The sequence below is a fragment of the Drosophila miranda genome, chromosome XR (assembly GCF_003369915.1).
Source record: "Drosophila miranda strain MSH22 chromosome XR, D.miranda_PacBio2.1, whole genome shotgun sequence".
Taxonomy (NCBI): domain Eukaryota; kingdom Metazoa; phylum Arthropoda; class Insecta; order Diptera; family Drosophilidae; genus Drosophila; species Drosophila miranda.
In genome coordinates this window covers 34,838,505-34,910,593 of record NC_046674.1, presented here as the reverse complement: position 1 = coordinate 34,910,593, position 72,089 = coordinate 34,838,505, and the positions used below count along the sequence as shown (strand labels likewise).

At 38.8% G+C, this 72,089-nt stretch overlaps 1 protein-coding gene across 3 annotated transcripts; it reads right to left on the bottom strand.

The window, feature by feature from the left end:
* Positions 1-14,611: 14,611 nt before the first annotated feature.
* On the bottom strand, positions 14,612-66,741 carry LOC117186646 (membrane-associated progesterone receptor component 1). Of its 3 annotated transcripts, none has more exons than XM_033387683.1 (4): positions 66,568-66,741; positions 57,960-58,337; positions 15,285-15,437; positions 14,612-15,229 (listed from the first exon to the last, which is right to left on the bottom strand). In XM_033387683.1, the coding sequence occupies exons 2-4, from the start codon at positions 58,306-58,308 to the stop codon at positions 14,907-14,909; spliced, it is 825 nt and encodes a 274-aa protein (XP_033243574.1). In that variant the 5' UTR covers positions 58,309-58,337; positions 66,568-66,741; the 3' UTR covers positions 14,612-14,906. The 3 variants fall into 3 exon arrangements, with proteins under 3 accessions (XP_033243574.1, XP_033243573.1, XP_033243575.1); XM_033387682.1 differs by lacking the exon at positions 66,568-66,741 and adding an exon at positions 66,251-66,296; XM_033387684.1 differs by lacking the exons at positions 57,960-58,337; positions 66,568-66,741 and adding an exon at positions 19,452-19,599.
* Between the last annotated feature and the right edge of the window lie 5,348 nt (positions 66,742-72,089).

The window sequence follows — 72,089 nt, the reverse complement described above, 5'->3', positions numbered from 1 at the left end:
CGCATATTAGCGACCGGGCACCCCCCCGGCCATGCATCCCTCGGCATATAACAGTGTCACCTTGGATTGGGGTAATTTCACTGAGAGTTTTCTTCTCTCCGCCCGACTACCATTCGCCAGCATCCTAGCAGAGACATGACCGTGCTAGGACCTGTTTCCAGCCGCCCTCACGGGGAGAGTATAGTCGCACTTCCACCGGTGTGCACAGTTACGGCGGGTGACGGTTCGCTCGCAACCCTCTGTGTCCTAGGGGGGGGTGTGAGACGCAGACCGCACCGGGTATTACTAACCGGAGCGGCTGCGCCTGCGCCGAGTTCACAGTTGTGCGAGCCGACCCGTCATCCGTTTGTCCCCCTGTAGCACCCAATGGCTGACGGCTGATCTCACATATCTAATGTATGAAATATATGGATCTCAAAAGGCTGCCAACATGTTGTTTTGCTTAATTCGTGGTGTGTTGCACGTATTCATATTACTGTATTTTTTGTAAACTTTGTTTCTCGGGCTTGTTCAGACATCTCTCCAAATGGTAGGCTCTGATGTTCAATTTAAATTTGACAATGTGTGAGAATTTTATGAAGCGTGGGAGTTAGCTTTTTTCAGGATATTTTTCCAGTTACAGCTCTGCAGTCTTCGAGGCATATTCACCAAACTTGCGGGTATTTATTTTTTCTTTGCTGCGTAAATGACACCCAAAATGACACCCAATCTTTTGATAATATCAATATCCACCCCAGTTATTTCTGCAGTAATTTCGTTTTTCTCAAAGCATATCCGAGATGAGTTGCCATCGTTTGTGTTTCCAAATCCGTGTTAAGGGCAGTCCACCCTTAGTAATAGTTTGTCTACGAATTTTTCTTGAATAATTTTGTTCCTAGTCTTTTGTCATTCCTTGGCTGGCGTGCTGTTGTCAAAAGATATGAAAGTTTTAAAATGAACTACATACATCTAATTCTTGCATGCAAAACCTGGTCAAAAAGACAGGTAAAGGTAGAAATACTAGCCTGCATATTCATTCATAGCCAACAACATAATAGAGGTAGCGCGAAATGGAAAGTTATTCTAATATTGCAAATTATTCTAATCCGAGATTTTTTTATATATGTTCCTTGAACTATTTATTACCTAAGTCTAAAAGCCCTTTCTGCGCTTTGGACACGGAAACCTTCACAACCTCGCACGGAAAATGGTCAAAATAAGATTTTGTATGGGATTTAAGAGCTGTGATAGCCGTTTTTACGAATTTTTTGAAAGTTTGATTTTTAAAAGCTCTGGAAAATTCTCTATTATATGCGTGTATTTATTGTATCTAAAGCGCTAAAAAAAATAAAAAAATCTCTCACTGAGAAGAATACTTTTTGTCTCTTCGCTTGTGTTGTGTTTCTGGTTTTCGGTTGAACCGACACACGATCGTGTCTCACAATAACAACTTAGAGAGACACTTTTGATCAAGCTCACAGAAGTGTCTTTAGATGAACAGAACCAAAAAAGTGTCTGAGTAAAGTATTTTTAGTTTTTTTTCATGTTTATATTTATTTATTCATGTTTACCGCATCTTTTGGGCTACTCTATTGTAATCTGTTTATTTATTTGCAAAATTTGCAAACGAACTTTTTTGTTTTGCTTTTCACGATTAATTTTAAGCTCATATAGTCAAAGCGCATACAACTCACAACGGCAATTGATAACATCTCAACTTTTTTCTGTCGAAGCTCATAACAATATTGAAATTATAGTGGTCAAACTACGACTCTCTATATGCTTCACGCAGCCCATTTTCAAACTGTTTCGTCCCAACTTAACGAGTCCGATTGTCTTATCGTCCTTTCGTATTGACATTCAGTTTCTTTTGTTTTGTTAAAGCTTTGCGCTTGCTTGCCCTACTAGGCTTGCTCTCGAAACTCGCTTTTCATTATCTCCGCTTTGTGTCTGCCCTCCGACGTCTGCCGAGCGAAGCTGCGATTGCAAGCGGGATTTAAATGAAATATCCTCATACTGGAAACAGAGCTTAACATTATCCGCATACATAAGTACACGAGAGTATGTTAAAACCGAAAGGGACTAGATGGCTGCCCTGTGGTATTCCAAATGTAACCTTGAGCGGTGAAGTGGCGGAGTTTTTTAAGAGGACTCTTTGAGATCTGGAACACAGGTAGTTAGAATTGGGCGGGAGCCATAAAAGGTCAAGTTTTAGTGCTAGGAGGGAGTGTTTAAAGAGTCTGTAGATTACCTTGAAAGCCTTTAATAATAAAGGTGCCCAGAAATATTCTAGTGACCTAGCAAGTTCAGGATAGATCTTTCGATCACATTTCAATATCAATAACGAAATAACGAGGAGGCCTAACCTGGTGCCCTTGCGGTTTCAGTATTTTCCTAATACTCATTTTTTGTATTACCTAGACAATTTTTTGAAACGCCTCGTCGTATCTGAGACTTCTATATTTTAATTTCTCGAAACTTCTCGAATCTATGTTTGCTGAGTTATGTTTTGTTGGCACATACCGACATGTAGCGTCACTTGACCACTCTTGAACCTCCGCTACTCGGTTCGCAACGAATGTTGATACCGACGAAACGTAAGATCGGATCCAATGAAGGGTAATTTCCAAATCTGACCAGTATACCATTTTTTCGATTGGTGACAGAGATCGGTGGCCTGAGATCAGTATACTCAAATCGAGGTATGGAAATCTTCTCCAACTGACCCAAGGCTTCTTTTAGCAAGTTCCATGCTGTTTCCAAGTTCATTGGAATTGACTCATCCCAATCTAGCTTATTAAGATAAAAAGCTTCTGTAGTAGGAACTTTGTGAATTCAGGTGAGTTCGAGAACCACATAGTCAACTCAAACCCAGCGCTTTTAAGAACCTGACAAACATCAGACTTAATTGTCTTTAGCTCCTCTACGCCAGCATATGTTACGGTGTTGAGCTGGTATACTCTCAAGGATTCAGAAGAGTCTCTTCTCCACACTATGAGCTGAAATTGTCTATCCGCATCATCTACCAAGACTTCGCGATAAATCTTCTTAACATCGGCTGTCAAGGCGTACCTGTGTACGACGTGCTTTAGGGCCTCAACACACACTGATGTGGAATACAAAAATGTGGAGCTTTTGGAATTATGTTGTTTGTGGGAGAGACAAAAAGAGACTCTTCAATGAATTCCAATTACATTTTCTGCAATTCAGCATCACGGGACAATCTTTTTTCAAGCGAAAGCATTTGAAAGAAAAATCTTTCAAAATTTAATCTGCTTAAGTAAATTATGCTACAGTTTCTAAACGCTTCACAATAATGGGTTAAAGTTGAACTTTGTTGCCGGTGCATATTTTCCTATGTAAAATGCACTATTTTTTTTTATTATTCGATAAAGTACTTTTAATGCTTGTTTTTACAATAAAATATTATTTTGTATTTAATTTTGAACTTAACCTAATTTAAAACAAGAATACTATTTTTTTTACTTGTTAGAGTTTACCTCTTTCATTATTAATAGCTTTCAAGGTAACTTACAGACGGATGTTAGTTACACCGTCTTTAGTAAAGCATTCCCTTTTAGCGCATAAACTTGACCTTTTAGGGTTTCCGCCCAACCTCCTGAGATGGATTTCTAGCTATCTTTGTTCTAGGTCTCAAAGAGTCCTCTTCAAAAACTCCCTTTCTTTACCAGTAAAGGTTTCTTCGGGCGTACCACAGGGCAGCCATCTAGGCCCCTTACTATTCACACTCTTTATTAATGACTTGCCTTCAGTATTAACACACTCTCGAGTACTTATGTATGCGGATGATGTTAAACTCTGTGTCCAGTACAAGGACATTTCGTTTCATTCTCGCTTGCAATCCGATCTCAATAGCTTTCAGTCATGGTGTTGTGCAAACTTGTTACACCTTAATGCCTCGAAATGCAAAGTTATGACATTTCATCGTTCTAGCCCCTTGTTGGCTGCCTATACCCTATTTAATGGTTCTCTTGAGAGAATTACCCTGGTGGGTGATCTGGGTGTTATGTTAGACCCCAAGTTAAAGTTTTCCGAACACATTTCTACCATGGTAAATAAGGGCATGGGCGTGTTTGGGTTTATAAAGAGGTGGTCAAAGGAATTTGACGACCCCTATATAACAAAGACTCTCTATACCTCGCTTGTTCGTCCGATCTTAGAATACGGCTCCTGTGTATGGTGCCCTCAGTACAAAGTACACCAGGACCGTATAGAATCAGTACAGAAAAACTTTTTACTCTTTGCTCTGCGGGGCCTTAACTGGGATGCGGGTGTAAGACTCCCATCTTACTCTAGTAGACTACTATTAGTAAACCTCCCATCCTTAGTTAACCGTAGAAAAATGCTTGGTGTGATATTTATGCACAAATTGATCAGGGGTGACATAAACAGCCCTGATCTGTTGAGCCGCATAAACTTCACGATTCCTATTAGACTGAAAATTTGATACCGTTGTTCCTTCCACTTTGTAGATCGAATTATTCCTAGCATGAACCGTTTAGGGTCTTATGCTCGGATTATAATTCCCTCTACCATATTATATCCACCACTAATTCTCTTCCTCTTATTAAATTACTAATCCTTACACACCTTTCTAGTAATTAGTAATTGTAGTGGTATTTGTATTTTGATTGCATGCTTAGTTTCTTAGTAAGTTTAGTGCTAATTTTCCTCGAATGTTAGTCTAATAGCTATCTTTCTTGCATGTTCGCGTTCGGTTCGGCTACGCACCGTGCGCCATGCGGCAGCGCCCCTTGGTCGGTTGGGCAAGAGGAGGGCTGCGTTTTGCCTGGGATCCGCGCGTAACAGCCTTCTTCTCCCAAACTCTCTTGGGTCAGATTGACTTGGCCGTTCCATCTATCCATCTAGGCCTATCCGTCTACCCATTTGTAGGTCTAATTATGCTGATCATGAACTTTTTAGGGTTTTATGCCATAATTATAACTCCCTCTGTCAAACCCTATCCCCTGAACTATCTCTTAAACTAATTGCATGCAATATTTATAATCATTTAAATTTAGCTAACTTTTAACTTATCTTTTTCCGCCTTTAGTAACTAAGTACCATTATTAACAGATAATTTGTTAATTAAATAAATAAATAAATACATAAGTACACGAGAGTATGTTAAAACCGAAAGGGACTAGATGGCTGCCCTGTGGTATTCCAAATGTAACCTTGAGTGGTGAAGTGGCGGAGTTTTTTAAGAGGACTCTTTGAGATCTGGAACACAGGTAGTTAAAATTGGGCGGGAGCCATAAAAGGTCAAGTTTTAGTGCTAGGAGGGAGTGTTTAAAGAGTCTGTAGATTACCTTGAAAGCCTTTAATAATAAAGGTGCCCAGAAATATTCTAGTGACCTAGCAAGTTCAGGATAGATCTTTCGATCACATTTCAATATCAATAACGAAATAACGAGGAGGCCTAACCTGGTGCCCTTGCGGTTTCAGTATTTTCCTAATACTCATTTTTTGTATTACCTAGACAATTTTTTGAAACGCCTCGTCGTATCTGAGACTTCTATATTTTAATTTCTCGAAACTTCTCGAATCTATGTTTGCTGAGTTATGTTTTGTTGGCACATACCGACATGTAGCGTCACTTGACCACTCTTGAACCTCCGCTACTCGGTTCGCAACGAATGTTGATACCGACGAAACGTAAGATCGGATCCAATGAAGGGTAATTTCCAAATCTGACCAGTATACCATTTTTTCGATTGGTGACAGAGATCGGTGGCCTGAGATCAGTATACTCAAATCGAGGTATGGTAATCTTCTCCAACTGACCCAAGGCTTCTTTTAGCAAGTTCCATGCTGTTTCCAAGTTCATTGGAATTGACTCATCCCAATCTAGCTTATTAAGATAAAAAGCTTCTGTAGTAGGAACTTTGTGAATTCAGATGAGTTCGAGAACCACATAGTCAACTCAAACCCAGCGCTTTTAAGAACCTGACAAACATCAGACTTAATTGTCTTTAGCTCCTCTACGCCAGCATATGTTACGATGTTGAGCTGGTATACTCTCAAGGATTCAGAAGCGTCTCTTCTCCACACTATGAGCTGAAATTGTCTATCCGCATCATCTACCAAGACTTCGCGATAAATCTTCTTAACATCGGCTGTCAAGGCGTACCTGTGTACGACGTGCTTTAGGGCCTCAACACACACTGATGTGGAATACAAAAATGTGGAGCTTTTGGAATTATGTTGTTTGTGGGAGAGACAAAAAGAGACTCTTCAATGAATTCCAATTACATTTTCTGCAATTCAGCATCACGGGACAATCTTTTTTCAAGCGAAACCGCCGCACAGTGTGGAATTCCGCCGTTTCAGCTTGCTAAATTAATAGCTTCTGAACAAATAAAAATATCTTCATGAAACAGACTGCATTTGAAAGAAAAATCTTTCAAAATTTAATCTGCTTAAGTAAATTATGCTACAGGTTCTAAAAGTTTCACAATAATGGGTTAAAGTTTAACTTTGTTACCGGTGCATATTTTCCTATGTAAAATGCTCTATTTTTTTTTTATCGATAAAGTACTTTTAATGTTTTTTTTTACTATAAAATATTATTTTGTATTTAATTTTGAACTTAACCTAATTTAAAACAAGAATACTATTTTTTTTACTTTGAAAAATGGTTGGTTTTTTTTATTTCTGTAAAATAATACTCTACTTCCTGTTTAGTGGGAGGAATATCTAATAAACTTATAATTTGTGAAGAATAACTGCATGCCGATTTAATTTGTGATCTCACATATCTAATGTATGAAATATATGGATCTCAAAAGGCTGCCAACATGTTGTTTTGCTTAATTCGTGGTGTGTTGCACGTATTCATATTACTGTATTTTTTGTAAACTTTGTTTCTCGGGCTTGTTCAGACATCTCTCCAAATGGTAGGCTCTGATGTTCAATTTAAATTTGACAATGTGTGAGAATTTTATGAAGCGTGGGAGTTAGCTTTTTTCAGGATATTTTTCCAGTTACAGCTCTGCAGTCTTCGAGGCATATTCACCAAACTTGCGGGTATTTATTTTTTCTTTGCTGCGTAAATGACACCCAAAATGACACCCAATCTTTTGATAATATCAATATCCACCCCAGTTATTTCTGCAGTAATTTCGTTTTTCTCAAAGCATATCCAAGATGAGTTGCCATCGTTTGTGTTTCCAAATCCGTGTTAAGGGCAGTCCACCCTTAGTAATAGTTTGTCTACGAATTTTTCTTGAATAATTTTGTTCCTAGTCTTTTGTCATTCCTTGGCTGGCGTGCTGTTGTCAAAAGATATGAAAGTTTTAAAATGAACTACATACATCTAATTCTTGCATGCAAAACCTGGTCAAAAAGACAGGTAAAGGTAGAAATACTAGCCTGCATATTCATTCATAACCAACAACATAATAGAGGTAGCGCGAAATGGAAAGTTATTCTAATATTGCAAATTATTCTAATCCGAGATTTTTTTTATATATGTTCTTTGAACTATTTATTAGTTAAGTCTAAAAGCCCTTTCTGCGCTTTGGAGCCTTTTGGCTTCTATACCGATTTACCTGTCACAACCTCGCACGGAAAATGGTCAAAATAAGATTTTGTATGGGATTTAAGAGCTGTGATAGCCGTTTTTACGAATTTTTTGAAAGTTTGATTTTTAAAAGCTCTGGAAAATTCTCTATTATATGCGTGTATTTATTGTATCTAAAGCGCTAAAAAAAATAAAAAAATCTCTCACTGAGCAGAATACTTTTTGTCTCTTCGCTTGTGTTGTGTTTCTGGTTTTCGCTTGAACCGACACACGATTGTGTCTCACAATAACAACTTAGAGAGACACTTTTGATCAAGCTCACAGAAGTGTCTTTAGATGAACAGAACCAAAAAAGTGTCTGAGTAAAGTATTTTTAGTTTTTTTTCATGTTTATATTTATTTATTCATGTTTACCGCATCTTTTGGGCTACTCTATTGTAATCTGTTTATTTATTTGCAAAATTTGCAAACGAACTTTTTTGTTTTGCTTTTCACGATTAATTTTAAGCTCATATAGTCAAAGCGCATACAACTCACAACGGCAATTGATAACATCCCAACTTTTTTCTGTCGAAGCTCATAACAATATTGAAATTATAGTGGTTAAACTACGACTCTCTATATGCTTCACGCAGCCCATTTTCAAACTGTTTCGTCCCAACTTAACGAGTCCGATTGTCTTATCGTCCTTTCGTATTGACATTCAGTTTCTTTTGTTTTGTTAAAGCTTTGCGCTTGCTTGCCCTACTAGGCTTGCTCTCGAAACTCGCTTTTCATTATCTCCGCTTTGTGTCTGCCCTCCGACGTCTGCCGAGCGAAGCTGCGATTGCAAGCGGGATTAAAATGAAATATCCTCATACTGGAAACAGAGCTTAACATTATCCGCATACATAAGTACACGAGAGTATGTTAAAACCGAAAGGGACTAGATGGCTGCCCTGTGGTATTCCAAATGTAACCTTGAGTGGTGAAGTGGCGGAGTTTTTTAAGAGGACTCTTTGAGATCTGGAACACAGGTAGTTAGAATTGGGCGGGAGCCATAAAAGGTCAAGTTTTAGTGCTAGGAGGGAGTGTTTAAAGAGTCTGTAGATTACCTTGAAAGCCTTTAATAATAAAGGTGCCCAGAAATATTCTAGTGACCTAGCAAGTTCAGGATAGATCTTTCGATCACATTTCAATATCAATAACGAAATAACGAGGAGGCCTAACCTGGTGCCCTTGCGGTTTCAGTATTTTCCTAATACTCATTTTTTGTATTACCTAGACAATTTTTTGAAACGCCTCGTCGTATCTGAGACTTCTATATTTTAATTTCTTGAAACTTCTCGAATCTATGTTTGCTGAGTTATGTTTTGTTGGCACATACCGACATGTAGCGTCACTTGACCACTCTTGAACCTCCGCTACTCGGTTCGCAACGAATGTTGATACCGACGAAACGTAAGATCGGATCCAATGAAGGGTAATTTCCAAATCTGACCAGTATACCATTTTTTCGATTGGTGACAGAGATCGGTGGCCTGAGATCAGTATACTCAAATCGAGGTATGGAAATCTTCTCCAACTGACCCAAGGCTTCTTTTAGCAAGTTCCATGCTGTTTCCAAGTTCATTGGAATTGACTCATCCCAATCTAGCTTATTAAGATAAAAAGCTTCTGTAGTAGGAACTTTGTGAATTCAGGTGAGTTCGAGAACCACATAGTCAACTCAAACCCAGCGCTTTTAAGAACCTGACAAACATCAGACTTAATTGTCTTTAGCTCCTCTACGCCAGCATATGTTACGGTGTTGAGCTGGTATACTCTCAAGGATTCAGAAGAGTCTCTTCTCCACACTATGAGCTGAAATTGTGTATCCGCATCATCTACCAAGACTTCGCGATAAATCTTCTTAACATCGGCTGTCAAGGCGTACCTGTGTACGACGTGCTTTAGGGCCTCAACACACACTGATGTGGAATACAAAAATGTGGAGCTTTTGGAATTATGTTGTTTGTGGGAGAGACAAAAAGAGACTCTTCAATGAATTCCAATTACATTTTCTGCAATTCAGCATCACGGGACAATCTTTTTTCAAGCGAAAGCATTTGAAAGAAAAATCTTTCAAAATTTAATCTGCTTAAGTAAATTATGCTACAGTTTCTAAACGCTTCACAATAATGGGTTAAAGTTGAACTTTGTTGCCGGTGCATATTTTCCTATGTAAAATGAACTATTTTTTATTTTTTTCGATAAAGTACTTTTAATGCTTGTTTTTACAATAAAATATTATTTTGTATTTAATTTTGAACTTAACCTAATTTAAAACAAGAATACTATTTTTTTTACTTTGAAAAATGGTTGGTTTTTTTTATTTCTGTAAAATAATACTCTACTTCCTGTTTAGTGGGAGGAATATCTAATAAACTTATAATTTCTGAAGAATAACTGCTTGCCGATTTAATTTGTGATCTCACATATCTAATGGATGAAATATATGGATCTGAAAAGGCTGCCAACATGTTGTTTTGCTTAATTCGTGGTGTGTTGCACGTATTCATATTACTGTATTTTTTGTAAACTTTGTTTCTCGGGCTTGTTCAGACATCACTCCAAATGGTAGGCTCTGATGTTCAATTTAAATTTGACAATGTGTGAGAATTTTATGAAGCGTGGGAGTTAGCTTTTTTTCAGGATATTTATCCAGTTACAGCTCTGCAGTCTTCGAGGCATATTCACCAAACTTGCGGGTATTTATTTTTTCTTTGCTGCGTAAATGACACCCAAAATGACACCCAATCTTTTGATAATATCAATATCTATCCCAGTTATTTCTGCAGTAATTTTGTTTTTCTCAAAGAATGTCCGAGATGAGTTGCCATCGTTTGTGTTTCCAAATCCGTGTTTAGGGCAGTCCACCCTTAGTAATAGTTTGTCTACGAATTTTTCTTGAATAATTTTGTTCCTAGTCTTTTGTCTTTCCTTGGCTGGCGTGCTGTTGACAAAAGATTCTCCCCCTCGCGGAATGGTATATGAAAGTTTCTAGCTTTGGAGCCGTTTGGCTTCTATACCGATTTACCTGTCACAGCCTCGCACGAAAAATGGTCAAAATAAGATTTTGTATGGGATTTAAGAGCTGCGATAGCCGTTTTTTACGAATTTTTTGAAAGTTTGATTTTTAAAAGCTCTGGAAAATTCTCTATTAGATGCGTGTATTTATTGTATCTAAAGCTAAAAAAATCTGCGACTTTTGCCACCTCTTTTCGTCGAAACCGCAACTGTGCGCCGTTTGAAAACCTCAAAGTAGCTGCCCGAAATAATGTGATCTAATTTGAACGGCAGTCTTACTTCAAACCAAAAAATCCAACGCTGAGTCAGCAGTAGACAACGGGTCTGATGTGCATACAAATGTAAATAATTCCTCTATTTTTTTGTTCTTTGGACGTTGACATGCAATGACTCAATCTTTCAAGAGGCGATGCAGTTACTGCACCGTCAAGTGGCCCGTGTGAAACCAGCAGAAGGCTGTTACGCGCGGATCCCAGGCAAAACGCAGCCCTCCTCTTGCCCAACCGACCAAGGGGCGCTGCCGCATGGCGCACGGTGCGTAGCCGAACCGAACGCGAACATGCAAGAAAGATAGCTATTAGACTAACATTCGAGGAAAATTAGCACTAAACTTACTAAGAAACTAAGCATGCAATCAAAATACAAATACCACTACAATTACTAATTACTAGAAAGGTGTGTAAGGATTAGTAATTTAATAAGAGGAAGAGAATTAGTGGTGGATATAATATGGTAGAGGGAATTATAATCCGAGCATAAGACCCTAAACGGTTCATGCTAGGAATAATTCGATCTACAAAGTGGAAGGAACAACGGTATAAAATTTCTAGTCAGTCTAATAGGAATCGTGAAGTTTATGCGGCTCAACAGATCAGGGCTGTTTATGTCACCCCTGATCAATTTGTGCATAAATATCACACCAAGCATTTTTCTACGGTTAACTAAGGATGGGAGGTTTACTAATAGTAGTCTACTAGAGTAAGATGGGAGTCTTACACCCGCATCCCAGTTAAGGCCCCGCAGAGCAAAGAGTAAAAAGTTTTTCTGTACTGATTCTATACGGTCCTGGTGTACTTTGTACTGAGGGCACCATACACAGGAGCCGTATTCTAAGATCGGACGAACAAGCGAGGTATAGAGAGTCTTTGTTATATAGGGGTCGTCAAATTCCTTTGACCACCTCTTTATAAACCCAAACACGCCCATGCCCTTATTTACCATGGTAGAAATGTGTTCGGAAAACTTTAACTTGGGGTCTAACATAACACCCAGATCACCCACCAGGGTAATTCTCTCAAGAGAACCATTAAATAGGGTATAGGCAGCCAACAAGGGGCTAGAACGATGAAATGTCATAACTTTGCATTTCGAGGCATTAAGGTGTAACAAGTTTGCACAACACCATGACTGAAAGCTATTGAGATCGGATTGCAAGCGAGAATGAAACGAAATGTCCTTGTACTGGACACAGAGTTTAACATCATCCGCATACATAAGTACTCGAGAGTGTGTTAATACTGAAGGCAAGTCATTAATAAAGAGTGTGAATAGTAAGGGGCCTAGATGGCTGCCCTGTGGTACGCCCGAAGAAACCTTTACTGGTAAAGAAAGGGAGTTTTTGAAGAGGACTCTTTGAGACCTAGAACAAAGATAGCTAGAAATCCATCTCAGGAGGTTGGGCGGAAACCCTAAAAGGTCAAGTTTATGCGCTAAAAGGGAATGCTTTACTAAAGTCGGTGTAACTAACATCCGTCTGTAAGTTACCTTGAAAGCTATTAATAATGAAAGAGGTAAACTCTAACAAGTTCGTGGTGGTTGATCGCCGCCTTATAAATCCATGCTGAGTTGGAGATATAAGTGACTTGCAGAGATGCTGCATGTGCGGAGTTAAAACCTTCTCAAACATTTTAGGAATAGCGGATAACTTTGCTATACCTCTATAATTTTTTGCATCAGACTTGCTACCTTTTTTATGGAGAGGAATTATAAACGATTCCTTCCAGATCGGGGGGAAGCAAGAAGAATCAATGGATAGGGTGAATAGTTTAAGCAAAGGTCCACACAGAGCCTCGGCGCAGTACCTGAGTACACAACCTGGAACCCCGTCTGGACCCGGTGAAAACACCGGCTTAACTAGTCGAAGATCATGAAGTAGGGAACATTCATTTAACAAGGGACTGAAAATGCCGTTCGACCTCGGTAAACCGTATGGGTACGGATGACCAGAGTAGCTTTCCTCAGAATAGGTGGTTTGGAAAAATTGGGCAAAAAGATCGGCAATTGCCTGATCATTATTTGCCGACGTATTACAAAATGATAGCGAGGATGGGTGTGCGGACGTTCTACGCTTACTGTTTACTGTTTATTTCTTTACACATTTGCATTTTTCTTAGAATATATTCTCAATTTAAAATATAAGCAATTGTAAGCAATCCAGTTACAAAAAATCGCAACAAAAAAAATATGTTTACCAGTTTGTCATTCAAGCGCTTTAATTGGTCAAATTTTGTTGATTACAAGTTTTTTACATCTTAGAAACGTTGAGTGCCAAAATATAATAATTTTTGTGTGACCCCTTAAAAAGCAATCCTTCTTATGAAAGAAATTGATAGCGAAAAACGAGCGGGAACGTTGTGAGTCGCAGCTAAGGCCGCAAGTCTACACATATACACGATACCTTAGCTCGCAAACAACGGTCAACACTTTTTCCCTTTGCTGTCTCGTCACTGACGAAACAGAAAAAGACCAGGCAGACACGGTCTCTCACTGAGCAGAATACTTTTTGTCTCTTCGCTTGTGTTGTGTTTCTGGTTTTCGGTTGAACCGACACACGATCGTGTCTCACAATAACAACTTAGAGAGACACTTTTGATCAAGCGCTCACAGAAAAGTGTCTTTAGAAGAGCAGAACCAAAAAAGTGTCTGAGTAAAGTATTTTTAGTTTTTGTTCATGTTTATATTTATTTATTCATGTTTTCCGCATCTTTTGGGCTATTCTATTGTAATCTGTATATTTATTTGCAATTTGCAAACGACCTTTTTTGTTTTTTTCTTTTCACAATTAATTTTAAGCTCCAATAGTCAAAGCGCATACAACTCACAAAGGCAATCGATCGTTGCTATATGCACCACACGTACAAGACACTTTTTTCGTTCGCTCGCGACCAGATGCTCAGTGAAAAACAGGAACAAAAGAGAAGTGAAAAAATCGGTCTTTGCCTGAGCGAAGAGCGAGTTGAGCAAAAACAGATTTGATCGGGACTTTCCTGTCCCTTTTCTGAATGTGTCCGTAAAGGAGAGGTTTTTATCAGACACGCCGAAAGTGTCAACCGTTATTTGCTAGGTCTGTACGATACTCAGTCAGTATGGTTCCCCTCCGCCAGAAGGCGCACACTGAACGAGGATGTGTGTGCATTTCGTAGCGACTACAGTTTCATTTGCTCCTACTGACTCAAATAATAATCCGATCTGATCCATTTTCAGCAATCTGCTAAACATTGTCATTCCCTATGATGCTGAGTAGTTTTGTTGTATCTTTAAAATTTTGGATGTCACAGGTTTTCGTCCTTTTTGGGGGCGGAAATGGGCGTGAAACAAACTTGATGCAGTGTGATATCACAGAAGCGTACACACAAAATTTGGTTGCTCTAGCTCTCTGTCTCTGAGAACTAGGTGTGAAACAAGACGAACGGCCACAGATTTATTGGTTATTGCAGGATCTGTCTATCTGTGTTACCCGACGATTCTCTTCCCACATGGGCAGAAGCCAATCAAGATTTAATGCCATAGAAAATTTTATATTTTAAAGCAAACTGTTCAACAATTTCTCTGTTGACATAACTATATTTTTGATACATTAAACATATTAAGTGTGTTTTTCTAAATTTTATTTTTATTGCAGATAATGTTAAACTTGTATACATAGATTCCCACCAAAAATGTTTATAGCTTTTATATAAATACATACATATGCAATATTTATATACAATTTTTCATTTTTATGATATTAAATGATTTCTCCCATGACCATTAATTCAATATTTTGTAAACTTTATGTTAGTCATGATAAATTTTTTTGTTGTTATTTTCCCATTGAAAAAAATCATATAACGTAAGTAAATTTGTAACAAAAATATGAGTGTTTCTACCTTCATAGTTCACACCGCTCCGTTTTAGTGATCTCATTCAGTTTTTTCATAATGCAAAATATAATTGTTTTAAACTTAAAAAAAAAAATAATAATAATTTTAAAGACAAAATTGCTGAATGATTCTCAGGTTACGATTGTGTATTGAAGCTACAAACAGTTCTTGAATTGTGAGCCTTTCCCTTGCTAAAAATCGGTTATGGGTAATTCACCTAATGAACTGTTTTCGGTTGAAGGTGTGGAAAGTGAAATGTTACTTCCAGAAATTTGATCTTCTTTGAAGTTGTGATGATCTACCGCACTGATTTTTTTAGCATATATCTCCGTTTCCGATGTAACATTTTTAGACTGCCGATCCCGCAAGACATCTTTTTGTTCGCTTAATACATTAACTGATTGAGCAACAACAGTTCCATCACTGTTAACAATATTTTCATCGTCCTCGTCATCTTCATAGTTAGTAGGCTCCTCTCCCGTACGTAACAGCTTGCCAACAAGCTCATATTTCTCTAGAAATAAAAAGATAATCTTAAAAGTTGACAATCGAATTTGTTCCGTGATTACCTTTAAACTGCATTTCCCATTCTCGCACCGAGTCCATTTCTACGGCACTCAGGTCGCTTAAGTCATCAAAGTCATCTTTATCATTTGAAACCACGCTAAATGTTGCCAAATTTCGTGAAGCGTCTCTTCCAGCGAACGTAGCATAGGGTCCTCCTGAAATTAGAAACCCCCAACTTTTCGTTAAAAGAAATTTTAAAAAACCTTATTTAATTCAGAGAGAAAAACTTGACTGAGTTGTTTGCGTTATAAATTACAGAAGACCAAGGCGCTACAGTTCCCAACACACACAAAAATTAAAACCACATTATGTTAGGTTTGTAGGGCTTCTCGACCGATGCCGAGGTCACTAGGGGGGGCTGCCCATTGTGGTGGCTATTTTTGTCGTCAAAGTGTCCCCAGACTAAGGAGGGTACAAAGAGTGATAATTTCTCGAGTAGTATGACCCGAAATCTGTCCAGGTTCCGGTAGAATATCCCTCAGAGTATCTAACTGGTTGAAAAAAATGTTGGTACTTCCAGATTTTTTTCAAATGATTTACATAATCTTTTTTTTATTAGATATATGTGCACTGCTTTGAATGACGTTTTTTTTCAAAAGGTATTTTCTTGATTTATTTTATATTTTTATTTGGTTAGCTGTTAATAAGTACAAAACAAAAAGGCATAAACAAATTACATATCAATTTTTTTAATAACAAAAAAAAAATATTTTTATATTTTTGACATAGAAAATGGCTATAACAGCAAAATATATTTTGTATGGAAAAAAATGTTTGGGAAAATTAACTCTCTTAATAATTAATGCTGTTGAACTTATGCTCCTGAAGTTTATTCAGCCTACTGGGTATTGAGCCTGCCAAGTTTTGTAGAGTTAATAGCTCTATCCTGTTCCATTCTGCAACGATCGCTTGTTTTAATTCCTTTAAGGTTTCGTGCTGCGTTGTACAGGCATAAGCTTTTGCTGCAAAGAAGTCGCACAGATCCTCAATTGGATTTAAGTCTGGACTCATTGAAGCCCACTTAATCAACGGTTTATTATGGGTCTCAAATTGAGGCCCGGGAAGCATGAATTAGCGCATTATCCTGCTGAAACGTCCATTGATCACCATAGAAATGCTAAGCAAATGAAAAAGGTTCACTATCTACCAATTCTATATATGCTTAAGCATTCATCCGGCTGGATATAAAACATATTGGAGAGTTTCCTTTAGCACTTAAGGCAGCCCATATCATAAGCGATTTATCACCATGGTTTGGCTTCGTGGTGCCAGAACATGTGTTTTTTTAAAAAGGACATGCGCGCATCATTATAACGTTTAGTTAAGCGGAGTTTGCCAACTTTCTTTTGATATGTGAGGTTAAAATTTTCTTTCAAAATTTGGCTCACACGTTGCCTGGGGATTGTTAGCCCGAGATCTGCCTTGATTTTTTTTAACTCATTAAACATTCAGTTGCAAACTGCCGCAAGTGCCGTTTTGTCAATTTATTATGGTTGACCTGGGCCAAGTCGACGACTTACGCGGTAACCGTCTGGATCTATGAAAAGTTTTAAAATAGTATTTCGATGTCAATTCATTAGCGAAGCTATTCGACCAGTTTTTATGCCAGCTAATTTCATTCTCTTGAGCCTTCCCTGTTCTTCCTCAGAAAATTCTTTACCATGTGGCATTTTTAACTAAAATGCAATTATTTTTATACCCGATACTCAAAATGAGTATTGGGGTATATTAGATTTGTGGTAAAAGTGGATGTGTGTAACGTCCAGAAGGAATCGTTTCCGACCCCATAAAGTATATATATTCTTGATCAGCATCAATAGCCGACTCGATTGAGCCATGTCTGTCTGTCCGTCTGTCCGTCCGTCCGTCTGTCCGTCCCTATTAGCGCCAAGTGCTCAAAGACTATAAGAGCTAGAGCAACGATATTTTGGATCCAGATTTCTGTGATATGTCACTGCTACAAAAATATTTCAAAACTTCGCGCCGCCCACTTCCGCCCCCACAAAGGAATCGTAGAGAATGACCATATCTTTTAGACTGCAGAATCTGAATTGGATCGTATTATTATTATAGCCAGCATCAAGAAAACAATTTCATTTTTTCTCGCCCTGTCTCTCTCGAACACACACGTAGCATAGCCGGCTTTGCTTAGAGTAAAACATTAGCGCCTAGATCTCAGAGACTATAAAAGCTAGAGCAACCAAATTTGGTATCCACACTCCTAATATATCGGACCGAGACGAGTTTGTTTCAAAATTTCGCCACACCCCCTTCCGCCCCCGCAAAGGACGAAAATCTGTTGCATCCACAATATTGAGGAAACGAGAAAACAAAAAACGCAGAATCATAGATAATGACCATATCTATCCGGTTGCTGAATCTGGATCAGGTCGGATCACTTTTATAGCCAATAGGAACAAATCAATTTGCAGTGGCTACGCAGCGCCCGACGTCACGCTCAGACTGATTTTCTGTCTCTCTCGCACGCATTCTTTGTCGTGTCGTTTAATATTAGCGGCGTCTGCCGGAGGAGAGCCATACTGACTTAGTATCGGGTATAACTGTAGAGTTGCGGTGTCCGCAGCAACTCACAACGTTCCCCCTCGTTTTTAATTTGTATTGGTTTAAAACATTAATGAGTGCTTACGTACTAAATCAGTCCGCTTGTCAGTTTTACTGAAACATGAAAAAACATGATTGCACATATACATATGTATCTGTTTTCTACATAGAGCGCGACTTTGATCTCTTATCTAAGCTAATGGTACCACAAATGTGGTTCAAAGAACACGAAAATTTGTAGTAACTGAGCACAATAATGAGAGATAAGAACTGCATAGTCAAACCAAACAAGCATCTATTACTTTTTAAGAAAAATGAAAAATAATTTTTGCACATATAGCCATTTTACTAAGGTACAAAGAAAATGTACATTGAAATGAGATGAAATTTATTTTAGTTACTGATCCTTTCTAGGAAAATCCATAACCTTAAAGTGAGTACCTTAGAAATAACTATTAATAAACTGAAATTAAAATTTTCTTTTTAATTGTATAATTTGGAAAAAATATTGTTTTCTTACTACATAACCTCCCACAAGCAGATCACAATAAAATATCAATTTTTCGGCCCTCAAAGAACTGCTTTGTCCCTTTGGATACGTGGATACGTATTCAGTCGTCCTTCAAGTATGTTTTGCTATATGTATTAATACATCTTCCATAAGTCTTATGTACATATGAGAAGTCATTCGAAATGATACAAGCCATCCAGGCGATCTTCCGCGGTGCCCAAATGCAGTCCATACTATATACTATAAGCAGGCCACCTCCGAAATTGAGCGTATACCAAGACTTTCGTTCACGGCGTAAATCTAGCCAGTAAATAAGTTTTCCGTCAAGACCCACCAAGCTGACTTTTTTGTCACTGAAAGTTACTTTTTTTCAATCAATTGTACGAATATCACATTCTGCAAATAACATACGAGCCGTTTTATGCCTTGGCAGAAGCATAGGTTACCATGCTTAATATTAATATTAATTAATAATTATCAATGAGCTCAAAATAAATATAAACATATTTGCTGATGTTTACATTATATATTTATAAAATAAAAAATTTATTTTCATATTTTTTGTTTTCTATTTTCCTCTGTCTTTTTTGTGTATGTGCGTGGACGTTTTTTATGACTGTGAAAGGCTTGCATACGGATATTCATCAGTAAGAATAGCAGTTTGTTAAATTTGTGTGTTACAGTGACAATGCCATTCAGCAGTCGAACGAATAAAGCAAGAAACATTCGAAATAATAGATCAGAAAGAACAGACGAACGAATCCAAGGTGATAACGAAAATGTGCGTGGGAACATGTAAAAATTCAGTGAGTCTCAACTACAAGAGGCCTGAACGAAATCAACAAAGAAAATCGGAACAGAGACCAGCGCGCCGATACGTAATTGACTCTTACAGAGAAAATAGCAGACAAAGCCAATTTCATTTATTTGCCTCGCATTCGAGTACGAGCCAAATATAAGATATTCCATTCATCCGAAGGTGCTATGGACTACGAATATTAGCATTGGCATATGCTCAAATTCAAACATAAATCATTTCAAAGGAACAGGACAACTGCAAAGGTTGTAAAAGAGCGTAGGGAGCATAGCAGCCTACCTGTCAACGTTGATCGATATATTCCTCGGATGTAGCCATACTTTCGCTCCGATTTCTGAAATCTTGTCAAGTAAGTAGACCGTGACGACCACCGGATGCGCTGAATATCACACACGAGACGCAAGTTCTGCATTTATGCCGAAGGGCTTCGTGATCGACAAAAAAGGGCTCACCATTGGGTAGGTTGTAATACGGAATTTTTGTATTGCTGGGAACAAAATTATGCCATTACGAGTGGATCTTTAAGTAACTTTGTCATCATTAATTATTCGTCAACAGAGCCATAGAAGCGTATTGCTCTTGATCCACTTTTTCAGTGTTTCCTTGTGCATATACAATTTTGGTTGTTAAAAGATGCCACACAAGACGGACAGATGGATATCAATGGATCAAGAAGATACATAGTTGATAGGGTTAGAAATGCGTCTGGGTGTTACACATATCCACTATAAAAAAGCAGTACTTTGGGGTATGACATTATAAACCATCTTCACGCGGAATCTTAAAATGAAGTGATAGAGCTTTGATTCTAATTTTTTTGAAGTCATCGATTAACAAAGCAGGAACTGATCGAATTGATTTTCTTTTATGCTTTAGAATATTCAACTATAATCTCGCCGCGAAAATTTAAGCTAGGTAGGTTAATATTTAAGCCAACAATAAATAATTAACACTCCAATTATATATTAGATCAATTAATCAATCAATTATATATCAATGGATATTAAAGAATTGTTTCACCGTTGCTCATTTCTCAATTAAAGTAACAGTTCGGAGCAGCAGCCGTCAAAAGCTCTTAAGAAATTTAAATTATCTCATCTAACATCTGATATCCAAATGGAATTAAATTATCTGTTGTCGCGCTCATGTAAATTAAGATCTCAATGCATAGACGCACACATATGTTATTTATTTATTTATATGTTAGAGTTGCAAACTATTAACCAAGCTTATTGTAGAATACCACTGGTTACTATGACTTTCGGCTATGTTATTGTAATATGATAATATGTAATATTATTTATATTATTAATCATATTACATACTCATATTTATTATATATGAGCTATATTATATGTCTTTTAAATAAGAATTAGATTAATTGATATAAAGTTGGTTTTTTTTTTGTAATAGTTTATGATTTGGTCCATTTTAGTTTTAGATGGTTTAGAAAAAAACTGTGTGGATTATTGTTAGAGAATATTTGGTGCGTATGTCTGTAAATTGTAAGGATGGGCACTCTTTGAGTAAATGTTCTATAGTTAATGGAATGTTGTTCTGGCAGTGCGTACAATTATTTATTTTTGTAGAATCGAGATAATTTTTCTGAGGTATCTTGTTATGTTTTAGTCTTTGTCTAATTATTTTTGTTTGTTAAATCCTCGATGTGGTGTTTTGGTGTAATTTTTTTGGTGAATTGGTCAGCTGTTATTTCGTTAGGATTGATAAGATGATACCAGTTCGATGTTTGTTAAAATTTTGTAGGGTTGCCTTTTATCATGTTTATTTTGAAATGTTTATTAATGCCTGATATATTGTTATTGTGTGTGTACTTAAGGGGCATTGTTGATTTAATAAGATTTAATTAGTTGTATTGCTTTGTATGTTATATATGTAGCTATTGATTCGGCAGAGTTAATCGAATAACAATTTTGTAATAGGCCCATTTTTTAAGTGTTTCTTTCCGTTGTGACTACGAATGATGTGGTATTTATGGTTTTAGACCGTAAACAACCAACCGTAAGCATAAGACGAGCTTCGCTCAAGGGCGTACCCAGGGGAAGAAAGTGCATGCTTATTAGTAGAAAACAAATTGGAATTTAATTTTCGTTGCATATAAAAAAAAAAAAAAATATTTTTTGCTTAATTGATTTGATATGATTTTGAGAATCAATACAAATAACATTAACGATCCCCCTTCGCGAAATCTTGGGTGCGCCTTCTGCTTCGCCTATTTCTTAATCCAGTCTCTCTGGAATCCAAACATGAAACAGAGCAAAATCTCGATCGCTCGCTTGTGCATAATTTTTGTTTTTTCGGACGTTGCTTCCTTGCTTTGCCGGCGCATACATTCCGCATATAAATGTGCCGGTGCACTTCATCTTCGCTTTCGCGTTTTTCGCTGCAGCCGGCTCGAAAAACTCTGCTGGTTCAGATACTTTAGCGAAAAATAAAACAAAAACATTTAAAATTAAACTTAGATAAAATGAGAGACGACAAGTATCGGGTCCGCCTCGGATGGCACACCATCGAATGGCTGATCCAACTTCTAGCCGGGTTGCGTTATTGAGACTCAAGAAAAAGGCCATCTTCGACGACTTTCTCGTTTCTCAATTGAACGGTGAAAGGTCGCGCTGCTTGGATGAAAACTTGAAAGGATTTCTAGAGTTGGTGGCCAAATTGACTCTATCTGACTCTAAAACTGAGGACTATTCTACAGCGTGAGTTGCGCAAGCGTTCTCAGCCCACGCATTGTTCCACGTTCCGAATGAACCAAATGAATCCCAAACCATGTTGTACATACATGCCACAACTGCAGCTGGCCAAGTTTAGCGAAGCCTAAACAGCTTGGACAAGCTTCTATACCATGTTCAAACCTGTCATTGATAGTGAAGCCGAGCTGAATTTTATCAAAAAGTGAAAGCTATTGCGGTCATGTTTGAGCGAAGCAGTTGGTTCGTTGGAGATGACAGAGGCTAACTACAACCACTAACCATACAGTATATAAATGTAACAGTTCTTACTACGAGAGCCGAGCACACGTCGAGCTCCCAGAACGAGCTCCCAGGGACTTCGGCTCTGGCGTCCGGTACCGCCGCGACATCATGAGCCAAACGCAGAGACAACATCTTTGCATGTGTTAGTACACACGCAATATGATTTGACAAAAATATGTGATCGTATTTATTGTTCTGTTGTGCCACCAGCATATTTTAATGTATGGTTGCACATGCATTCTCACGTACTTTGCGTGTATGTTTAGTATTGCTGGCCGCTAGAACTGAAATTTGAGTTTAGTTCTTATTTTGGGTCTTTTGATGAACTGACCTACCGCCACAAAATTAGTGAAGAATGGGCAGGGGGTGGGGGTATGGTACAATAGGGCGCGGGAAATAAAATAATAACTGTTATTTGTTTGATGTACAGTGGCGAGCACGTGTGGATACATGTTTATCACTTTTCACTTTAAGCGCCTGTAAAATTTTTAAAAATGAATCAATCCTTGTGAGTTTTTTTTTTTAAAGATCCATTAATTTATTGAGAATGAAAAAAGACAACAATTTCAATTCAAAGAGATCCGTTTCCTTAAGAGATTTTAATTTTTTCAAAAAAAGAGCATGTATCCACTTTTGCACGTATCAAATTTTTTTACTTTAATAATTTTTAAAAAATATTTGTTCCAAAGGGCCTTAGCTTTTATCATATTCCGAATAAGTATGGGCATGCTCTCGACTAAATTTAGTAGGTGCTGGCAAGGTATCATGCGCCACTCCGACCTCTCGCGCTCCCAAAGACTCACCCAATCCCTTTGGTGCAGACTCCTACTTTTCCAGTGTTTTGTAAACAGAGCCCATCGATTTTCAATGGGATTTAGATCTGGGCCATTGAGCAGGCCACTGGATTAAGTGAAAACTCGAGTTATTGGGACGATTTTTCACGAATTTAGCCTTGTGCGTCGGGCTACCGTCTTGCTATAAAGTGATCTCGGATGTGGGGAAGACACATTTCTCTATAAAATTTGACAAAATGGGTTCCTAAATATGAAGATAATACTCTTTCTTCATTATTCCATCGATTTTAACCAATTGGAGAACGTTCCATGAGTGGACGCTCTGCGTACGATCGGCCTGACACCGGCAGTTAGCCAGAAAAAACCTGCCCTCTCCCACAAAAAGTGGCTGCGCATCTTATATTTAGCGAGGAGAATAGGAACTGGACCACGGAAGATTGTAAGAAGGTAATTGGGTCAGATATACCAAAATAAACCGTTTTAAGCCTGATCGAAATAAATACTACTGTTACCGCTCAAGTGGAAAGCTGAAAAATCATCAAGTCAAGGAAACAATAAAGCATGGACGAGGAAGCCTGACGGTGTAGGGCTGCTGCACTTGGTGGAACGTTCTCCAATTGGTTAAAATCGATGGAATAATGAAGAAAGAGTATTATCTTCATATTTAGGAACCCATTTTGTAAAATTTTATAGAGAAATGTGTCTTTCCCACATCCGAGATCACTCTATACCAAGACGGTAGCCCGACGCACAAGGCTAAATTCGTAAAAAATCTTCCCAATAACTCGAGTTTTCACTTAATCCAGTGGCCTGCTCAATGGCCCAGATCTAAATCCCATTGAAAATCGATGGGCTCTGTTTAAAAAACACTGGAAAAGTAGGAGTCTGCACCAAAGGGATTGGGTGAGTCTTTGGGAGCGCGAGAGGTCGGAGTGGCGCATGATACCTTGCCAGCACCTACTAAATTTAGTCGAGAGCATGCCCATTCTTATTCGGAATATGATAAAAGCTAAGGCCCTTTGGAACAAATATTTTTACAAAATTTTTAAAGTAAACAAATTTGAAACGTGCAAAAGTGGATACATGCTCTTTTTTTGAAAAAATTAAAATCTCTTAAGGAAACGGATCTCTTTGAATTGAAATTGTTGTCTTTTTTCATTCTCAATAAATTAATAAATCTTTAAAAAAAAAAAATCACAAGGATTGATTCATTTTTAAAGATTTTACAGGCGCTTAAAGTGAAAAGTGATAAACATGTAATCACACGTGCTCGCCACTGTACCTATACTACAAAATATAAAATATTACAATAATATAATTACACATTTATATCCTTATTTGAACAAGGTTGATTATACATTATATAAATATTATGTAAACGCCGTCGGTTCTCGACTTCTTTGTTTATTAAAACTAAAATAATAATGTATCTAAATGTACGATATAAGAAAAAAAAGATATGTATATACTAAAATAAATATGCATACATATAAATGAAATTGGTTTTACATATATTTTTAAAATCAATTGTCAATACGACTGGAATGTGCGAAACAAAAATTTAGATGCCAGTCGCACCTAAGATACTTTTTGATATACATTCTGTGCGTTTGTTAATCGTTTGTTTGTGCGCTTTCTGTAAGTACGCTCAAGTTGAGTTTAGCCCGCTCTTATCCCGTAGCCTTTGCTGTAGCTATCACTCTCTCCCTAACTCAAACAACTGTTCTTTCTCTCTCGCTCTTTAAACTTTCTGAGCAATAGCGCTCTCTCTATAACCGCTCTCCAACCTGCTCTCTTTTTTTTTACTAATTCCGCTTTGAGCGTTGTCTGGCACATTGTTCTGATACCAATTTGTTTGAAATTTTTTGTTGCAAATTTTTAAATAAATAAATAATCACGAGGGGGAACGTTGTGAGTTGCTGCGGACACCGCAACTCTACAGTTATACCCGATACTAAGTCAGTGTGGCTCTCCTCCGGCAGTCGCCGCTAATATTAAACGACACGACAAAGAATGCGTGCGAGAGAGACAGAAAATCAGTCTGAGCGTGACGTCGGGCGCTGCGTAGCCACTGCAAATTGATTTCTTGCTTTTGGCAAATTATCCGATCTGATCCAGATTCAGCAACCGGATAGATATGGTCATTCTCTATGATTCTGCGTTTTTAGTTTTCTCGAATCTGCAATATTGTTGACGCAACAGATTTTCGTCTTTTGTGGGGGCGGAAGGGGGTGGGGCGAAATTTTGAGATATACGTTTTATAGTGAGATCTAACAGGAGTGCGGATACTAAATTTGGTTACTCTAGCGTTAATAGTCTTTGAGATTTGTGGATGCCCCAGATTTTCGTCCTTTGCGGGGGCGGAAGGGGGTGTGGCGAAATTGTGATACAAAACGGTCAAGGTCCGATATCACAGTAGTGTGGATACCAAATTTTGTTGCTCTGGCTCTTATAGGATCTGAGATCCTTGAACTCATATTTTGCAATTGGCAAAACCGACCATGAAACCTGTGTGTTAGAGAAAGACAGAGCGAGAAAGAATGAAATTGTTTTCTTGATTCTGGCTATAATAATTATACGATCTGGTTCAGATTTTGCACTCTAGAACATATAGTCATCTTCTACGATTCTGCGTTTTCAGTTTTCTCGTATCTTTGAATTTGTGGATGCCACAGATTTTCTCCTTCTGTGGGGGCGGAAGTGGGCGGGGCAAAATTTTGAAATATACTTGTAGCAGTGACATATAGCAGAAGTCCGGATATAAAACGTCGTTGCTCTAGCTCTTATAGTCTTTGAGCACTAGGCACTGATAGGGACGGACAGACGGACGGACGGACGGACGGAAAGACGGGGCTCAATCGACTCGGCTATTGATGTTGATCAAGAATATATATATACTTTATGGGGTCGGAAACGATTCCTTCTGGACGTTACACACATCCACTTTTACCACAAATCTAATATCTAGTATCGGGTATAAGAAGCCAATAACAAACACACCAAGTGAACAGTTACAATTCCAAGTGAAGCGGGCAGCAGCCCAAACTCGAGCGCAATGTCGCGACCACCAGACCCAAAATTGCTCACACAGTGGGACAAAACAGCTTTCTTAGAAACAAAATACATATCAATAATCAGAACAGACAACAAATCTTTCGAAAACACCTCCCCTTTTATAATAAAAAAAAGTCATAGACTACCAGTGTTGCGGTGAAGTAGACTCGTTTAAAAAAATCAGAGACGGATCACTTCTAGTCAAAACAAAAGGAACAGCCCAGGCTACTAGACTTATGAAAATCACCAAATTCCACGACTTCGAAGTAATAGCAACCGAACACAAAACTCTAAGCTTCTCCAAAGGGGTAATCTACTCCAACGACTTGCGGAACATTGATATAGACGAAATCAAAAAAGAACTCAAACCTCAAAAAGTCATTGACGCAACCAAAATACTTAAACAGAAAGACAACTTACTCCATGAAACCGGACTCATCATCGTCACATTCGACACACCAACTCTACCTCAACATTTAATGATCGGTTACGAACGAGTGAACGTACGTCCCCAAACGCCTCGCCCCCTTAAATGCCACAAGTGCCAAAAATATGGCCACCCTTCTAAATACTGCAGATCCCCAAAGATCTGTACTAACTGCTCAGAAGTACACCCTGCTGACGATCAATTATGCTCTAAGCCAAAGTTTTGCAGTAACTGCAAATTCAACACCGACATTCAGAATAACCACAGCCCCATAGACAAAAATTGCCCAGAGTTCCTCAAACAAAAAGAAATCACAATAATCAAAACAATCGAAAAAGTAGATTTCACTACCGCAAAGAAAATTTACCACCAACGGAAGCCCCATCAATCCACACCATACGCTGAAGTAGCCCGCCATCAACAACCAAAACCTCATAACACTGAAACATCTACCTCATCATCGCCCACCTATAACCAATCACACCAAATAAGACCAATTAAAGACTACGGAGACATCACCCCAAACACACATGCAATCAACCCTAAGCCAAGTTCATCCCAACTACACCCCCCCAGTCAACAACAAGAAATGGATATGGACACCGAAACTACGGAAACCACTCAAAATACCAAACACGCCAAAACTATCCAAGATTCTGACCGTAAACTCACCCTAACCTGGTTACCAAACACCTCAAAGCCAAAGATAAAACTGAAAAAAATAAGACCCCTAACGCAAACCTTGCCCTTTTATCTAATAATGCATTAGCAAACCAAATTCACAGCGAAGACGATCTTTAAATATCAGCCCAAACTAGTAATTATCACTAAGCCCTAGCACTAAGAAAACAAAACACTACTCCCACTAACATATAATGCTCAAAATAATCCAATGGAACATCCACGGATACAAGAATAATTATATAGAACTACAATCACTCATGAAATCCCACAACCCTCAAATTATTGCATTACAGGAAACCCACATAACGAACCCCATCTCACTCCCAATCCCAATTAACTTTAGCCTATACTGCAACAACAACCCCAAAAATGCTTTCGGTGGCACAGCTCTCCTCATTCACAACTCCATCTCCCATACCCAAATATCATATCCGCCTATATCTCCCCTAACAAATCCTTCAACACCCGTAACCTCCAAAACGTCCTCACCCCGGCAAACGACCACACCATTGTCCTAGGAGACTTCAACAGTTAGCACCCTTACTGGGGCTCACCTAAGGTCAACTGCAGAGGAAAAACAATAGCCTCATTCCTAGACCGCTCGAACTTCATCCTACTAAATGACAATACTCCGACCCACTTCTCAACACACAATACATTTACCCACATCGATCTCTCACTTGCAACATCCAGAATTGCTCCAGAGATCCTCTGGGAAGTGATAGATGACCTTTACGGTTCCGACCACTTTCCCATCTTACTTTCACTTTTCAACACTCCCTATCTCCCCTCCCCCTTCACCCCTAAACCGACTTTCAATCTCAAAAACGCTGACTGGGATCTCTTCAGGAAACATATAGCTTCATCTCCACAACCCAATCAAATAACAATGTCAAAAGAGATGCCGCCCTAATAAAAAAAAATACTTATCCAAAGTGCCCACCTATCTATCCCACAAAACACCACCTTCTCTCTCACCCGCACTGTTCCCTGGTGGAAAAAACAACTTTCACTCCTCAAAAGAGACAAAGTCGCAAAATGGAGTCATAGAATACAAAAAATCAAAAGCGAGTTTTAAAAGAACAATTAGAGAAGCCAAACGAAAATCGATCCTTGAGTTCACAACCCATATACACCCTAACTCAGATCCAACCACAACATGGTCCAACATCAGACGTCTCTACGGTCTTTACCCCTCTAAAAATATCCATGCCATACATAACCCTTACACCCAATCACAAACAACCTGCCAATCCGAAATAGCCAACTCCTTTGCCCAGACATGGTCAGAAGAAGCAGACGACCTCAACTTCTCCCCAACATTCCTGTCCAACAAACTCGTCATTAATACCCCTTCTAACTATAACCCAACACCAGCAGCCCTAGAAATCGAAAAAAAACATAACACTAATCGAATACACATCAGCACTGTCCACCTTGAAAGGAAACACTCATGGTCTTGACCGTATTTCTTACTCTATGCTAAAGAACTCACCCTACCCCCTCAAAACCAGAATCCTAACCCTCTACAACAAGATACTCGACTCCTCCATCCCACAATCCCTTAAACTCAGACTAGTCCTTCCCATCTTAAAACCACAAAAACCCCAAACCGATATCAAATCATACAGACCCATCTCTCTAAACTCATGCCTAGCCAAAACTCTGGACAAGATTGTTGCTAAAAGGTTGTGGTGGTTTGTTTTAAATAACAGCCTGATCCACAACAACCAACTAGGGTTCAAAAGACGCAAATCTGTACTAGACAGTCTACTTTATGTAGACCACCTAGCTACCAGAGCCATCGCCCTGAAAAAACACCTCAGTCATCTCGCTGGACTTCACCAAAGCCTTCGACAGAATTGGTATTCACACCGTAATAAACCAACTAAAAAAAAAGAAAGGAGGGCCACTAATTCTCAATTATGTTAAGAACTTTATGTCTAACAGGAAAATCTTCGTCAAAACCGGCAGAAGCCTATCAAATATCTTCCCTCTAAATAATGGCATTCCCCAAGGCTCCCAATCTCCGTTATCCTTTTCCACATAGCCTACAACTCACTCACCGATATCATCTCCCTCCACAAAAAAATCAAATTTTGCGCGTACGCCGACGACTTCCACCTACTCATCAATCACAACAAACAAAAAAGTCCCACAACTAACATCCAAACAATATTTAACCAAATAGACGACTGGTGCAATCACTCAGGCTCAATCCTCTCTAAGCAAAAATCCCAACTCCTTCATATATGCCGCAAACACAACTGCAAACCCAAGATACTCACCGGTGGCACAACCATCCAAGCTACCGACAAACTCAGAATCTTAGGGCTCACAATCAACACCAAATACAATTGGATCTCTCACATCAACAAACTCAAAATTGACCTTGCTAAGCCACTAGGCATTATCAAACACCTGTCTTCATTTAAATATAACTGCCACACCTCATCACTAGTGCAAATCATAAAATCCATAATCATTTCCAAAATAGATTTCTGCCTTCCCATATATGGATTTGCTCCCAAATCCCAACTTAACCGTCTAAAAACCATCCTAAATACAGCAATAAGAGCCGCCCTTGGAGCATTCCGTACCACCCCCATAAATAATATGCTAGCTGAAACCAACATCTTCACCCATGAAAGCAAACGAGACTACCTAACCGGGAAAATCTCAAAAAACCTCATCCACGGTAAATCCACCCCCCTAAAAAAACCCTTACCAAAACCCATAAAAGAAAACACCGACTCCTCAGCACGGTAGACAGAGCCATACAAGTGTCCCAAAAACACCTCATCCCTTTTTCCCCAATCAGAACCTCCACATCCAAAAAAATTCAACATCCTTACCATCCACAAATCAACAAACATCAACCTCTCCAATCACATCAAAAACACTACCCCTACAATAGTCTTCCACCAACTTTTCCACTCTATCAAATCAGCTCTCCCCAAAACACAACTTCCTTTACACAGACGGCTCCAAAGCCGGGGGCATTACCAGCTACTGTATAACAAACGAGTCAGCAGTAATAAAAACTGGATTGCTGCCAGCATACTCATCTGTACTCTCCAGCGAAATAATTGCAATACACGAAGCCATCTTATTAGCCCGAAATAAACCTGGAAAATATGCTATCTGCACCGACTCCCTCTCCTCTATCACCTCAATCAGGAACCCCAACAATCACTCCTACTACGCCTCCTCGATCAGAAACTTATTATCCACCCACTTCCCTAAGATCCTAATAATCTTGATACCCAGTCACATAGGCATAAAAGGTAACGAATTCGCCGACTCTACAGCCAAGTTGAACGCCAAATTTCCCCTCATTTACACCCCAAACCACAACTCTACCGACATTGCACACTTCCTAAAAAGAATCCTCCAATCCAAACATACTGACCTCCTCACAAACACCTCTACATGGTACCAACAAACTAGCAGCCTCGCTACCAAGAACACCCGCCCAAAAAAAATATCCTTAATAGAAGGCACCAGGTCATATTTAATAGACTGAGACTGGGCCACACCAAGCTGACCAACGCCCACTACATTGACAAAACATTGCCCAACACATGTCCATTGTGCCACAACGCTAACAAAGACTTACGACACACACTATACACCTGCCCCTCACTCTCACCACAAAGGTCCCTATCATTTAATAACAACGACCCCATGCAACTTATCGCAAACCCCACCAACTCAAATTCCGAAATTATCCTCAAATTCCTACAAACCGCAAATATCCTTCACAATATATAACCGAACATACTGTAAATAAATACTCATCCCAACATCTTTGTATATATGTATAAAAGCTGACCCAATTACCCTAGAGCTTAAGGCCTCAGTAGCTATAGCTCCAACTCCTGTTAATATTTAGTTTTAACTAGCTATTAGCATTATTTAATAATAATAATAATAATGATTGGGGTTATATATGAGGGGTTGTTTGGGGGGTGCTTTTAGGGAGATGTTGGTTGATTTAAGGATGGTTGTCATGTTGAATTTATTGGTGTTGGAGGTTTTAATCGGGGAGAACGGTATGAGGTTATTCTGCGATATTTGTTTGGCTCTGTCAATCGTGCTAAGCAATCTGTTTTTTTTTTTTTAGTTTTTTTGGGAGTGAGTTTAGGGGGGTGTCTTTAGCGTGGATGAGGTTTTTAAATATTTTTCCAGTTAGAAAATCTCGCTTGTTTTCCAAGGTGTGTAAGTTGGCTTCGGATAGAAGGTTGTTAGTGGGTGTGGTGCGAAATGCGGCTCTTGTTGCTGCATTAATCGTAGTTTTCAGGCGGTTAAGCTGGCTTTTTGGTGCGTAACCGTATATGGGGAGGCAGAAGTCTTCTTTGGATATGATTAGAGATTTCATAATTTGTACAAGTGATGAGGTGTGGCAGTTGTATTTTAAGGGCGAGAGGTGTTTGATAATGCCCAGTGGCTTGGCAAGGTCTATTTTGAGTTTATTGATATGCGAATTCCAGTTGTATCTGGAGTTGAGTGTGAGGCCTAGTAGTCTGAGTGAGCTGTTTTGGTAACCATCAACCGTTGCCAGTAAGGAATTTTGGTTTGCAGTTATGTTTGCGACATATGTGTAGGAGTTGGCTTTTGTCTTTGGAGAGGTCTGCTCCTGACTGAATGCACCAGTTGTTTATTTGGTTGAGAATTGTTTGGATGTCGGTTGTGGCTTTACCTTTTGCTGTGTTGTGTGATAAGGAGGAAGTCGTCGGCGTATGCACTGAATTTGATCTGCTTGTAAAAGGATAAGATTTCGGTGAGTGTGTTGTACGCTATCAGAAAAGGATAACTGAGATGGGGAAGCCTTGGGATATGCCGTTGGGGAGTGGGAAAGTGCTCGAGAGGTTCGAGCCACGAGGATTTCACGAGGATTTTCCTGTTTGACATGAAGTTTATGACGTATTGTAACATTCGTGGACCTACTGTCCATTTTTTTAGTTGTTGAATGATGGAGTGGATACCTATTTTGTCGAAAGCTTTCGTGAAGTCAAGGGATATTAAGGTTAGATGTTTTTTTAGGGCAATGGCTCTGATAGCTAGGTGGTCCACGTAGAGTAGACTATGTAGTACCGATTTGCCTATTTGCCTATTTGCCTAGGTTAGCTGTTGTGGATTAATTTGTTATTAAAAAACGAGGGGGAACGTTGTGAGTTGCTGCGGGCACCGCAACTCTACAGTTATACCCGAAACTAAGTCAGTATGGCTCTCCTCCGGCAGACGCCGCTAATATTAAACGACACGACAAAGAGTGCGTGCGAGAGAGACAGAAAATCAGTCTGAGCGTGACGTCGGGCGCTGCGTAGCCACTGCAAATTGATTTGTTCCCTTTGGCTATAAAAGTGATCTGATCTGATCCAAATTCAGCAACCTGATAGATATGATCGGTATCTATGATTCTGCATTTTTGGTTTTCTCGTATCTTCAAAATTGTGGATGCCACAAGTTTTTGTACTTTGGGGGGGCGGAAGGGGGTGAGGCGATATTTTGAGATATACGTTTTATAGTTAGATCTAACAGGAGTGCGGATACCAAATTTGGTTACTCTACCGTTAATAGTCTCTGAGATTTGTGAATATCCCCAGATTTTCGTCCTTTGCGGGGGCGGAAGGGGTGTGGCGAAATTTTGAAACAAGCTCGTCTCGGTCCGATATCTTAGGAGTGTGGATACCAAATTTGGTTGCTCTAGCTTTTATAGTCTCTCAGATCGAGGCGCTAATGTTTTACTCTAAGCAAAGCCGCCTATGCTACGTGTGTGTTAGAGAGAGACAGGGCGAGAAAAAATGAAATTGTTTTCTTGATGCTGGCTATAATAATAATACGATCCAATTCAGATTCTGCAGTCTAAAAGATATGGTCATTCTCTACGATTCTGCGTTTTTGGTTTTCTCATATCTTTAAAATTGTGGATGCCACAGATTTTCGTCCTTTGTGGGGGCTGAAGTGGGCGGGGCGAAGTTTTGAAATATTTTTGTAGCAGTGACATATCACAGAAGTCTGGATCCAAAACATCGTTGCTCTAGCTTTTATAGTCTTTGAGCACTAGGCGCTAATAGGGACGGACAGACGGACAGACAGACAGGGCTCAATCGACTCGGCTATTGATGCTGATCAGGAATATATATACTTAATGGGGTCGGAAACGATTCCTTCTGGACGTTACACACATCCACTTTTACCACAAATCTAATATACCCCAATACTCATATTGAGTATCGGGTATAAAAACCACCATAACCTTTTTGCCACTATCTTATCGAGCGTTTTGGCTAGGCATGAATTAAGTGATATGGATTTTAGGATTTTATGTCTGTTAGTGGTTTTTGTGGTTTTAGAATCGGGAGGACTAGGCTGAGTTTGAGCGATTGTGGGATGTATGAGTCGAGTTTTTTGTTAAAGTGGTTTATTTTTCTGAATTTAAGGGTGGGGGGTGCGTTTTTTAACATTGAGTAGGAGATGCGGTCGAGGCAGGGGGTGTTTCCTTTCAGGGAGTACAGTGCTGATGAGAATTCCATGAGTGTACTGTCTTTTTCGATTTCTAGTGCTGATGGAGTAGGGGTATAGTTAATAAGGGAGTCTGTGTGGGATTTTTTCGTACGGAATGTTGGCGAGAAATTACGATCGTGAGCTTCTTCTGACGACGTGTGGGCGAAGGAGTTGGTTATTTCGGTTTGGTTGGTTGTGTCTGTTTTGGTGTGGGGGTTATAAATATTGTGTAAGTTTTTGACAGGGTAAAGTCCGCATAGTCGTCTGATGTTAGACCATATTAAGGATGTGTCTGAGTTAGGGTGTATTTGGACTGTGAAACCAAGAATCGATTTCTGTTTAGCTTCCCTGATTGCTCTTTTGAATTTGCCATTTGCTTTTTTATATTCTATGTAGGTGGTATTGTGTATGTCTCGTTTGAGTTTATTCCATTTAGTGACTTTTACACTTTTAAGAATTGTTAGTTCTTTGTTTTACCAGGGAACGGTACGGAGAAGGGAGAAAGTGGTGTTTTGGGGGATGCAAAGCTGGGCGCTTTGGATTATTATTTTTTTAATTAGAGCGTTTTCCCTGTTGACGTTGTCGCTTGTTTGAGTAGTGGAGTTGAGTTTATGGATTTGTTTTTGGTAGAGGTCCCAGTCGGCTCTTTTCAGTTTGAAGGACGGTTTTGAGGTAAATTTTGGGAGGGATGGGTTGTTGAAAAGGGAGATTAGTATAGGGAAGTGGTCGCTAACGTGGAGGTCGTCTATTACTTCCCAGAGGAGTTCTGGAGCAATAGTTGCTGATGCTAGGGAGAGGTCAATGTAGGTGAATGTCTTGTGTTTTGAGAAGTGGGTGGGGGATTTGTCGTTTAGGAGGATGTAGTTGGAATGGTCTAGGAAGGAGGCTAAAGTTTTCCCTCTTAGGTTGGCTTTAGATAAGCCCCAGTAGGGGTGCCAGCTGTTAAAGTCTCCTAGGACTAGAGTGGGGTCGTTTGTGGTTAGGGTTAGGACGTTATGTAGATTGCGGGAGTTGAATGGTTTGTTAGGGGAGATGTATGAGGATATGATGTTGACTTTGGATTTTGATTTGATCTTGACACCCACAGCGTCAAAGTCGGAGTTGAGAGGGATTTGGGTGTGGGATATGGAGTTGTGTATGGGGATGGCTGTGCCACCAAAAGCATTAAGCTGGTTATAGCTGCAGTATATTGAATAGTTGGTTGGGATAGGGAGATAGTTGGGGTTGGATATGTGGGTTTCTTGTAGGGCAACAATTAGTGGGTTATATGCTTTCATGAGACTTTGTAATTCAATGTAGTTGTTTTTGTAGCCGTGTATGTTCCATTACATTATTTTAAGTTGCATACTAGTGTTGGTATTTACTTCTAAGGGGCTTGAAATTAATGTTAATACTATTGTTATTATTTAGACTTCTTCTTCGTTGTAGATTTGGTTAGAAAGGGTATTGTTGGATAGTGAAGCTAGGTTTGCAGTTTTTGTTTTCGGATTTATCTTTTGCCTTGAGTGGTTTGGTGACTAGGTTGAGTTTGTCCTTTTCTTTAGTCCAGCTTTGGAGTTTGCGGTCGGTATCTGGGATGGCCTTGGTGGTTTTGGTTTTCGTTATTGCCTCGAGGTCTGTGTCCATAGCCATTTCTTCTTCGGTAGGTTGCTGGATTGGTTTGGATTTGTGTGTGTTTAAATCTGAGATGTCTGCGTAGTTAGTAATTGGACTTTTTTGCTGTGTGATCTGAGTGTTGTGTGGTAATGAGGGATGGTTGGGGGTCGATACTACTGTTTGTGTTTTTGCAGCTATCTCGTTGCGTTGCGTTGAAAATATATTTTTTTTGAAGAAGTCGACTTTTTTGGAGGATTTGATTATTGCAATATCTTTTTGCTTGAGAAATTCCGGGCATTTGGGGTCTAGTGGGCTGTGGTTGTTTTGGATGTTCGTGTTATGTTTGCAGTTGCTGCAGAATTTAGGTTTGGAGCATAGATCGTCGTCGGCGGGGTGTACTTCGGAGTAGTTTTTGCAGATTTTGGTGGTTGCGCAGTATTTGGTTGGGTGACTAAATTTCTGGCAATTATTGCATTTGAGGGGGCGCGGCGTTTGGGGGCGAACGTTTACTCGTTCGTATCCTATCATAATATGCTGGGGGAGTGTTGGTGTATCGAATGTGAGGATGATCAGTCCGGTTTCTTGAAGTAAGAAGTCTTTGTGTTTGTGAATTTTGGTTGCGTCGATGACCTTTTGTGTTTTGAGATCGCTTTCGATGAATTATATTTCTATGTTGCGCAAATCGTTGGAGTAGATGACAGGAATATCGTGGAATTTTACGATTTTCAGGAGCTTTGTTGCCTAGGTTGTTCCTTTTGTTTTAATGAGCAGAGATCCGTCCCTGATTTTCTTGACTGAGTCTACTTCACCTCCACATTGAGAGTCGATGACTTTTTTGATAATGAAGGGGGGCACGTTTTCGAAGGTTTTATTTTCTGTTCTGTTTATTGTTATATATTTAGGGTCGAGAAACGAAGATTTGTCCCACGGTGCGTGGGGTCTGGTGGTCGCGACATTTCAGGATAGCTGACGACCGCTGCACTTTTTGTTCGTTAGGTGTGTTTTTTTATACCCGATACTCAAAATGAGTATTGGGGTATATTAGATTTGTGGTAAAAGTGGACGTGTGTAACGTCCAGAAGGAATCGTTTCCGACCCCATAAAGTATATATATTCTTGATCAGCATCAATAGCCGAGTCGATTGAGCCCTGTCTGTCTGTCCGTCTGTCCGTCCGTCCGTCCGTCCGTCCGTCCGTCCGTCCGTCCGTCCCCTTCAGCGCCTAGTGCTCAAAGACTATAAGAGCTAGAGCAACGATGTTTTGGATCCAGACTTCTGTGATATGTCACTGCTACAAAAATATTTCAAAACTTCGCCCCGCCCACTTCCGCCCCCACAAAGGACGAAAATCTGTGGCATCCACATTTTTAAAGATACGATAAAACCAAAAACGCAGAATCGGTAAGGATGACCATATCTTCTACAGTGCAAAATCTGAACCAGATCGTATAATTATTATAGCCAGAATCAAGAAAACAATTTCATTCTTTCTCGCTCTGTCTCTCTCTAACACACAGGTTTCATGGTCGGTTTTGTCAATTGCAAAATATGAGTTCAAGGATCTCAGAACCTATAAGAGCCAGAGCAACCAAATTTGGTATCCACACTCCTGTGATATCGGACCTTGACCGTTTCGTGTCAAAATTTCGCCACACCCCCTTCCGCCCCCGCAAAGGACGAAAATCTGGGGCAACCACAAATCTCAGAGACTATTAAGGCTAGAGTAACCAAATTTGGTATCCGCACTTCTGTTAGATCTCACTATAAAACGTATATCTCAGAACTTCGCCCCACCCCCTTCCGCCCCCACAAAAGACGAAAATCTGTTGCATCCACAATATTGCACATTCGAGAAAACTAAAAACGCAGAATCATAGATAATGACCATATCTATCAGATTGCTGAATCTGGATCAGATCGGATCATTTTTGTAGCCAAAAGGAACAAATCAATTTGCAGTGGCTACGCAGCGCCCGACGTCACGCTCAGACTGATTTTCTGTCTCTCTCGCACGCACTCTTTGTCGTGTCGTTTAATATTAGCGGCGTCTGCCGCAGGAGAGCCATACTAACTTAGTATCGGGTATAACTGTAGAGTTGCGGTGTCCGCAGCAACTCACAACGTTCCACCTCGTTTTTTTTGTTTTTTTGGGATGTAATGTTTGTTTTGGAATGTTTTTGTGATAGGTTTTGTGTGTTCGATTTCGGTGCGCTCGATGCTGCTTAGATTTGGCGCGTCTTTACTTGACGGAGTATAGACTGACACTTCTTAGACTTTATATTAGCAACTAATCTATACATAGCAAACGCTGGGAGGTCCCACCTCATCCAACGTGCTAGACCTAACGCTTGCAACGGGAAATAGTACTCTCATATCTGGCTGGAGAGTCCTTGAAAGACCATCCTTCTCAGATCATAAGTACATTCAGTTTAAGTGCGAATTCAAACACTATTCGAAGATAACAGTCTATAGAAACCCCGGAATACAAACTGGGAGAAGTTTAAAAAGACAGTTAGGTCCCTAGAGACCCTATCAAAGGCGTTACTGGACGCCTACCACACATCGTGCCAACCGTCGAGAACGAAGAAGAGGTCCAAGCCACTCTGGTGGAACCGAGATCTTTCTCCACCTCAAGGAATTCTTTAAGATCGCCAAACAAGCGAACGAAGGGATCGTTTATGAGTAATACAAACTCCAACTTAATAGCTACAAGAAGGAAATACGCAAAGCACAACGGAACTCGTTGGTGACCTTCTGCTCCAACATCGAGAAACAACACCAGAAACCGCACGGCTTCGGAAGCTGCTCTCAAAGCAGCCCACCATACAAAGTCAATTAAAGCTCGATGACGGCCAGTGGACAGACGGCAGTGATGAAGCCCGAGCAGCACTAATGGAGGAGCGCTTCCCTGGTTGCACCGAGGTCGCGGATGCCAAAGATCACCAGGACCTAGCAACCGATGCACAACATTCGGTAGTAGCTACCATTGAGAACGCCCTTTACAAGACGGACCTCTTTACCAAGAGGTACAAGGTGCAAACATGGACCCCCCGAAAATTGACCAAACTATGTTGACCGAAAATACCTGGGCACTAGAGCTGGGTCGACCATCGATACATCGAATTTTTGTGTGAGATATATACTATCGATGTTTTGATTTCGATTTAATTCGATAGTAAGCGATAGTACCCAAACAATTTTTTATCACATCACTATTTGATTTGCATAAAGCACAAACAGACGCGTGTAAATTGGTGTTGGTGTCATTTTATTTTCCAAATATGAACAAATTTCTGCGAAGTGCAAGTGTCAAGGGTAAGTGCCATGATTTAATTATTGCTATGTGTAAATTTTCATTTTAGTTTTGTTCATACGCAGATCCCGATAACAGCAGGAGCAAGGAGAATCGCCTACTTTAAAAATGCAGCGAATTTGAGAGGTCCAAAGATGGCAAGACCGCCAGGTGCATACACTGTTCCAATGATTATAGAACAAGTGGCAACACATCCACGTTAAAAGACTGCATCCCGGCATTTCATTTGACGAATCGCCAAAAGAGCCGACAAGGCTAGGACACTTTTCCATTTTTGGCGGGCTATTACGACCTCTCTTCTGAACGAAAAAAATGATTGACAGGGCTGTTTCGCAAGATATGAATATATTTTCGATTGTGGAGGACCGGGGGTTTTGCGATTTTGTAAAAATCCTTGATCCTCGCTACAACCTGCCTTCACGAAAAACACTAAGAAACGTGTTTATGAGTGACATGTACAATGAAATGAAGACGAAACTGTATGCACTTTTGAATAGTATTGAAAGCTGCGCCATAACAACGGACTGTTGGACTTCGAGAGCTAACCAAGCATATATTACGATTACATGCCACTTTATTACGAAAGGTTTTGTTTTGCGCACAGCAGTATTGGTCATCAAACCATTACTTTATAGTTCAAATAAATCAACTCAAAACATAGCTGATTCCCTACAGGTGATCTTTAATGAGTTGAACATTTTTAATAAAATATTAGCGATTACACTGGCATTGGCACTGAAAGTGCCAATTCGATGAAGAAAGCTTGTGAACTGTTGAAAAAAGAACGTCTACCGTGCTTTGCACACACAGTAAATTTAGTTGTGAAGGACCGTTTAGCGCTCGATTGCTTAAAGTATATTACCGGAAAGTGCAAGCGGATTGTCACGTATTTGAAGTCTAGTCCAATTGCACTTAGAAAATTTAAAGCAGAGCAACAAACCAAAGAAAAGTTCAGCTTGAAAGAAGAAGTGTCTACAAAGTGGAACAGCCGATTCTACATTTTCTGTGCTCTCGTATCTTTAAAATTGTGGATGCCACAGATTTTCGTCCTTTGTGATGGCGGTAAGGGGCGGGGCGAAGTTTTGAAATGTCGTTGCTCTAGCTCTTATACTTTCTATAAAATACAAAGAAATTTTCCAAAATTGTTATTCAAATATGTTGTTTCAGTCGGATTTAAAGGTTAATATTTTGTTGGTAAGCCTTTTGCACCCACAAGAGTAGCTCAACATCGCGACATTAAAGTTAATCTAATTTTCGCATCTTTCCTTTGCGATATTGATCCACGAATCATGCAGTACACGCCAAAGATCTTTATTGTCCTTTGGTTTCGCACTTAAAACTTTTTTGTAACTTCACCCAAAATATTTGCAATGCGGCTCGAGTCTGGGTACTGAACAGGCCAATCCATTGCATTAAGTGAATTATTCTCGAAGCACTTTCGAGCTTTCTTTCTGGTACGTTTTGGGTCATTGTCTTGCTGAAAGACATAAAACATCGGCATTTCGTATTTCCCAAGAGGCAGTATCACTGTTTCCTATATATCACATAGACATATTGATCCATAAGCGATTTATTCCATGTATGGTATCCACAATTTTAAAGATACGAGAAAACCAAAAACGCAGAATTGCAGAGACTGGCAATATCTTCTAGCCTGCAGTCTGAACCAGATCGTATTATTATTATAGCCAGAAAAAAGAAAACAAGTTCATTCTCTGTCGCTCCGTCTCTCTCTAACACACTTGTTTCATGGTCGGGTGTGCCTATCACTAAAAGTGAGCGCCTAGACCTCAGAGACTATAAAAGCTAGAGCAACCAAATTTTGTATCCACACTGCTGTGATATCGAACCGGCACAAGTGTATTTCAAAATTTCGCTCACCCCCTTCCGCCACCGCAAAGGACGAAGATCTGTGGCATCCACAGTTTTGAAGATACGGGAAAATTAAAAACGCACAATAATAGAGAATGACCATATCTAATTACCGAATCTTGATTAGATTTAAGTATTAATATAGTTAAAAGTAACAAATCCATTTTCGGTCGCTGCGCAGCGCCCGACGACGCGTTCAGACTGATTTTCTGTCTCTCTCGCACGCCCTCTTTGTCGCTCAATGTAAGCGCCATCTGCCGAAGGAGAGCCATACTGACTAAGTATCGGATATAATAGTAGAGTTGCGGTCGCAGCAGCAACTCACAACGTTCCCCCTCGTTTTATTTGAACAATCGACAATTTGCCCCACCTTAATATAGGTCTTGCCTTATGAAATCAAAGTTTTGATCTTTTGCCTTCTTTCTTTACTACAGTTGTTAAGACCTTAAAAGAAAAGTCTAGACATATGCGAGTTGAGATATAAATTCAAACTAAATTTTATTCTTTAAATGAGAGCCTTATATGTGATTTGACAATGAGGTAGGAGGTACAATTTTGTATTCTATAATTATCGTTAGACCTACACAAAGGATACATTTTACTGCGGGTGTCTACTTGAGTGCTTACATTAGTGTTATTTTAGGACTGCATTGGTTAAGTGTGTTCTCCACTTGTGTTTTGTTTTTGTATCTTTTAATGGGTTACAGATCTTTGTTTACACCCGAACTGTCATTACTTATCTACTTTATGCATAGCTCGCAAATAACTGTTGACACTTTCGGCGTGTCTGATAAAAACCTCTCATTGACGGACACATTGAGAAGAGGGACTGAAAAGACCCGATCAAATCTGTTTTTGCTCAACTCGCTCTTCGCTCAAGCAAAGACCGATTTCTTCACTTCTCTTTTGTTCCTGTTTTTCACTGAGTATCTTGTCGCGAGCAAACGAACAAAGTGTCTTTTGCGTATGTATGCGTGCTTGTACGTGTGATGCTTATGGCCACTATCAATTTTTGTGAGTTCTATACGGGTTGACTATTGGAGCTTAAAATGAATCGGAAAGAGCAAAACGAAAATGTTCGTTTGCCAATTTTGCAAATAAATATACATATTACAATACAATAGCCCAAAAGATGCGGAAAACATGAATAAATAAACATATACACGAAAAAAACTAAAAACACTTTACTCAGACACTTTTTTGGTTCTGCTCATCTAAAGACACTTTTGCTGTGAGCGCTTGACCAAAGTGTCTCTCTAAGTTGTTATTGTGAGACACGATCGTGTGTCGGGCTCAACCGAAAACCCGAAACACATAACACAAGCGAAGAGACAAAAAGTGTTCTGCTCAGTGAGAGACCGTGTGTTCGTGGTCTTTTTCGATTTTGTCAGTGACGAGACAGCAAAGGGAAAAAGTGTTGACCGTCGTTTGCGAGCTTTGACTTTATGTGATTTCTTTAGAGATCAGTTTTTTGGATACATGAGTGAATGTGTACAATAATATGTTTATGTTTGAACATTCTGAAAGGGGCCGAAAGTGGCATGGTTTCGACGACAATATGTTCATGTTTGAACATTCTGCAAAGGGCCGAAAGTGGCATGGTTTTGTATTTTGATTCTTGTGAATCTTTTTTGCGTACATTTTCCTTATAGCTATAATTAGAAGTACCGATAATCATTTACAGTCAATTACAGTGGGTAGGGAAGTGCTCTCGTTTGCAGTCTTCGTGCTACTTTAGTTCTTCTTGTGGTATAGATTATTAATATTATTATTATTATGATTCCGATACTCTAGGCCGCATGTCCAGATGCATGATGGAACTTAAGTCCTTTTAAATCATGATGACCTTCTTTTAACAATTTTAATTCTTTTTTTCTTAACTTATCCATTTCTTCTGTATGGTTAATTAATGGTACTGCTAATGGATTCCAAACAATTTTTGGTATTTTACTTATATAAAATGATGAAATTGGCTCGAAGCTTTCTGTTTGAATACTGTGATGAGGTACTACCTTAGTAAAATGGCTATATGTGCAAAATTTATTTTCAATTTTTCTTAAAAAGTAATAGATGCTTGTTGGGTTTGACTATGCAGTTCTTATCTCTTATTGTTGTGCTCAGTTATGACAAATTTTCGTCTTCTTTGAACTCCATTTGTGGTACCATTAGCTTAGATAAGAGATCAAGCTCGCGCTCTACGTAGAAAATAGATATATGTGCAATCATGTCTATTCATGTTTTGAGAGTCGCAGTGTTAGCATCTTTTCAGTAAAAGTGACAAGCTCATTGATTCTGTACGTAAGCACTCATTATTGCTTCAATGCAATACAAATTTAAAAAAAAAATTGCATTTTAGTTAAAAATGCCACATGGTAAATCATTTTCTGAGGAAGAACAGGGAAGGATCAAAAGAATGAAATTAGCCGGCATAAAAACTGGTCGAATAGCTTCGCTAATGTATCGACATCAAAATACTATTTCAAACATTTTCATAGATCCAGACGGTTACCGCATAAATCGTCGACTTGGCCCAGTATCAACCATAATAGAATTGACAAAACGGCACTTGGGGCAGTTTGCAACTGAAGACCTAATGAGCTGCAACAAAATCAAGGCAGAACAATCCCCAGGCAACGTGTGAGCCAAATTTTGAACGAAAATTTTAACCTGGCATATCAAAAGAAAGTGGGCAAACTCCTCTAAACTAAACGTCATAATGATGCGCGCATGTCATTTTTGAAAAACACAAGTTCTGGGACCCCAAATTAGAAAATTTCATTTTAAGTGATGAAAAAAAAATGAGTTTACACGGTTCAGATGTCCATCATAAATATTGGAGAGACCCGCGTCATCCACGGGCAACTTGCTACAAGCCAAACCATGGTGATGGATCGCTAATGATATGGGCTGCCTTTAGTGCTAAAGGGAGGTCTCCAATATGTTTAATATCCGGCCGGATGAATGCTCAAGCATAGATAGAATTGATAGATAGTGAACCTTTTTCATTTGCTGAGCATTTCCATGGTGATCAATAGACATTTCAGCAGGATAATGCGCCAATTCATGTTTCCCGGGCCTCAATGGACTATTTTGAGACCCACAATAAACCGTTGATTAAGTGGGCTTCAATGAGTCCGGACTTAAATCCAATTGAGGATCTGTGGGGAATCCTTGCAGCAAAAGTCTATGCCTGTACAAGGCAGAACGATACATTGAAGCAATTAAAACCAGCGATAGTTGCAAAATGGAACAGGATAGAAATAACAGCACTAAAAAACTTTGCGAACTCAATGCCCAGTAGGCTGCAAAAGCTTCAGGAGCATAAGTTTAACTCTATTAATTATTAAAAGAGTACATATTCCCATAAACTTGTTCCTTGGAAATTTTTTTCATACAAAATATTTTTTGCTGTTATACCCATTTTCTATGTGAAAAATGTACAATTAATTTATTTTTGTTATTAAAAAATTGATATTGAATTTCTTGATGCCTTTTTGTTTTGTACTTATTAACAGCTACCCAAATAAAAATATAAAATAAATCAAGAAAACACGTGTTGAAAAAAAACGTCATTCAAAGCAATGCACATATAGCCATTTTACTAAGGTAGTATTTTATCTTCGGTTCGCACAGTCCAACCATGTATTATTGTTAAAATTCCTTGTTGCGGATGATCAATTAGTTCTTGATTTGAGTTACTACATTAAATTCTAGCATTAGTGTTTACTGGAACTTTGAAGAGACAACTACCCTGCCTTTCTAATTCGACCCAAAATGACCCTGCTATCCTTCTATTTAAGCAATTTTAATGATTTTTTTGGTTTCTTTTGGAATCATTTCTGAGTCTTGCTCTTCTGACTCAATTCCAGCTAATGGACAAATTTTAGTTATAGGTCGTTTTATCAAACCATCTTGATGTTTTATAGCTACTACTCTGACTCTATCGTCCCTACCTTTATGTTTTTCTTCTATTTTTCCCAAGGGCCATCTAGCTGGGTAATAGTTTTTATCTTTTATTAATACAATCTTTTTTTTTTTTTAAATAGTCTGCATTCCTATTTTCCATTTATTTCTTCTTTCCATTTAATCCAAAATTCTCTTTTCATTTCCTGAGTTAATCTCTACCAATCCAGATTCCCCGTTTGTTCCTCTGAAATTGTCTCAATCGGGCCAAATATGGGTCTTCCAATAGTAAAATGACCTAGTGTTAATACATCCAGATCGTCAATATCATTTTTAGCTGTATACAAAAGGCGTGAATTTCGTACCGCTTCAATTTGACATAATAGAGTTGCCATTTCCTCATAGGTTAAATTATTGTCCCCAATTACCCTTTTTAAGTGATATTTCACTGATTTTACCCCAGCTTCCCAAATACCTCCGAAGTGAGGTCCTGCCGGGGGAATAAAATGCCACTCGATCTGTTCTTTTTCTAATATTGGAACCACTTTAATGTTGTTTCTGAGGGCTCTTTGGTATTCCTCGTCTAATTTGCGCGAAGCTCTCACAAAGTTGGTTCAATTATCGGAAAACATTTTTTCACATTTTCTAAGTGCAGCTAGAAATGCATCTGAAGTAAGATCGCTGACTACTTCCAAATGAATAGCCTTTGTCGCCATGTATACGACTACGGCAATATATCCCTTATAGGATTTCTGCCCCCGGTTTTTAGAGCATCGGATATGATAAGACCCGGCAAAGTCTACCCCTGTATTTGTAAACGGGTGCGACATTGTAGCTCTGTGTTCCGGCAGATTTCCCATAATTTGTTCTGCAGTATTCTGTCGATGCCTAGCACAGGTGACGCACTCTTTAAGTTTTTTCTTTAAGCAATGTCTTAACCGAAATATCCAAAATTTTCGCTGGATATAGTTTCGCATCAGATTAATTCCACCGTGCAATGTTTCTTTATGTGCATTCTTGATAATTATCTTATCTAAAATCAAGGGATTTTTAACTTCAAATTCCGCGTTGGAGTTTTGCAATCTACCTCCAACTCTTAACAATCCATCTTTGTCTAAAAACGGATTTAAGCTTAATAATTTATTTTTTGTTTCTATTTCCTTTTTATTAATTAGGCTAGCTATTTCGGAACTGAATTGGATTACTTGTTGTTGTTTTACTATTAATATTTTGGCGCTCTTAATCTCCTTTACATTCAAAAATGGAGGAAATTTTTTATTTTTTTTTTTATTTTGATTTGAATAAACCTCAATACATATGCAATGACTCTTTCTAGTTTATGCATAGACGAATATTTTTGTAATAATTCATTAAAAATGTTATTTTTTGCTATTAAAATTGTTGTGCCAACAACTTATTTTTTTTCAATTTCCACTTTTCGCCAATGTTCCTTAGATTTCGCCAACCATTGAGGCCCTTCCCACCAAATCTTAAAATATTTTAGCTTATCTGCACTAATGCCCCTTGATGCTACATCTGCTGGATTGTCTTCAGTTCTAAAATGTCCCTGTCGGGTCAAGCAGCATAAATACTTTAAATTATAGTCAGTGGTGCAGCCTTACGTAAATCACCATTACTGTTCGATATTTGCACTGCCCACTGTACAAAATCATTGCTTGGCGCAATGCTTACGCACAGCAGCAGCCGTTCTTTCGACTCTCTGTCCGCCTTCTTCGTTCCTGCCGTTCTCTCGCGCTCTATCTATTGTTTCGTTTTCGGCTTAGCTTCAGCCCGAGCTATGGGATTAGCTGCAGCTATAGCGCTCTCCTTCTATCGCTCTCTTTGTACGATCGCCTGCATTAGGGCACGGCCAAGTCGGTCCGCCTGCCTTAGTTAGTCTGGAGTTGATGTTCGTAGCCATCAGAATCGCACACATATACCCACATAAATACAACTAACATACATACTTTCGCTTTCGTGTATCAATAAATGGCAACATGTGTACATACGCATACGTCGGTCCACATATAACAATAAATTGTGCCTCTTATTTAAACCCGCTCTACCTTTTATTTAAATCAAACTTGCAACAGGTTTTAAAAACGCTTAATAGCTTAACAGTCCCCATTTAATTTATTTTATTTTTATACTTCGTCAGTTCGACGCCTGATAAACATGTTTTTATTGTCTCCATTTTTTATCCAGAGTAATAGTAGAATCACTCCAGGCACTCTACATTACTTCCAACCGCTATTCTCAACCGTTGAATTAATTTTGCCAGAAGATGTGCAGCACAGAGTTCTAATTTAGGAATAGTTTTGCGATTCTTTTTCGGAATAACTTTGCTTTGCTGGCTATTATAATTGTAGAAATGTCTACCTTGGCATACAATACGGCAGCATAAGCCTTTTCGGATGCATCGTCAAACCCATGAATTTGCATCGACTTATTGTGCTGAGAATTTAGTCATCTTGGAATCCGAATATTCTCTAACTCTGTTAAACTATTTTTAAACGAATTCCATTCCCGAGTATCCTGTTCTGATAATTCTTCATCCCAATTTTTGTCTGCTAGCCAAAGTTTTTGAATAAATAATTTTCCGATAAGTGTCACTAGAGACAACCAGCCTAAGGGGTTATACATCTTGGCTAAGGTAGATGATACTATTCTCTTCTTATTTTTCTTAATTGGTTCATAATGGAAATTGAACATAAAATCGTCTTTAACCGGTTCCCATTGGAGTCCTAATGTTTTGACGGATTCATTCTCCTCAATGGTTAATACATTATTCTCTTGGTCATCTCTAACGCCTTCTATAATTTCCCAACCTTATTAAACTCTCGCGTAACTTCCTTTACATGCTTTTTAGCATCCAGTATCGAGTCGGCACCTGTCATCAGGTCGTCCATATAAAAATCATTCTTTATGATATCCTTAATTACTTGATTTTTGCAATTATCTGCTATTGCAGCAAGCACCCTGTTTGCTAAGTGGGGTGCTGAAGCTGTGCCGTACGTAATGGTTGTGAGTTTATACTCTATTAACTTTTCGTTTGGATTATCACTCCAAATGATATGCAAATATTGTTGATCGTCTTTATCAACATTAATTTGCCGGTACATTTTTCCAATGTCCGCAGATATTACAAATGGTCATTTACGCCATTTCTTCATAATACCGAAAATATATATTTGGATTCTTGGTCCAACCCACATGATATCATTTAAACTTTTATTGTTTGTGGTTTTTGCTGAAGCATTGAAAACCTCCCTCAGCTTTGTCGTTAGACTGGAATCTCTTATGACTCCTTGATGGGGCAAATAATATTTCCCATCTTCTTTGGACTCTACCATATGTCCTAAGTTTTAATATTCATGCATGAACTTTATGTAATTTTCATTTAATTTTTTATTATTGCTGAGCTTTCTTTCTAAACTGCAAAATCGCGCTATAGCTTGTGGTTCTCCATTTCCTAGATCCTTTTCTTTTTTAAATGGTATGACCACATTCTTGCCATTCTCATCTCTTCTTGTTGTTTCGAAGAAATGCTTATCGCACACATCTTCTTCTACGTCATTCTTTTCACTTTCCAATTCCCAGAACCGCTCTAAGTCCCCAACTTCAAATGTTGTCGCAAGAATAAATTTATCACCTTTTGATTTGGTTCAAACTATATCCGTATATATCCATCCGAATTCTGTATTTTGACCAAGTAGCTAGAATATTTTTACTCCTCCGCATTTTTAAATATGGGTATACAAATCTATCCCAATTATTTAATCTATACGCAGCATGCCTACAGCATTTTGTGCAAAGACTCTGTTTTTAAATAAACTGGCCTCTATCTATCGGACTCATTCCCTTAAACCTATAGCAGTGAATTACGGTATGTCCTGCCATTTCGCCATATTGCACTACTTTTTTCAACGGTTTCCACTCTTTATCTTGCGACGTGTACAAAAAACCGTTGTTCCAAAAATTCCATTACATCTGGAATCCAATGCTTGGATCTCTTTTGTCCTTTTTATATGACTTTCATATAGTTGTAAGGCATCATTGGTGAATTTTTTCAACACTATATGCGCGAATATAACATCAACTTATTCTGTTAATTGTGATTTTAATTTTATTAAATGTATTGTATAGAATCATAAAACCATTTAATATGTTTCGCTGAATCGCAGCTATTGTCACTGCTGCTGATGTCGATGCTGCTGGTGTCGATGCTGCTGATGTCGCTGCTGCTAGGGTCGCTGTAGTTATTGTCACTGGCACAGTGGGCACACACAAACCAATTTATGCATCTATTTTTTTACAGTCACAGTCACTTTGCCACTTCTATTTTTTTTCAATTGCTGGCCATTACGAATTTTCGGATATTTCGAATTATATATTTTTTGTTCTTTCGATGTACTGTCCAGCTCGTACTTTTCCAAATTATTAGTTGAAACTTACGTTTCATTAATTTATTTTATACTCTGTTCCTTCCTACAGGAGGGAAATCAGAACTTTTTATTTCGCTACCTTGAGCTGTCAGTGAACTAGACACTTGTTCAGTCTCAAAGAAGCTGGTTTAACTCCGTGCTCTTACCACAGGGGGAAACAACGGAGAGTCTCGAAGGACCAAAATGTTAAGACCTTAAAAGAAAATTCTAGACATATGCGAGTTGAGTTGTAAATTCAAACTAAATTGTATTCTTAAAACCAGAGCCTTTTATGTGATTTGACAATGAGTCAGTAGGTACAATTTTGTATTCTATAACTATCGTTAGACCTACGCAAAGGATACATTTTACTGCGGGTGTCTATTAGAGTGCATGCTTACATAAGTGTTATTTTAGGACTGCCTTGGTTAAGTGTTTTCTCCACTTGTGTTTTTTTGTAGTATTTTCTAATGGGCTACAGATCTCTGTTTACACCCGAACAGTCATAACTTGTCTACTTTATGTGATTTCTTTTGAGATAAGTTTTTTGGATACATGAGTGAATATGTACAATAATATATTTATGTTTGAACATTCTGTAAGGGGGCCGAAATTGGCATGGTCTTGACGATAATATGTTCATGTTTGAGCAACTATAGTATCTGGGAACTGTTGATTAACATTATAAATAATAATGTGTCAAGTGAATCGGCAGCAGAGATTACAACTTTTGATAACGATATCTAGATTTCCACTGATGAAGATTCAGAGTTAGAGCTTTCCATAGAAGCAACAGATTTAAGTATCCAAGCCGCATTCAAGGAGAATGCATTAAGATATTATGCAGAGTATTTATTCCATAAGCTGTTGGCTATGTCAGCAGTAGTTTAGAACTTAAAGCGCCATTTGAGTTGAAGCATAGTCAAAAATGTATAATTTTAACGTCAAAAATAGATAAATATGCAGACTAGTTTACATTTTTAGATGCGTGTTTTTCACACCGTAACCATCTGCTTAATTTGTTTGTATTGTTTTTTTTAAGAAAAATTATTAATGGCTAACAGAAAGGATGATAGGGAATCAAAATACAAAATCATACAAGAAGAAGCTCAACATTTTGCGGCAGGGATTTTGTAATATACATGCATAAGTTTACTATTTTTTGTTTATTTTTCATTTTTTATTTTTCAATTATATGTACATGTATCTAATAGATTTAATTTAGAGCGGCGAACATGGATGTGACTTAATTACTTAAAAGTTTTTAAATTAAGTCATAACAAGTCGACTCAAAGGTCAGATTAATTTTTGACATCATTTTAATTATAATGGCCTCCTCGTGGTGTTTCCTGGGTCCCGATCTTCAATCGGGAGTAAATTTGAGAGGCGACTGTATGTACATATGTATTGTATATATATATATGTATTAACATATGTCTATAAATGAGGTATACTTTGTTTTTATACAAAAAAATCAACAAAATAACCAACCAACATGTCCAAAATAAGGATATAATTATTGTAATATGTATGTATTTTATTTTTTGTAGTATACAAAAAAAATAAAAGTTTTTATTTAATTTTCCGCGGCCTAGAGTACCATACCCCCACCCCCTGCCCATTCTTCATTAATTTTGTGGCGGTAGGTCAGTTCATCAAAAGACCCAAAAAAAGAACTAAACTCGAATTTCAGTTCTAGCGGCCAGCAATACTAAACACTCACGCAAAGTACGTTAGAATGCAAGTGAAAACGAAAAAAGCATACAATCACATAATTATTTCGAAATATATTGCGTGTGTACTAACACATGCAAAATGTTCTCTCTGCGCTTGGCTCATGATGACACGGCGGTACCGGACGCCAGAGCCGAAGTCCCTGGGAGCTCGTTCTGGAAGCTCGACTTGTGACGCTTTCGTAGTTTTCACTGACACTGCATTCCCTTCAAAAAACGATTTGCTAATAACAATCTCATTCTACAAGCACACATTAGAGAGATATTTGGGCTGGCGTTTACGGACGCCGCCACCTCACATTTTCGCGCATTGGAAGCGCCGACAACAAAAGAAGAAATATAATTTGGACAGGACGACTTAATCTAAATGGGCAGCACCTTCGTTGAATCTCGATTTTCCATCCTGGCAGAAATTTTCTGCCTTTCTGGAACAAAGATGTACCCTTGATGATGAATCCGTATCACTCCATGCAAGGGCAAGATGGTCAGGTTGGCAAGTCGTTAAAAACCGTGAGTATGGATCATAAAAAAACTTTCGTAGCATCGTGTGCTCCCGCTTCCTGTGATTTTTTGCAAGGGCACAAACCATATTATTGTCAACAGTTCAAGAGTTTATCGCCGAATAATCGTCACAAGGAAGCAAAGAGGCTCTTGTCATGCGTCAATTGCCTATGAAAGGGCCATTACGTGAAAGATTGTAAATCAGGTCACTGTCGCACTTGCCAATTGGAGCACCACACTCTTCTGCATTTCCTTCGTTCAGAGACATTCCAATCTGTTTTTCCAAGTAAACCCTCACAAGCACAACCAAGTCATACCGTCATGGTTGCATTGTCGCCTTCATTGCCGTAAGCTCTTTAATACCAGAGTCCGGCTTATCCTGTGCTATTAGCCATCGGGATCGCAATTGCTGTTCGTAACTAGTCTACCGCAATCTCTGACATAGGAGATGACAGCTTCTCAACTGAAGAGTTCTCGGTGGATCTGAAATCGCGAATTTCAGATTTCACCAAATACATCACTGTCGTCGTTGCCCAGAAGATTATGGACAATCAACCTTGCGTCTCAATTAGCACTACTCATTGGCCAGTACCTTCGAATATCCAGCTTGCTGACAATTTGCTCCATAAGCCGCAGCGGATTGATCCGCTCATCAGTGCCGGACTTTTCTTTGAGTTGCTGTGTGTGGGACAAAAGCAGCTGGCGCTGGATTAGCTTTGCTGCAGCCATCTCGGATGGATTCTATCTGGTGGCGGGCATTCGGCTCCCAACTTGTGGGTGTCCCAATGCCATGCATCAATGCATATTGTAGCGGGACTCTCTTGAGGACATACAGATCTACAAATTAAATTCCCCTGATGTACTTCGTAAAGACCTAGATGCCGAAAGGGAAATTTGTCTGAAGCTGAATAATGAGAGTGATGTAACCAAAGCGCTTGAGCTCATTTTGGATCCCCATAGCGACATATTTTTGTTTACATTTGCTCTTCTAATCGGTGTTGGAAAGAACACTAAGCGTTCGGTGTTTTCAACCATTGCACGGTGACAAGAGCGAAAATAACCATGCAGCGCATGCGGACAGACAAGCTGCATTGGGATTTTTTCTCAACCGTTGGAATCGGCATGAACTGAGTTTTGCAAGGCCTTCGCTACTGTAGGTCACGCTATATTTCCTCGTCTAAGGTTTGAATTCCCATAATGCCTTCTTTGATGCCAGCCTCCAGCCACAAGATCAAATATTTCTTGCCACATCATTGCGTCATCAAAGAGGATAGCTCCACAACAAAGCTGAGGGTTGTATTCGACGGCTCTGCAGCTAGCACATCTGGTCTAAATGATCTGCCTATGTCTGGTCCCACCATTCAAGCCAAGCTTTTTCAAACACTCATCCGTTTTCGTACATTTTATCTAAAGCCAATTCGGTCGAGGAAGTACTAGATATTTTGCGTCAAACAACGGATCTTCTTGCTCGAGGGAATTTGCAACTGCGGAAATGGTACTCCAATTCCCCTGATATCCTTCGTAAAGTCCCAGAGGCCGAAGGGGAAAGTTTTCTGAAGCTGGATGATGGCAGTGATATAACCAAAGCGCTTGGGCATATTTGGGAGCCACATTTGCTCCTCAAATCTGTGTTGGCAATCAAACAAAGCGTTCGGTGTAGTCAACCATTGCACAGTGCTATAATCCCATTGGATTGATCGGACCTACATTGACAAGAGCGAAAATAAGAATGCAGCGCATGTGGAGGGACAAGCTGCATTGGGATGAAAGTCTTCATCAGCCTTTGGAGTCGGCCTGGACTGGGCTTGCAAGGATTTCGGTACTGTGGGTCAACGCTATATTTCCTCGATACGTACTGCAACCTAAGATCAGGTTTGAATTACATTGCTTCTATGATGCCAAGACTATGGGGCTTGTATCAGGCTCGTTCGTTTTCGGTTCATTTGCCTTGTTCGAAGGCTAGGGTTGCCCCACTGAAAACACTCACGGTGCCTAAGCTTGAACTATGCGCAGCGTTCTTATTGGCCAATTTGCTTGGCGAAATCAGGAAAATGGATTCCTTTGACTTCCCAATCATTTGTTGGTCGGATTCAACTGTGGTCCTGTCTTGACAATGAGAGGAACCACCCAAATTCAACGTTTTTGTCTCTAACAAGATCTCGTTCATACAATAACTTACCAGGGGCATGGATTGGCGCTATGTGCCAACTGAAATGAACCCAGCTGACATTCTGTCAAAGGGTGCCGCGCCTCAGGAGCTCTTGTATTCAAGGCGAAAAAAGTTGCTAGCCAGAACCGTGCTCGCCAGAAGTCAATCTTCCAGAAATTCGACATATGGTATTGCTTTCGTCTGAGCGTTTCGACAATTCGCTTTCGTTTAAGCACATCAACTCATTTGGAGTCATGATGCATATTTTTGGCTACATTCAGAAGTTCATCAGTAGGACGAAGTCACCGGATCTCTCATCTCAGGACCTTCGCAAAAGATCGCATTATATCGCATCGTTCAACAAGCCCACCTGTATTCTGAGTACCTTGCTCTGCGGAAGGGAAGTGCGTGGAGGCTTCCAGCAGAATTTCCTCGCTATCGCCTTTAATAGGTGGCTTTGGTCTCATTCGTGTTAGTGGTCGCACGGCACTCACCTCTCGGCTTCGATGCACGCCACCCAATCATTTTTCCAAGGGATCATCCAAGGGATCATCCAAGGGATCGCCATCATTACGCAGTTTTATGGGAAGCATTACCATGCTGGTCCGTAGTCGGTACTTGGTACTTCGCTTACAGTTTTGGTCCATCGGCGGCATGAAAAATGTTGCTCCACCAGGAAAGTTTTTAATTTGTCGTCCGCTGATTGAGTTTCCTCAGCGACGTTACGGGTCTTAACTTCAATAGACTTGATCGCAGGCAACGAGTCACCTGTACCCAACAGATCTTTTGGAAGCGTTGGAGTGAGGGGGAGTATGTTCAGATCAGCAGCCGTCAATAGCTTTTAAGAAATTCAATTTCGCCCCACCCACTTTCGACACCACAAAGGACGAAAATCTGTGGCATCCACAATTTTGAAAAAACGAGTAAATTAAAAACGCACAATCATAGAAAGTTACCTTATCTACTAGATTGCCGAAGCTGGATCAGATGGAATCATTATTAAAGCCAAAAGAAACAAATCAATTTGCAGTGCCCTACGCGTTCTGATTTATTTTCTGTCTCTATCTAACACACTATTTGCCGTTCAATGTAAGCGCCCTCTACCGGAGGGGAGCCATACTAAATGATTATCGGCCGTAGCAGCAAGGTTACAACGTTACCCCTCGTTTAAATTTGTATTTATTCAACTTAAATTTAAATGAATTGCCCGAGCTAAAACGAAATGTAACGATCGGGTAAATTGTGAGCCGCGGCAAGGACCAATACACCGGATACCTAGGCAATGTATATGTACATATGTAATCTTATAATTTATGTAACGTATTCAATATATTTTAAACGTAATTATACGTATGTGCCGGAGTTGGTATAGTTTTTTTTTATCGCTGTTCGCAAAAGAGACAGATTGATTTGGTTGTTAATGCAGTGAGAGGTGAATATCTCAATTTCGCGACAGTCATATAAGGCGAGAAACAGAGAGAAAAAAAGGAACAACAACCGTTAGTTATGTTCTAACATTAATTCTTGCTCACCATTTATAGTCTTAATGACCATTTTTTTCCACCATTAGATCATCATTTTAGAATATTTGATCTGTTTCCATTTCTCCACTACTGTTTTTTATTCTGATATATAATACATATATCCCTGTCTCCCTTCTCACACCATAATCAGCCATTATATTTCGCTCACCTCCACCAGGGTCAAATTTATTTATTCCTTTCGGCTATAATAATGATCCAATATAATCCAGCAATCTGATAGATGTGGTCATTCTTTATGGTTCTCCGTTTTCGGTTTTCTCGTATCTTCAAATTTTTTGGATGCCACGGATTTACAACAATTTTTAAACAAACTTGATTCAGTGTGATATTACAGGAGTGGTTGCCTTAGCTTTAATTGTCTCTGATAACTAGTCGACAAACCAGATGGACAGACGGATAGACAGACAAACGGAAAGTCAGAAATGATGCACTGTATAAAAAAACTAGTATATCCCTATACATTTTGAGTATCTAGCATAATAAAAATATATACATATATTGTATGTTCGCCTGTCGCTGTCGTTTTCACATCATTATCGACTAAATTTATTTTTGCAATTTCTCCCCATTCATACTCTTAAGAAGTCTGAAAGAAATATAACACCTCAAAAATAATCTTGCCAAAACTTGGTGTTTTATCACGGTCTACTCTTGCCAGTCTTGGTCTCCCCTCTCCTCTTGGTTTTAGTTCTCTCATTCATGAATTAGAATGAGATACTGAATAAGTGTGATCGAACTAGTGTGTACGCGCATGATGTCATGTCAATTCAACTTGCCAGAAATGAGTTATTATATTTCTTCTTTCACTTGAATGCGTGCCAACGTACTGTTTGTTTGTTCAATAGTGTTCCAGGAATTTTAAAATCTGGCAAAAAGCAGAACGTTTGTTCCTGATTTAGCTCGGCACATGGCTCAAAAGCTGCCCGCAAATATATTTCACTGATGTTATTTCTGCACGTATAAGAGATTTCCGTTTCATATTTTTGTCTAGGAGGAAAACAGCGCCGTTAAGTTCTATGGAATTGGATGCAGCTGTATCAAACAGACTGCTTTGATTTTATCAAGAATTTCCCATTCTTCCCATTTCCCCAACAAGTTCAAAGTTGTGTTTAATATTTACACTTCAGTAGGTAAAAATATTTTTGGTACTCTCAGAAATTGTTCACCTTTCATATATGAAATAATGATGAGGATGTCGAAACTTCTACAAGAGGCTTAATTTTAGAGCGATATTTTGTACAACCTTGCACAAAAAAAAGGAAAAATAGCGCCGCCACAGGTACGTATGATAAAAATACGGAAAAAAGTGATTTGACGAACTTTTAATTTTTTCCCCCCCATTTTTGTGAAATCAAATTAAGTAAAAAATTAAATACAAAATTATTATGTATAGTGAAATTAAGCATTTAAAGTTGTTTAGGTTAAACAAAAAAAATAAAAATTTAGCATTTTGCATAGGTAAAACTATTCAACACCATATTTAGGCTTCGAACTTTAAATTTATTTAATGAAATATAGCACTACCGCCTGCAATCTTATTGCCCTTATAGATTATTATTATCAAAATTTGTATTCTGCAAAAGTCGAAAAAATTAAAATTTTTATTTTTTATTTTTATAGCTATTAATTTTTACAGCCTACGGCGAGAAGCTGAAGCTTCAATTGTTTCAATTGTTTGGGTCCGATTTATAGCTGCACTTATAGCACTTATCAGCTTTTCAGAATAGCAAAGTTCAATACAACCAGATGTAAGATACCTTAGTTATTTGAAAAAGAAAAGAAACAGTACAATAAATTTAAAAAAAAACCTTGCAATAGAAAACGAGCGGGAACGAGGTGAGTTGCTGCTGCGACCGCAACTCTACATTTATACCCTAACATAGTCAGTATGTGTCTGAGCATGTCGTCGGGCGTTGCGTAGCCACTGCAAATTTATTTGTTACTTTTGGCTATAAAAATGATCCGATCTGATTCAGATTCGGCAAACTGGTAGATATGGGCATTCTCTATGATAATGCGTTTTTAGTTTTCTCGTATCTTCAATATTGTGGATGCCACAAATTTTCGTCCTTTGTGGGGGCGGAAGAAGGTGGGACGAAATTTTGAAATCCACTTGAAAATTAAATTAAATAAAGAAAATAAAATTGCTTTCTTCATTCTGGCTATAATAATAATACGATTTAGTTCAGATTCTGCAGTCTAGAAAATATAGTCATTCTCTTCTATTCTGCGTTTTTGATTTTCTCGTATATTTTAAATTGTGGAGGCCATAGATTTTCGTGTTTTGTGGGGGCGAAAGGTGGCGTAGCGAAGTTTTGAAAACACTTGTAACAGTGACATATCACAGAAGTCCGGATACAAAATGTCGGTGCTCTTGCTTTGAGTCTTTGAGCACTAGGCGTTCATAAGGACCGACGGAGGTACGGACGTACAGACAGACATGGCTATTGATGCTGATCAAGAATATATATATCTTATGGGGTCGGAAACGCTTCCTTCTGGTCGTTACACACATTCATTTTTACCACAAATCTAATATACCCCTATACTCATTTTGAGTATCCAGTATAAAAAACCATTTCTTTAAAAAAAAAAAGGTACCAAATCTATTAGAAAAATGCGTTTTGGTTCGGAGCGTACATAAAAAGTTCAATTTTGTTGCCTAGTGTAATTAAAGCAAATATTCAATTTTGACAATGTATTGTACATCCTCCATGTACTTGTGCGAACTAAATTTTGGAAGATTTTTTTTCAAATACAGCTCAGAAATGGGGCAACGTTTCAGCCTGCGAACTTCACGTAATGGGCTTCGACTTAGTGTCACTTGGGCCACTTGATGGCGCAGTCATTGCACGTTTACGTTGTAAACGCGTTGTCGGAAAGACCAAGAACTATCCTGTCCAGGAGTGACTATATTTTCATACGGTCCACGACTGTGTCACTGAGCAGTGATGCAATCGCAAAAGAGCGATAGGATTTCTTTCACGAGGCGGTGATTAGCTTTCTTGAGCGACAACAGAATTTGGTCTTTGAATGGAGCTTTCTATTCTTGGAGCGTTAAGATCGAGTTCCCCAGCCGGTCTCATTAATAATTCCAATCGGAATTATTTTCTTAGTCTTATGAAGTAAAGGAATTTAAAGAAACTTAAAAAATAAATCGTTTGACTAGAAGTCTCCCGTAATGAACTTGGAATAAAGTAGATTATTTCTCTCGAAACTAGAGATAAAATAATAGTGTAGTGAAAGATATAAGCACGTAAAAAGTCTTATAAAGTTCTATTGTCTCACCTGGCCCATAAAAGCGTTTTCCTTTACTAACGTCGTACACATTTCCATTAACTGCCACTAAAACTCGACCATCAAGTTGGTTGCCATCGTACTGTCGTAGTTCCTTAACAGTAAAGTCGCGTCGTATTTTGGGAAGTTCTGGTAAAGTTTGTTTCTGAGCACTAGAACTTGGTACTTCGGTGCGATCGCGCACTATTTTGTATACAAGAAAGACTATTACAGTTAAAAGTGCTAGGTTCATCGGACTATACAAAATTTCACGTAGTATATTTCCAACAAACGAGGACTCGTCCAATGCTTCATGGCTAATAATATTTCCAGTTGTTCCAAGGTTTTGCGTTGAGTCCATATTCACCGCCTCTTTACGAAGTAAATTCACTGCGGTCATAGTATTATTATAAGAAAATTGACTTGTTAGTATTTTTTGCTTATTTTCACCTTAAACGCATACATTTATGTAAATAAATGTATATAAATAACGGTCAAGACAATTTCCCTTTGAGGTCTGGTCACTGACAAAGCACAAAAACACCACGAAGGCTCTCTCACTGAACAGAACACTCTTTGTCTCTTCGCTTGTGTTATATTTTTCGTGTGTTCGGTTGAGCCGACACACGATCGTGTCTCACAATAAAAACTTAAAGAGAAACATTTGATCAAGCGCTCGCAGAAAGTATCTGTAGATGGGCACAACAAAAAAAGTGTCTGCGTAGTTTCGTTCGTGTTTACGTTTATGTATTTATACTTTTTGCATATTTTGAATTTTATTGGAATATACATATGGATGGTTATAGATTTGCAAACTTTTTTTCATTGGCTCGCTACAAAGTGCTTAATGAAAAACAGTAACAAAAGAGAAGTGTTAAAATTGGTCTTTGCTTGAGCGTAGAGCTAACTGAGGAAAAACAGATTTTATCGGGACTTTTGTTACTCATAAATAAGGAAAATTTCGACTCCCGTGAATAAGTTTTTTTTCCAGATACCGGGAAATAATCAACCATTATTTGTGAGATCTGCCCATATATAGACAGGGTGCGTAATTTCTTATGCATGTCGATATTTAAACATTAAATAACTTTGATGTTTACTAGCACTAACAGTTTATGTGACTAGATTTTAAATACAAAATCAATCAATGGCCGCCTTTATTGGCTAACAAAATTTTAGACCTTAATATACGTTGGTAAATGTAAAAGTTATTCAATGTTTACATATCAACATAAGAAAAGGCGCACCTTTTACGCATCTATATGTATCTACTTAAATAGAACACCCCATTTAGTCAGTTTTTTTTATCACCCACTACTCACAAGCCATGCACGTAAGAAACTCAATTTATTTTTATACCCGATAATCGAAAAGAGTATAGGGGTAGGGGAAAATGGATGTGTGTAACGCCCAGAAGGAAGAGTTCCTGAACCCATAAAGTACAGTGGCCACTTACGCCACAAGAACTACACCAAGCATTTAAACGAAAATCAAGAAAAGTTTTAGTTTGACAGCTCCAATTTTTTGTCTCAAATTAGTTCTATATGCCAGTGCTCTAATACAACAATAATCAAGTTATGAAAATATATATTCAGCGAAATAATTTAAAAATCTGAAACCATCTCCAAAATGTCCTGCTCATATACTTAAGATACTTGAGACAAAAAATGGGAGCTGTAAAATAAAAACTTTTCTTGATTTTCGATTATTTCATTCGCTTCTATCACTTGCTTAAGCCGGTTGTTTTTTTCTTGCTCCTGCATTCTCCGCCCTTTGCTTAAATATCATTCAACATTGTTGTCACTTTGTTTTGATATAGCATCGATTCTCTTTAATTTGATTATACTTTGTGTTAATCACCAGTGTTTCGTTTGTAAACAAACGATATTGTATTTATATTAAACAATTGTTTATGTATTAACATAACGCATCGGACTCGTGCAGGCAATTTGTTATTGTTTTTTACACAGTCTGCTTTTCGTTATCGTTTCTTCGGTGTGCACTGTTCTCGCGCATCAGCGTTTGCATCGCCCACACTCTCTCGAAAGCATAAGCGGGCCTGCTGCTCGCATTGTTGCTCTCACTCGCTCTGGATTGCCTATGCTCTCCCTCATTGTGGACTATTCTTTTATGTCTCTGCTTTGGTGAGTTTACTGCTCGTTTCCTGCACTTCGTTGGATAATCTGCTGAATTGGATCTGAATTATTGCCGCTGCTGCTGATTGTCGGGCTCGCTCTGGTGTCTGCTTTCCCATTTTGCCTGCGCTCTCACTCTGTACTTTTATTATTCGTGCACAGTGATTGTACTACTGTCAATAATGGCAATTGTTTGCAGTGCAAAGAAATGTGAATTCGGTAGTGTAATCATTGGTGATTCATTCATTAACTGCTGGCTGTGCGACAATTATGCCAACATAAAATGTGCTGGCGGAAATTTTGGCCGGCTAAATGATCTGATCTCGAAACGTATGGGCCTGTCTTGGTCATGTTTGTCTTGTCGGGAGAATGAGGCCGAAATGCGCACATTGATGAGACAGACTCGAACGGGGTTTCTGGATGTCCGGAAACAATTTTCGGTTCTCAACGAGAAATTTCTAGCCCTTGAATAGCAGTTTCTTGGGCTCAAACTCTTGAGCGAATCGCCTAGACGGACAATTCCGCATAATCTCTTGCAACCTAATCCGATTGGTACGCCTGCCTCCCACCCTCATCTATCGTTACTCCATGTGGTTATGCCTCGCCATTATCTGTAAATCCGCCAACGGCGGCTCCGGCTGTTGCTGCCAATTCAACTTAGAGCAGTGGTCCCTCGGAAAGCAATATTTATTTCCCGTCTTATTCCTGAGGCTACAACGGAGGACGTTAAACAACATATTTCCTCTAAACTTAACGCTTCGCCTGATGATATAGGTGTGACTAAATTTACATTTAAACATAAGAGCAACATATCATCCTTTAAAATTCTTCTCCCTGATTCTTTACTATCCAAATCTCTTGAACCGTCAATATGGCCTGAGCATACAATTATGCATGAGTTCCTTCACAAAGATTCGAACCCGAGTCCCAGAATTACCGAACCTGCTGCTCCAAAAAACTGATGTACCATTTTTCTATACACTATCCAACGTTCGCAGTTTTTTTTGGCAAATTGCGTCAAATTCATACAAATAGTGCGTCTTTTGATTTCGATGCCATCACTTTTACCGAAACCTGGCTTAACTCTTCTATCAATGATCATGAATTTTTCATTGACAAATTCACTATTTATAGAATGGACCGGCCATCTTTTGCAGGTGGGGTTCTGATTGCAGTCAAATCTGATTTCTCATCTGAGTTATTCCCATTCAATAACATCAATGGAATTGAATTTGTAGCAGTCAAAGTTCGTGTTGGTTCGACATTTTTCTATTTAACCTGCTCCAACATTCCTCCCAGGTCTGATGGTGAGGTTTACTTAGTGGTTTGCAGACGGATGTAGTTTTTACGGACCTCAGCAAAGCATTCGATTCTGTGAACCATGCTCCGCTTACTCACAAGCTCCCTTTATTAGGGTTCCCAACGAATCTTCTAGATTGGATTTTGTCCTATCTCTTTAACCGTACTCAACGTGTTTTGTTTTCTAATGTGTTGTCAAATATTGTTAATGTTACTTCAGGTGTGCCACATGGAAGTCATCTGGGCCCGCTTCTGTTTATTATACCCGATACTCAAAATGAGTATTGGGGTATATTAGATTTGTGGTAAAAGTGGATGTGTGTAACGTCCAGAAGGAATCGTTTCCGACCCCATAAAGTATATATATTCTTGATCAGCATCAATAGCCGAGTCGATTGAGCCCTGTCTGTCTGTCCGTCTGTCCGTCCGTCCGTCCGTCCGTCCGTCCGTCCGTCCGTCCGTCCGTCCGTCCGTCCGTCCGTCCGTCCGTCCGTCCCCTTCAGCGCCTAGTGCTCAAAGACTATAGGAGCTAGAGCAACGATGTTTTGGATCCAGACTTCTGTGATATGTCACTGCTACAAAAATATTTCAAAACTTCGCCCCGCCCACTTCCGCCCCCACAAAGGACGAAAATCTGTGGCATCTACATTTTTAAAGATAGTATAAAACTAAAAACGCAGAATCGTAGAAGATGACTATATGTTCTAGAGTGCAAAATCTGAACCAGATCGTATAATTATTATAGCCAGAATCAAGAAAACAATTTCATTCTTTCTCGCTCTGTCTCTCTCTAACACACAGGTTTCATGGTCGGTTTTGCCAATTGCAAAATATGAGTTCAAGGATCTCAGAACCTATAAGAGCCAGAGCAACCAAATTTGGTATCCACACTCCTGTGATATCGGACCTTGACCGTTTCGTGTCCAAATTTCGCCACACCCCCTTCCGCCCCCGCAAAGGACGAAAATCTGGGGCATCCACAAATCTCAGAGACTATTAAGGCTAGAGTAACCAAATTTGTTATCCGCACTTCTGTTAGATCTCACTATAAAACGTATATCTCAGAATTTCGCCCCACCCCCTTCCGCCCCCACAAAAGACGAAAATCTGTTGCATCCACAATATTGCACATTCGAGAAAATTAAAAACGCAGAATCATAGATAATGACCATATCTATCAGATTGCTGAATCTGGACCCCGACGTCACGCTCAGACTGATTTTCTGTCTCTCTCGCACGCACTCTTTGTCGTGTCGTTCAATATTAGCGGCGTCTGCCGGAGAGAGCCATACTGACTTAGTATCGGGTATAACTGTAGAGTTGCGGTGTCCGCAGCAACTCACAACGTTCCACCTCGTTTTATTTGTGAATGACCTTCCTCATACTCTACTACACTAATGTATGCTGATGATGTTAAAATCTGTCTGCCTTACTCTGATTGGTATTTGCACACACGACTTCAACTGGATCTAAGTGAACTACTATTGTAGTGTTCAACTTATCTTCTTTTTCTGAACATTTCTAAATGCAAACTTATGACATTTTACCGTCGCGCTCCACATTTTGTCTCATACGTTCTAGGAAATCATGTCCTCGAGCGAATTTCGAGTTCGAATGACCTCGGAGTCCTTTTTGATGTGTTTTAACAGCCATATAGCTGCAACAGTAAATAAAGCTAAGGGTGTTTTAGAGTTCATCAAGCGTTGGTCCAAGGAGTTTGACGACCCGTACGTTACGAAACAACTGTATATCTCGTTAGTACGTCCTATATTTGAGTATTGTTCTTCTGTGTGGAGCCGGCAGTGTAAAGAGCAGCAGGTTGTTAGTGAATCCGTGCAAAAGAAATTTTTAATTTTTGCCCTTCGTAACTTTAACTGGGACTCGGGTAGAGTCTTGCCACCCTACCGGTCTAGGCTAAATCTAATTGACTTGCCGTCCTTGCACCATCGCAGAATATGCAATGGCGTAATGTTCGTGCATAAGCTCCTTCTCTGGATTTTTGACTCCCAAACTCTCTTGGGTCAGATTGACTTGGCCGTCCCATCTAGACCTACCCGTATTTTTAGGCCAATCCGCCCCAATTATAACTCCCTCTGTCATACCTTATCCCCTGAACTATCCCTTAAACTAATAGCATGCAATATTTATAATCACCTAAATTAAAATAACTTTTAACTTTTTTCCTTCTTTTGTAATTATCTACCATTATTAACAGATAATTGTTAATTTAATAAATAAATAAATAAATAAAAAAATCTTGGTGTAGTTCTTGTGGCTTAAGTGTATGAGCACCACTGTATATATATATATATATTCTTGATCAGCATCAATAGCCGAGTCGATATAGCCATGTCTGTCGGACCGTCCATCTTTTCACGCCTCGTTCTCTTCTATAAAAGCTGATGAAAACCAATTTGATGTACAGAGTCCTGCGATATCAGACTGACCCCCATAAAGGACACAAATCTGTGGAATCCATTGTTGTGAAGATACTAGAAATCCGGAATCGTAATTCCCATATCAAGCAGATTGCCAAGTCAGATCAGATCGGATCTTTATAGACAGAAGGAATAAATACAATTTTAACGCCTTCCACGCGCTTACTCACTCTCAGCTCGGAAAAATATTTCTCACGGGTATAAATAACGGTCATAATTTTTTCTGAATGGTAAGCGTTTTTGTTGCCATTTCTCCAATCGTAATCTATGGTTTCTGGTGTGCTATGATGGAGCTGATACTCTGAAACTTAACTTGTATATAAATATTCTTTGACAGGATGACTAGCTAGGTTTATATAACCGTGACAATGTCTTTTTGGCTTCTGTGAGAAGTTTTAGGTATATGGATGATGGAGCACTAAGCATAGAAACAGACAGTCGGGTAAAATGGCTAAATCAACTCAGGTGTTAATAATGATTGCCGATTTCATCAATAATAAGTATTTATAAGAGACCTGAATGGCTTCACGCACAACTACAGTCTAATAGAATGAGTTCAAATTTAATTGAGTCAGTGCGAAACGCATAATGAAACGAATTGATATCAATGTGAGTGTGTGTTGAACCTCACAGCGTTCGGCATTCTGTAAAGGACTTAAGAAAACGAAATGAATAATTTGACATAACCAAAGACATTCTAATTACTCTAATTATTGTATGCGAACTGTTTCCTTTATTACTAAATTGATAAAGTTCTTCTTTTCTTGTGTGTTTCTTAGAAACACAATGATTAAAAGATTTCGCTAGATCCAGAAAAAATACCGTTAAATTAAATCTTGTTTATTATGACTTTACAAGAAATAACCATAAAATTTCATTGAAATAGTGATTTTTAAAAAAGTCGAAAAAAATAATGGAACTTAAATTAAAGCCTCTTACATTTTTTACACGTTTCTTGAGGTTTGATATTAAGTTTTTAATCATTTTTGTTCTTTATTTGGTCCTTGCTCTGGCATGGCATGGCCATATTGACCAGGTCGTGACAACGCTTCGATAGGATTTGACCCACTAATTTTTTAACCAGTTGGTACAATGCGTTTGACACTCCCTTTTTAGGTGGGATTAAGATGCAGCGACTGGACATGGCAAAAAGTCAAACTCTTTGGATGCAACCCAATCCATACCGGCCTTTCTTAAGTGTTTGGAATCATTATGCTGCTTAAAGATCCTTTTAACAGGTATTTTTCAACTGAAATATGGATGAAAGTATTCGCAAGTTTGCCGATGTATACGTTTTAGCTCAATACGTTAACGACAGAATATGATGTATTAGCCTATATAGCCTAACGGTATTTTTTCAATATTTTGGGAGGTACTCGGGTTTCTGTGAACGCCAAACAAATTTTTTGTAGTCTATCTGACCATATACTACATTACTCTAATCAGTCACAGCATGTTTCGACAATGTGACACAGTCCACTGCATATGTATGCGTTTTGCAAACTTGAGTCGTGCACCCTTGTACTTTTTGACACAAACGCTTAGCTTTCTAGGTCTTTTTGCATGAGGAAATGAGTTCATGTGTATTTGTCGAAAGTCATGAAAAAAAAGTACTGTTAAGTAACGTGATTTTTTGTTTTCTATTGACATTCATTCTAAACGAAATGTATATAAAGGATTTTGATTTTTGTAATGTGCGGCACTACTATGTCCATTAACACGACTGAACATTTAAAAATGCAGGCGAAAAACTATAGGCTTTGCCTTTTCGATTAAACGTTGTGCGAACAAGTCTTATGTAGTGTTGTGTTGCTCATGAGTGAGTAAACAAAAAAGAGTTGTTCACTTAAGTGAGCAACTGAACATGTTCCTTCCAAACTGTTCTTTTTTGTTCACTTGTTCTTTGTTGCTCACTTGCTCTTTTTTGCTCACTTGTTCTTTCTTGCTCACTTGTTCTTTCTTGATCACTTGTTCTTTGTTGCTCACTTGTTATTTGTTGCTCACTTGTTCTTTTTTGCTCACTTGTTCTCTACTCACTTTTTGCGCAATTTTGCTCCTCAAAGAGCATTTTGCATTCTGGCAGTTGCTCATAACTGCTTTTACTTCACACTTTTTGTATTACCGGCAAAACGGTTTATTCTTTTGAAAATTCAGTATGACGCCAATTCAAAGTATATTCGATACTTCAAAGCATAGTAAAATTTGGAATCATTGCAATTTTTTTTTAGTTATAAATGTTTGTTTAAAATTTAAATGTAACGTATTTTATTTGTGTCAAAATCTGTGGTGCTTAGTGATCTGCGTGAACAGTAAGCAAGTGAGCAACTGAGCAATCTAAGTGAGCAAGTGAGCAACTGAGCAATCTAAGTGAGTTGACTCACTTACTAAAAAAGAACAAGTGAAAATGTTCATCAAAATGAGCAATGTTTACCCAACACTACTACACTCCAGAATCCTTTCATTTTCATAGTCGAATTCATTTACATATGTACACTAAAGAATTTCTAGATATTTCTAAATTTCAGCCATTTAAAAAATGATAAACTGTGCTATAGGCTATGTATCAGTTATAAAAACACAGTACTATACATTCGCATGGATGACTGCTCACATATATATACATTTACATACATATGTATGTATATTGCAAACATGAATGCAACTTCTCTTATCTGCATGCATGCCATTTACATACACAATTACATATATATGTACATACACTCTATGCGCCCCGATAACTAAACTTACCTTATAAACACAGGTCTAAAATAGATAAATACGTGTATTCTTTAGTAACCATACCAGTTTTAACTATGGAAACGTGTAATAATAAATACTGATTTACAAAATTGGTTTATTAAAATTGTAACTATATGAATAGTGACTGTTGTTTTGTAGCAGACTAAAGGTCAAAATAGGGATGTTAGAAGTGTGGGACTTACTATCGTAAGTTCAAATAAGCTCTATGTTGGCACAGTGAAATATTCGTACGAAAGCGTAATATTCTAAGCACACTGAAAACATCCCGGCGGAACGGTGGAAACTTTCGACAGATGTGAAACACCGATTCACACTGGCATGCACAGACGCACTCCACCATCCGTCAAAAAACAGCTAATGCACATAATTTAATAAAGTTTTGGTCTGAATCGTGCAATTTCAACAAGTTTAAATTAGTAAATGAACTTTTTTATTGGTTATAATAAAACAATACATACATATATGAACGATAAGCGTTACTATTTGGACTCCCTTAAAAAATTGCTGCAGCTCTGTTTAAAAGTTGGTTTGGCCTTGGCTGCTCGCAATTTAATGGCGTACCTCTAGCTTGGCTTCCTGGTACTCTTCATGAAATTTCTGATGCTCCTTCTGGACTTCAAGCATTTCAGAAAAATCTCTATAGGATATTCCAATTTAATCCGTACTAGAACCATAGTTCGACCTGTCCTGGTCGATATTAATGAAATCCTTTCGGGACCCCCGGAAATCCGCAGTATTATAAAGCCTAATGATTATAACGAGATTTTCCATCTACGCAGTTCACTTCAACGTGTATTTTTATACCCGATACTCAAAATGAGTATTGGGGTATATTAGATTTGTGGTGAAGGAAGGAAGGAATCGTTTCCGACCACGTAAAATATATATATATTCTTGATCAGCATCAATAGCGGAGTCGATTGAGCCCTGTCTGTCTGTCCGTCCGTCCGTCTGTCCGTCCCTATCAGCGCCTAGTGCTCAGAGACTATAAAAGCTAGAGCAACGACGTTTTATATCCGGACTTCTGTAATATGTCACTGCTACAAGTATATTTCAAAACTTTGCCCCACCCACTTCCGCCTCCAAAAAGGGCGAAAATCTGTGGCATCCAAAATCCACATCCGCAGAATCGTAGACGATGACTATATGTTCTAGAATGTAAAATCTGAACCAGATCGTATAATTATTATAGCCAGAATCAAGAAAACAATTTCATTCTTTCTCGCTCTGTCTCTCTCTAACACACAGGTTTCATGGTCGGTTTTGCCAATTGCAAAATATGAGTTCAAGGATCTCAGAACCTATAAGAGCCAGAGCAACCAAATTTGGTATCCACACTCCTGTGATATCGGACCTTGACCGTTTCGTGTCCAAATTTCGCCACACCCCCTTCCGCCCCCGCAAAGGACGAAAATCTGGGGCATCCACAAATCTCAGAGACTATTAAGGCTAGAGTAACCAAATTTGGTATCCGCACTTCTGTTAGATCTCACTATAAAACGTATATCTCAGAATTTCGCCCCATCCCCTTCCGCTCCCACAAAAGACGAAAGTCTGTTGCATTTACAATATTGCAGATTCGAGAAAACTAAAAAAGCACAATCATAGATAATGACCATATCTATCCGGTTGCTGAATCTGGATCAGATCGGATCATTTTAATAGCCAAAAGCAACAAATCAATTTGCAGTGGCTACGCAGCGCCCGACGTCACGCTCAGACGGATTTTCTGTATCTCTCGCACGCACTCTTTGTCGTGTTGCTTAATATTAGTAAGACTAAGTATCGGGTATAAGTGTAGAGTTGCGTTCTCCGCAGCAACTCACAACGTTCCACCTCGTTTTCCATTAATTCCATTAAATGGCTGCAAACTACAAATAAAAACAAAATCAAATAAATATCTGATCCATTTCTGATCCCTCCATTTTGTTTTGTGTCTGGTGTATTTTTGTACTTGTTACTTAAATAGAGTTTAATCCTTTTGTATACAGTATATAACGCTTTGTCTAGCTAGTAATACGATGCTAATTGCGATCGATCAATTCCATGGAATGCACTTCCCCTTTAAGGTACAAGAGTTTCATAATTTATATCCAATCCTCTACTCCGTGATGGACTCACTGATCCCCAGCAACGTCTTCTACTCTCTCAGCAGCTTTCTTATTGTTGGAGTCTTCCATTCTTGGACACTGGTCCGACCGAAGAGAATGAAGCGTAGATTACCCATAAAGTAAACGAAAGCGGTGAAAAAGAAAACGATTTGCCAATGCGCGGGACTTATCTCGTCCCAGACAATCAATCGGACAATCAGCGGTGACAGATGTTCCAGTCCCACCTGAGCGATAGTTGGCCCACGGCTGAGGGCGACGCGCCATCTATAGGAATTCCAGGGAGGCTTGACAGGCTTGATATAAGGAATAGGATAAGACTATCTATATGTATTAGTAAGGGTGAATAGGGATAAATAGACTTGAAAGTTATTAGAAAACTTGGAGTGAGTTATAGAAATCGTAGAGCGTGGACGCAATGGTAACGTCGCTAAGTCGACGTGAATTTTGAGGTTACAACCGAAATTTGGAAGTGAGTACAGGAAAGAAAAAGGAAGGCGGGCCACCCAAATAGGGTTTAATGCAGTAAATTTTGCGGGCCGGCATTACAGCCACCAGATTCGTGCCAGAAGGTTTCCTGGAGAGGAACTCTGGAGTTCGTGAGAGTATCGACTACATAGAACGGCGTTGTGCCAGGGCGATTCCTGTCTTGTTGCAGCGCCTCTGCAACCACTTATGGTCTCGCGAACCCCATCAGAGCCCGGAACGCTACACATACACACACACACACGTATATACCCGGTTAAAACCGACACGCAACTATATAGATTTGGCTGACCAGCCACGGCCAGCGATCTGCCCACGTAAAACATGTAAAACATACAAACAAACACAATGCACTTGCAAAACACCTTCCACATTTAATGTTATGTTGAAGGGACCGTAATCATTATAAGTTATAAAATAAAAATTACTAGGTAATGATCATATTTCAATATATTACATTTTTCTTCACTGATAATCAATATTTTTGAATAATTTGATAAAACTTAGACTTAATCATTATTCTTGATAACAAAAAATATAGAACTGAAACCAGTTCTCACAAATTTATTTGATCGATATTTTTCTTTTTTTCACCGTTTCTGTCAAAAAAAAAAACAGCTGACCTGGCTGTTCCGTAAAAATACAGCCTGATATAAATGACTTTTTTTTAATTACTTGTTTTGAAGAAAACAAAGGTAGAAAGTGCACGATTTAAGATCAAGACATCGGAGGTGTAGCACCATGCATTTTGAAAATTAAATTGCTAATGGTCAACAAATTAAATTTTAAGATGCGGCAATAGAAGGTTTTGTCAAACTGCTGTACCTAAACTATTTTTAAAGATAATCATTTAGGATCTGGTGTTCACTTTCGAAAAATGTATCCGATTTACTTTTGAAAACGCAAAATATTTTTGCTCTCACATGTTTCACATAACGCTAGATGTATCCGTTTTCTAAACGGACATATTTTCCTTGAGGATATGAAAAAGTAAACGACTTTTTTAACACCATAACGAATCTTAATCGCAAGAGGAAAAAAATATATGTGACATAATGAAGCATTAACATAAATTGTACATGACCAGTACCACTGCAAATTAGCATGTCCTTTCCTTCATTAGAAATATTTTACTTCTAACGCAACCTGAAATTTGGCTCTGAAATAATAGGTCAATGCAAAAACACTTTGCGCCTTCGTGATAAAAGCTGAATCCGGTAAAGGAAACGTTTTGCATAAATATCTTATTAAATTCGGTCTTCAAAATTAGGTGAGGAAAAAGCCAGATGTAGTTCAACTTTCTCCAAAATCATTTTGAAGGTATGTTTGTCGATCTGATCTGAGTTAAAAAATCTGAAAGCTTGATCAATAGAATTTAAGTTTTTAATATGCATGGTTTTACTCACAGTTCGTCAGATATGATAAACAGACGGGTGTTGCAACTAAGATGTCTTGATCCTCCCAAGTCGCGCACCTTCTGCCTTCTTTTTGCGTCTTCTATTTCTACTACAACTTCTCTACTATCACGCTGTTTATTCACAAAACAACCGGGTAAGCTGGTGTTTGCCAGTAATGATGATAAAATGAAACAAATCGATGACAAAAATTTGTGAGCGCCTAAAGAGGAAAAACGGAACATTTCGGCTGAGAACGCAAAGTACATAAGTTAGTAAGAACCGGAGCCTGCCTGACTATGTAGTTTAACGTATATGCGTTTTCTATATTAGTATATTCTAGAGTTATATATGGCATATTGAGTTTGTTAGACTAATAGGCTCTGCACACTGAGCCCATCCCGGGGGAATGGTGGAATTTTTGGCAGATGTGAAACTCCGATTCACACTGGCACCATCCACCAACCACCATCCGTCAAAAACAGCTGATGCCAATAACAAGTGCATTAAATTTGAGCGGAAGATTTATTAATTTTTGTTCTTATAATGGATGATGTGTAGCAATTATTCCGGTCGTGGTTCAACAGCAAAATATGCGAACAGCCTGATAGCAGCAACAGTTCTGGTGATTTTAATCAGTCAGCAGAACAGGTACGATCTGCCATCGCAAAATATTGTTTAGACCGTAATGCAAATTATAAACTTATTTATATTTATTTCTCAGCACTTCCAATAAATCATCTGGAATTTTTTTTGTGTGCTGATGACGTCCGCGACCATCTTTTCCTGCCTCATTTCATGTTCTTCCTTCTTCCTGTGAAGGTCCTTCTGCTCTTCGAGTCGCTCTCTGCCATCCAAGAAGTGTCGTATTTTTTGGCGGATGCCCTTCTTGCCAGAAAGGGTGATGGGGCTACATGATCCGTCCAGATTCAACTCGATAATGTCCGAAAAAAACTCATTATTAAAGAATAAATTATGCATAGGTTAGGTTAGGTTAAGGCGGTAGCCGGGAGGGGGGGGGGGGGATAAATTATGCATAACATAAAGCATTTACAGAGCATACAAATATTTGTTTTATGTGGTCAGTCGTCTGCCATTTATTCGCCACACACTTGCAACTTCAGCCTGGCAGACTCGGCCACGGCGCATTCTATCTCATCGCCAGCCTTGAATGCATCCGAGCCATTGGGCATGATTTTTGTTGTTTTTTTGTTTATTTTGTCACAATCGTTGTTTACGTTACGTTTACGTTAGTGAATATCTTTTTTTCGTTGTGAATGACAATTATTCAGAGTTGCATTTGAAAACCATCGGCTAAATATCGCATAGAAACGTGCGGTTTAGGAACATCCAAAATGGATGGTGGACTAGCTGGGAAATTTTCAGAGCGGCAAAACCTTACGGACCATCCCCGAAATGGATAGTGGATGGTGGATGGTCGTCAGTGTGAATAGTATAACAAAGTGGAGCGGCGCCAACCGAACGGCAGAGCTGAAAACCTGGAATCCTATCCAAATAATTC

Bases quoted from the DNA above. Each gene is read 5' to 3' on its own strand.
- LOC117186646 (XM_033387682.1), bottom strand. From the start codon at position 66,287: ATGAAAATGAAAGGATTCTGGAGTGTAGTAGTGTTGG. The intron at 58,338-66,250 runs GTAAACATTGCT...CTATGACCGCAG, and splicing joins CTGGAGTGTAGTAGTGTTGG to TGAATTTACTTCGTAAAGAG. The intron at 15,230-15,284 runs GTAATCACGGAA...TTTTATTTCTAG, and splicing joins ATGGGAAATGCAGTTTAAAG to AGAAATATGAGCTTGTTGGC.